General features: G+C 58.3%; 2 long non-coding RNA genes across 2 annotated transcripts; one reads left to right on the top strand and one right to left on the bottom strand.

Moving 5' to 3' along the window:
• Window positions 1–8,350: 8,350 nt before the first annotated feature.
• Window positions 8,351–31,164, top strand: LOC122240172. Its single transcript, XR_006219533.1, has 4 exons — window positions 8,351–9,317; window positions 10,365–10,424; window positions 23,627–23,718; window positions 30,433–31,164. It is a non-coding gene; the product is annotated as an uncharacterized LOC122240172 (long non-coding RNA).
• A 9,462-nt stretch (window positions 31,165–40,626) lies between these two features.
• Window positions 40,627–43,297, bottom strand: LOC122240171. The gene is made up of 2 exons (XR_006219532.1): window positions 43,009–43,297; window positions 40,627–41,145 (listed from the first exon to the last, which is right to left on the bottom strand). It is a non-coding gene; the product is annotated as an uncharacterized LOC122240171 (long non-coding RNA).
• Window positions 43,298–53,719: the final 10,422 nt, after the last annotated feature.

Genomic DNA, 53,719 nt, shown 5'->3' with positions numbered 1-53,719 from the left:
AGTTGTGTCCGTGACTGACTTACCGGCTCCTGCTTCCCATCGAACAGCCACGTGCACGCGGGTGATAGCAGGCATTCTGGGAGAGGCTCGGAACAGAACAGCAGTTTGAAGCCTCGGGTCGCTCTCGAGAGGCAGCGCGGATCCCCGACGACACGGCCACGCCCCTACCTCCAGGTGACCTGGAACAGCCCGAGGCCTGACCTGCTCAGTCCCCGACCCAGCGGGGCCCCGTGGCCAAGGACACGCCTGGGGCTCTCTCTTCTCCTCCCGGAGACGATGCAGGGTCCGAGCTTTCCCATAAGCAGAGCCCTGCCCCTGTGGGTGTCCTCGCCGTCAGCTGTCGACACGGTGCCTCCCAGCCGCAGGGGTGACCATCCTGCTTGTCACAGCCCGTCGTCTGCTGTCCTCGGGTGACAGCACGTGTCCTTCCCAGGCTGTGTGGCGGGAACAACGCCTGGGGCCTTCCTCCCGAACCAGCAACCTCAGTGGCATCGTGGGGATGACACGGGACACGTCCCAGTAGGGGCCTCCCCGCAAAGTCCTCGGCAGCTGGCAAAGCCGTCAGGTCACGAAAACCAAGGAAAACCTGAGAAACGCAAGCAAAATCCTGAGGGGACGCAGTCGCGAGGACACGCTAACGCCCATGTGTCCTGGGGGCGGGGGGGGACATCAGCCCCCTGGGCCCACGTGTCCCTGGGCGGAGGGACATCAGGCCAAGCCGGGAGGCCCAGGCGGACTGGACCTGGAGACACAGGCAGGACGGAGGCTCCCGTCGTGAGGAACGCGGGCCTTGGCGAGCGGCCTGGCGGAGGGCACCCTGCTCTGTCTCGGCATCGTCTCTGCAGACCTAAGACGGTCCTAAAAGTTGTGGAAAGGTTCCTGAGAACAAGCATAAAATCCATGATACAAAGGTGCTGCCTCTGGGAGAGCAGGGTACAGCTGTGGGCAGACCGGGGACACCGGCAGAGGGGGGCCCGGTACAGCAGAACCTGTCCCCTCAGCCGGGACCCGAGTCCTAAATCCCAGTGTGGCAGGGCCACTCCCCTGCGGCTCCCGGGGACGGTCCTCCCTGCCCTTTCCAGCTCCGGTGGCCCGGGAGCCCCTGGAGCTCCTGGGCTGGTGGCCGCGTCCTCCAGCCCCTCCTCGGGCTCACGTGGCTCCTCCCCGTGTCTGTCCACACCCTGTCTTCTTTGCCCGACTCAGGAGCCCTTTGGCCTCCAGCCCTGCCTCATCCTAACCCCGTTCCTCTGCACAGACCCCGCTTCCAAGGTTTGTAGGTGCGGGGTCAGGACGTGGGGGGTCACAGTTCACCCCCCCTACACCGACCACGTGTCAGGTATTGGCAGGCCTGGGCCCCGGGCCACACGGCCAGTAAGTGGAGGACAGAATGGGCTTCCTAGAAGCTCATGGGTTTCTATGAGCCACATTTGGGGTGGGATCCAAACACCTGTCCAGTGAGGACAGAGCCGGCTCCTGACCGGATGCACCCGTCAGTCTGTTCCCATCCGGGCTGGGCCCTCAGCCTTGCCAGCTTCCCTGGGCGGCACCCGGCATCCCCACAGCTCCGGCCTGGTGCTTGTAGGCGGACGGGCGCTCAGAGGCCCTGGGCGGGTCCTGACTCCCACGCGGGCACCGACCCCCACGCGCGCCCGTCCAGAAGCCTGTGGGATGGGCTTCGACCTGCTCCTTCTCTGGGCAAGTCCGTCCGAGACCAGGGCGCGTGCGCACATCAGGGACACCCCACGTGTCCCGCGAAGCCGCCGCAGGCAGGCCGAACTTGGGGACATTTGGGCAGGGCATTACTTTTCAAATAAAAACGAAATGAAATTTCAGCTCATTCCCCTTGCTGTTGTATCACATCACGATAACGCTCCGAAGGACGGGCTTTTATACCCACCCTGTGTTGTACCCGGGGACACTGCCGGGCACGGGAACCGCGAGTGCCCTCCAGGTCGTGGGAAAGCGGCGGGGCCCCTTCTAGGCCGCCCTCCCACCTTCATGTCCACACGGACTCATCCTCTGTCTTCCGCTGAGTGTGGGGAGCACCTGGGGCCTCTCCGCGTCCCTTGCGAGCTTCCCCCAAAGACAGAACCCTGGAGCCTCCTCCCTACCTGGTGGGGACACCTGTCCTGCGGGACAAGGGCTCCACCCTGCGACCCCATTTAACGTGACGCACCCCCAAAAGGCCCCGTCACCAAACACAGTCACATCGGGGGACAGGGCTCCAAGAGAGGCTTCTGGGGGGGGGCACGATTCAGTCCATAAAGACGATCTGGGCTGCGCTGCGTTTGAGTCTGTCCACGCCGTACGGTCCTTGCTTCCTGCCTCTTCCAAGGACAGGCCGCGTGATTACGGCCGGATGGACCTGATGAAGGATGTTGCCTTCCGGTGGGAGGTCTGAACGCTGCGCTCCAGGACCGTGCTACAAGGCCGTCCTGCTTAGGGATACGTGCTATTAATTCAGCAATTAATTTTCTCTTTGCACTAAATTCTTGTCCCTATAGCCTTAATAGGACTGATTATTCATCAATATTAAAGTGGCAAATTCATTATATTCTAATGATCTGACATCAAATATTAAATCTCATTATACGATTGGCCGGGGATTTATGGCCGCCATTAGCTGGCTCAGGTGAGCAGCCCGTCTCCCGCAGGGACAGCTGGAAAGTCCACGGTGTGCACCCCCGTCTCCGGGGTAAACTGGCCGCGGCGGCGTCCGGGGGAAACGGCGTGGTCTTTGGGGCGGAGGGAAGGAGGCCTGGGGACAAACGCTCGACTCTGTCGCTTTCTCCAGGCACAGGGGCGATCCTACGCTCCGGGAGGGTGATCGTCCGTGACGTCGGGAGGGCCCAGGGGGGCTTCTAGAAGCTTCCAGAGCACAGTTTTCTCCCTGACTCATGCGCCTTTCTGCCCGGGAGGACCTCTCGCCTCCCACCTGCCTTCAGGTCTGTGCACTACGGTCAGCCTCCCTGGTCCATGCCATGGCAGGGCCCCTGTGTGATGTCTGTGTCTCTCACAGCCTGGGGGCCCCTGGGGCACGAGGACGGTCCCCACTGTGTCCTGCCCCTGCCGGGCTGGCACCTGGATGAGAAGCAGGTGCTCCGGGCACGGGACCCCGGGCCTCTGCGCACTCCCGGGGCAGCTCCCCCGAGGCACCATGCAGAGCGAGCGGTCCCAGCAGGCACATTGGCCCGGGGGCCACGTGAGAACCCCCGTAACCTGGCGAAGCTTTCTCTAGGCTCCCACCCTGCAGTCCTGCTGTAAGACGTGCGGACTGGCGGCACCCCAGCCTTGTGGATGTTCACCTGCGTGGTATACAACTGCCTTGTAGAGAGGGGGGCGCAGTGAGCCCAAGGCCCCGGGTCCCCTCGGAAAGCCAGAGGAACGAGTCCCGCCTCTACCCTCGCCTCCCCTGTGGGGGAGCCGATGGCTGATCAACGCAAGAGGTGTCCAGGTGTGACTGGCAATGTGCCGCCCGGGGTGGCGCTCACCGTGCCCTCCTCCTGTCAGAGCACCGCGCAGGCGTATCTGCTCAGGGCCATGGAGTCGCCGGTGACCGTGCGCAGCCCTCGCCCGGACGAGCGGCGGCCGCGGGGGAGGGAAGGGATGGGCGCCTGAACCAGCTGCCCTGTGGTGGAGGGGCCGCTGCTCATGTACAGTCCCCAGACCTGCACACTGCCACGGAGGGCGCCCGGCTTGGACACCCCTCACCTGGATGCTGATGGACACCCCCCCGCCGTGGGCGTCATCAACCCTCACCTGGACCCCCCGTGGGTGTCATCACCCCTCGCCTGGACCACCCCGTGGGCATCATCACCCTTCGCCTGGACCACCCCGTGGGCGTCATCACCCTTCGCCTGGACCCCCCCGCCGTGGGCGTCATCACCCCTCACCTGGACCCCCCGTGGGCGTCATCACCCCTCACCTGGACCCCCCGTGGGCGTCATCACCCCTCGCCTGGACCCCCCGTGTACGTCATCACCCTTTGCCTGGACCCCCCGTGGGCGTCATCACCCCTTGCCTGGACCCCCTGTGGGCATCATCACCCCTCGCCTGGACCCCACACACTCATACTATGTCCTTTCTTGGCATTTGGGGACTTCCCACTAAGGTGTCACCTCAGCTGAATTTCCTGCTCTGCCCCTTCACCTGCTCTCTGATGGCACGAGGGACCCCAACTGTCTCCCGAGACCTTGCTGTTGCCCTGACAGACCCCCCCCCCTTGTTCTCCACCTGGGAAGGCCCTGCTGTTTCTCATGCCCTCTCCAGAGATGCTACGGAGACAGAAAACTACAAGTGTTGGTGAGGATGTGGAGAAAATGGGTAGAACCTCAGCCTATTGGACAAATGGCTCTTCTCCTTCCAGAGTCGGGGGGAGGTGAGAAAGCACAGCCAGCAGGTGCTGTGGGGGCACAGCAAATCTGCCCTGGGGGGGTCGGGCAGGGGTGCGTAATGAGGACAGTTCTTAGAGCTGGAAGGACGGACCAGCCTGGGTGATGACAGGGGATCAGCCTCTCCTTCTGCTACAGCGGACAGGTGAGGGGGTGCGGGCAGATGAGAGGGTACAGGCAGGTGAGGGGGTGCGGGCAGGTGATAGGGTGCAGGCAGGCGAGGGGATGCGGGCAGGTCAGGAGGTGCGGGCAGGTTAGAGGGTGAGGGCAGGTGACCGGGGTGGCCTGGCTGGGACCGGTTCGTAGAGGAGAGACCAGGAACACAGGTTCCAAGCTCCCCTCCAAACACCTGTGTGCCCCCTGACCTCCTGCGGGGGGTCCCCCCAGGGTCACGGTGGAGACGGGTGCGATCGCCCGTGTTCCCCAAGTGCAGCACAGGGCCGGCCGTCCTCACGGCCGCCCAGCCTCTAGTCGGTGCCCCACCGTGGCCCCCGATGCCATGTCCGTTTTCCCGTCAGACTCGGCCCGGTGGCCTCCCCCACCACCCCGTGCGCCCTGGTGCCACAGACGTGCTGCTCATCCCTTGGCTTACAGGACGATCCCGACGTGCCTGAGATGTGCCCGCCGCCGAGCCGAGCTCTCGGAAGGGGTGGACGAGGCCCGAGCCCTGCTGGCTGTTCCTGGCGTGCCCTGTGTCACCCAGCGGGTTTGGGGACGCTACCGGATCTCTGTCGTCACGGTTACGTGTCCTGGGAACAAAACCACTAAAACTGAGTCATGCCTCCCGTGTGCACATAGGGAAGTGTGGCGCTCTTCGGTGCACTTGGCGTCTTTCTGGTTTTCAAGTAGGACCTGAGAACAGCCGTGGCGATGACAGCTGTCTCCGAGCAGCTCACCTGGGCAGCTCCCGCCTGTGACTTAGCGGGACGCGCACGTGCACAGAGGCGCCGATTCTTCCGGCTCCTGAAGACCGTCCGTCATCCCCGCGCACCTCTCCGACGAGCACCAGGTGGGCAAGTCACAGGTCGAAATGCCGCCTCCCGGTCAACACGGCCCAGAGTCCAGGAGCGGGAACAGCCCGCTTCCAGGGCGACGGGCCCTGTTTCAGATGAGGTGCGGAGGCCCGCGGTTTCCCAGAGCAGATGGAAAGCTGGTAATAACTCAGGCTCCGCTGTGGGAAGGACAGCTTCTTGGAACAGGGCCACCCCTGGCCCCCAGCAAGCACCCTGGGAGTGTGGAAATCTGGTTTGTCATGGGATTATCGGCATAAAACAGCAATAAGGCTGTGCGCCCTGTGCTGGCTGTGCTTCTGGAAGCCACTCGGGCTATTAACGGCAGTCGCTCCAGAACAGAGGCAGGGGCACGGGGGCGCGGGGGGCCCGGGGGAAGGCTGGGCACACAGCCCAGTAGAGCACCTCTGTAATTAGTCCCGCCCACGGTCCACTTTGGACGATGAGTTTGGAAAGGCAGGGTTCGGTCATCATGACAAGAAGAGCATCCAGGAACACAGAGATGGAAGGAAGGCGGGCTCTGTGCAGAAATCGAGCCGCTTCTGGGCCTCCGTGGGTGCTGGAGGCAATTGGCTTTATTTCGGGGGGGACCCCTCGCCGCCGCTGAGCCCGCCGGCCGCCGCCTTGCGGGGGGAGCAGCTTGAACAAAGGAGGGTGCAGCCCTGCCTCGTCCCACAGAGAGTGTGATGGGAACCCCTCCAGCCAGGGCCCGGAGGGTGACTTACGGGGGGAGAACATCCAGGAAAACACCTCTTGGTCGGACACGTCCAGGCCCCGGCCTGGGTCGGGGAGCAACGTTTGTGGACGTCCAGTGGGATGGGAAGGAGCTGCCTGCGCACGGGGGCCCGTGTGTCACCTGCACCCCACATCCTCTCCATCTGGGGCGGGCGGGCCGTCCCCACATTGAGGAGGCAAATTCGGCTTGTGGGGGGCTCTCTGGGCCCCACGCCTGCCTGCCCAGGGGACTGTCACAGCCTCAAATCCGACTTCCTCCAAGGCTCTCCCTGGGACTGTCTTCCCACGGCCAGATGGGGCTCTGGAAATGCCACCTCCCCCCAGGGTCTCCCCTTCCTCGGCTCTGAGGTGTCACATCCTTGAGAGGGGTGGGCTCCGTCGGGGGGTAGGCTCCCCGAGGGGGCTGTAGGTTCCGGGGTACAAGCCGCTATGCAGACCACCCCCGGCACGAGCATTTTCACAGCACCATCGAAAAGAAAAGGATCTGTCTTCTCTAGGAAAGCCTGAATATTGCCAGCTGGACACAGAAAAGGTCACTGGGCAGAGAAAAGTCCCTGGAATGTTCGCAGCAAAACTAAGTGTTTGTGGAGGGGGTGAACGGAATGCATTCCACCCGTGTGCGTGTGCGTGTGTGAAGTGTTTCCAGTCGGGTCCGCATCTTACTTTCAGAGGTTAGCATTTCAGCAACTGGTTACAAATATGGGTGTTTCAAATGGCAGGGGACAAACCATGTCAAGCATCATATGCTATCAAAGTATTACTTTCAAAAGAACTGAGTTTTTATAATTTTTGACAGTCATTTTCTACTTTTTAATCTCCTAAGCCCATGAAGTATTAAGTAAGAGATTTTCGTCTCATAGTTAAGAGTTGTTTCTGTAGCCCTGGGGCGCAATCAGCCCCTAACACGGACACGATCTTTGGAGAATTATTGAATAGCGTATTGTGATGTTTATCTTATATTCAGAAGATGTCATTTTGTATTTCAGTTATTCTATTTCAACTCCAGAATTTCTATTTGATTCTTTTCATTAGTTTCTCTCTCTCTCATTATTGATATTCTCTATTTGATGAGAGAATTCTCATGCTTTTATTCAATTTTCTTAGACAAGTTTTCCATTAGTGCTTTGAGCATATTTATAATAAGTGATTTAAAATGTTCATTGAGTAAATCCAATGTCTGGGCTTCCTCAGGGGCAGTTTCTATTAACTGTTTTCTCCCCTCGGTGTATGGGCCATAATTCCCTATTTCTTCGTGTGTCTCATAATTTTTTGTTGAAGTCCGGATATTTTAAATAATAGAATGTAGCAAGTCTGGCACTCAGATTCTTGCCCCTCCCACCCCAGCACAGAGTTTCAGTGACTTTCCTGGGTTCGTTCTCTACGTTCCGTATTCTCTATTGTGCGTGGCCACTAAAGTCTTTGCCTGGTCAGTTTAGAGATCAGCTGGTGATTACACAGAGATTTCCCAGTGATCTTGAACCCACGTCTCCCAGGCTGGGCCGAGGGGCCCCGCGAGTCTGTTGGGGTACACCTTCGATGCTTAGGCAGACCGCTGATAACTCTGCTTACTTTTTTCTTCCCTCTGTGGAGAACATCAAGGTCAGCCCAAGGTGAGAAATTAGGTCTTCTCAAGTCTTCCCGGCATCAGCATGGCCCTGAACAAGCCTATGGTCTCCTAGATTTCCGGGAGTATGTTGACACTTTTCAGACCCCCCCCTACAGACATCTCCTTCCCCTGTTTTGGCCAGTCTCCTCGCCTGGCTTAGCCCCACCTGGTATCGCCGTGTCAGGCGGCTGTGATGTAAAGCAAATGCTGCTGATTGTTTTTAACAAATATGCCAGACAGAGGACCGTTTGTGTAGCTTTGTCTCGGAGTCAGGTCAAGTATGGACAAGGCTTCGGAGTGTAACTTTTCAGGGGACTGGCAGACAGATCAAATAGTGACACTTCTCTGGGGAGGAGATTTTTGGAGTCTTTAACCCATTTTGCCCCTAGGGGCTGCTAGGTCGCTGGTTTCCGTGGCCATCATAGTTGTGAGGCTACTGGTTTATAATACTACCAAGAAGTTGGAGAGAGGAGGGTAGGAGTGAGTTAGAAGGTCACAATGCTCATTGTTTACTCAGGGTTCAGCCAATTATTTGAGTTCTCATAGTAACGTGGATGTTATTCTCTCTCTCTCTCTCTCTCTCTCTCTCTCTCTTTTTTTAATGTCAAATTAGTTGTCAAATGGGGCTCCATACAGCACTGTTTTTCTCAATGTCAGCAGCAAAGCCAGAATGGCAATCGGGGTCACCTCTGGGAATCACCGATCAACAGTGGTCTTCCTAGGAGTAGCAGATAGACTGTCTACTTGTGTGTTGCTTAAGTTACTAACAAGTGGACGTTGACGTCTCGCGTGCAGAAGGATCAGGTTGGCCCCACGGTGGAAAGTCACGATCCTCCGGGAATGTGTACCTAAATCAGTTCTCGGGTCCAGATCCAGCTGACGGAAGGAGGGGCTTTCCCTTTGAGGAAGGAGTCAGAACGCCCACCGCAAGCATACGTGGTGAGTGCTTTCGTAAGACTTCTCCAGAAGGTCTGGTAGATGCTTGCCGGGTCCTTCTGCAACAAAGAGAAACACTCACTGTCTTCCAGTGTCCCTGCCAGTAACAGAGCCTGGGTTCCTACAAATCTGAGCAGACGGGGAATCCCAGGGAGCCCGCGGGTGGATGGAGTCTGGTGCGACGCCGGCTTCGTGGGGCTCAGTGGATCCACGGCCACACCTCTTGATCTGTCCTGAGGGAGCAACTGGGAAACGGCTGTGACTCCGTGACTTGCAGAGCGAAGGCTGGTCCGACAGGAGGGAGCGAGCAGAAGGCTTGCAGCCGCCCCCTCTTGTACCGGGATACCTTGTGGGAGTCCCCACGCGACTGCCGACAGAGACGCGCCTGTTCCTGGGAAGACCAGAGAGCCCACGGCCACCGTCAGAATTCCCCGTTCAGTCACTCTGCCCAGTGTTAACGCTGGCGGATCATGGCTGGATCATCAACTCAACTAAACGATAGTCCTCACGGCAGAGGTTCCCAACAGCTGTTTATTGAAGCAGAACAACACCTTCTCTCACACTCGGTGTATATGTTTACAACCACTCACGGCGTCTTCTCCGGGGACTCGCTGCTTGCCTACACGAGCCATCTACTTGGTACGCGGTATAGATGTGCCTCGTTCTTTTCCCCCCAATCTTCATCGGTAGGGAGGATCAGAGCAGTCGGTCTTTATGTGACAAGCATTTATCTTGTATTGTTCAGGGTTACGTTAACTCGACTGCTCTCTGTCAAAATAGATCCGGAAGGTACATAGATCATCTGGGTTTCCTGCCGAACAGAGCCCCGATCCCTTCTGTTGATAACATGATGCCAAGTGGCCCTGAGGGTAGGAATGGCCAAGCTTCCTTGAACCCTACTTGTCATAATGCATTATTATTATTGATACACTGATTGACATTAATCGTAAATACAATTTTGCGTTGATGTTCATAAATAATGTTGGTAGTTTTCACGATGCTGCCATGTCTTTATTCAGTTTCATGTTTAGCGTTATACTAATCACATAAAATTCAAAGGAGAGTTATTCTTACAAAATACTTTCCGTGTCCTGGAATATTTTGAATAACATGGATTAACCTGTTTTTTACTGTAGTAGGTTAGATGAAAATCAGTTTGAATTTCAGTTTAAATGCATGCACTCCTCACAATTTTTTCCAATGGTAGATCTTCGATGAGTTTTCTAATATTTTTTTTACCGTAATTGGCCTATTCAAGTTTTCCACTTCTTCTGGTATACATTTAGTTATTCTTATATTTCTAAGAAATTGTCTCTTCTACATTTATAAATGCTTCCATAGAGTTAGATACATTATTACCTTATAATTATCTTAACTTTCCCTTTATAAGTGACGATTCTCGTGTTCCTCACCCCCTGCCTCTGTCTCTCTCTCCCCCATAATTAGCTTGTGAAGGTTTAACTCCAAAGAATCAGATTTGAATTAAGCAATTAAGTCATGCTTTCTCCTTATTTGGTTTATTATGTCAATATTTTCGCTTTCATGTTTGTTCAATTCATTCCTCCTAATTTATGGGTTCGTTTTGTTATTTTCCTAATGTTTTCAGCAGAGCACTGAATTCCTTTATCTGTATTTTTCTTCAAAAGTAACGAAGCTGTTTTAAGACAACGCATTTTCTTTTAATAGAGCTTTTCCTGCGTCCAACCGACTTTGGCATGAAATGTTCTACTTTTCAAAGCTCCCCAGGTACTTTTTCATTTCTTTTTATGATTAATTCTCTGATCCAAGGATTATCTATAAGTAAATTTCTTATTTTCAAGCACTTAAGATATTTTTGGTGTTCTGTTCATTATCATGACTAATTTTACATTTTGACGATCAGATTATAGGACCAGCAAATTTTCCACTTCCATTTTAATTGTTTCAAAAGGTTTTATTTCAGGCTGAGCACACAACCAATTTTTGTAAATAGTTTCTACAAGTGGAGTCGCTGTGTCTTTGTGAAGGATGCTAACGTGCGAACGGCCGCGTGCCAGTGTGACGGCTGTTACGATGGCATAAATCTATTTGATCAAGTTTAGTGGTTATTCACTGAGATTTCTCTACGTCTCTATTTACTGGTGTTTCATCATATCCTCGGTCTGCACGATAACAAAACAGGTGCAGGGAAGTCTCACTGCAATATCGATTTCATCGAGTCCTCTCGAATTTCTAGTAGCTCTTGCTGTAAGAATCAGTCACATTTATCATGTGCTGAGTGGTTTCTGGAGTAAGTCTTGTGGTCCCTGTAGGAGCCACCGGTGTCGGGATGAAAACAGAGGACTTCGTGCCTGGCGGACCGTCCCCGGCCACCCCTCGCTGCGGGCCACCCGCGGCGTGTAAATCCAGCCCTCTTTATGTCACTTAGGGCCTCTTTTTTTAAGAAGCAGTTTTAACGGCTTTATTGAAATATAATTGGTATACGAAACCGTGCGCGTTTAATGTACACGATGTGATGAGTTTGGACACACGCACAGGCCCGTGACCCGTCACCGCAGAGGTAGCGGACTCAAGCCACCCTGCCCAAAGATTCCTTGTAGCTTCCCGCTTTTCTGCGGGAAGAACATTCATCCTGAGATTTCCCATCCCAGCCAGTCCCAAGGGCACAGTACTGTGTCGTTAACGCGGGACGCTGTCTCGGGCTCGTTCATGACTGAAGCCTCACGCCCACTGCACAGCTCGCCCACTGCCCGCTGCTAGGACCTTGGATCTGGCCTCTGCTTCCGTGGGCTTGGCTGCTCAGACTGCCTCCTATCACGGACATCATGTGGTATTTTCCTCCTGTGACCTGCTTCCTTATTTGGTGCAATGCCATTCAGGACAGCGTTCGAGGACTGGATCCTGTCCCCCCGTGTGAATATTCCACATTTCCTTTCTTCGTCTGTTGATGGACATTGTCGGCTGCCTCCACGTCCTGGCTTTTGTGCATAATGTACAGTAATGTGGGGCAGCAGATACGACCTTGAGATCTATTTCGATACAGACCCAGAAGTGGGATTGCTTCCGGGAGAGAAGGGTGGTTTCATTGGTAAGTTTGTGATGCGTCGCTGGTCACTTAGTATCTCAGCCTTAAATTCCGTGTCACCTCTGTGAACCACCTTCCGTTCAGCGAGTGTCTCGTCCATTCCTCATTTACCCGAGTTTTAATCAGCAAACACTCACCGCTGGTTTTGCTGGAGCCGACGTGCCTCCGGGTGTCTCAGCCTTGCGTTTTTCCTTTCTTTCTGACACTTTCTTGTGGCTTCGGTTTGCTCCCCCTCCTCTCGTGTTCCGCACAGGCTGGTTTGCTGTTCGCCACGCTGCGAACAGAGTCTCTACGGGGGACCCTCCACTCTCACTAGCGTAACGGCCGACGCATTCGACTCTGGAGCTGGCGATATACGTTGTCGGGACGCATTTCACTTACGTGAATCTGCAGGTTTGATCAAGTTATTGTTTGCCCTTTTCTCCCCCAATGGTTCCTTTTTTATTTGAAAGCTTCTCTGCAATTATTCCCTTAGAATCGACATCCTCTGTCGGGGATTTTTTTCCGTGATTGGAAAACACGACGCCGCTCCCTCCCTGTGGTCTTCTGTCCCCTCGGCCGCACTTGTCTCTCCCTGCACGACTCCCTCCCACTCACGAGACCTTTCTGACAGTTTTTCCGTCTCCTCCCCTCCTCCTCCTCCACCTCCTAGGTCGTGCTGAGATCGGGTAAAATCTTTTCATTTCTGGACCACTATTAGAATTTCCGTTTTAGTCTGCGATTGTGTTTCTTTCTATGTAGCCTACAGATATGCTCACGTGTAAGGAACCATGTAGGAAGAAGGATCCTCACTGCAGTGTGCTTAGCAGAACTTAATTACTGGAAATGACCCAAACGTCCACCAATAGGACGCTGATTATATAAATTGTGGTGCCTTTGTGCCGTTGAGCTCTGTGCAGCTATTAACATTGCTAGAAAGCTTCCGTATCTTCTATAGAAATATCTCTAGGTGGAATTCTAAGGGAAAACAGCAGAGTGCGGCTGGATGTCTCTAAAATGTAGCTATTTTGTTTCATTTCTGGAGAGGGCTCAGGGTTTTAGGTCAGTGTGTGATCAGGCCACTGCTTCCCGAGAGACTGCAGAATGAGCATTGCTTTGGGCACCTGTGCACAGAAGCAGGTGCAGCGGCTCCTAGGCTCTCAGACCCACTCACTTGTCGTTCGCTGGGACCCGTGAGCGTCTTCCCGCGAGGGAGTGAGTGGTTGGCGCCTGTGGGGACTGGCGAGGCTGCACACCGTCTTCTGTGCTGATGTGATGTCCCCTGGGCAGGTTTGGGGTCCCGGGAAAGGCCCCTCTTTCCAGGGCTCCAGGGGTCCGGAGATGACCGGCGTTGCCTCCGACCCCTGGGTGGATGAGAGCTTGCTCGGCGCCTTGTCTGTGTTTCATTCTTTCCACCCTCACTGCCCGGGAATTCGACGGGGGAAGCCGGCCACCACCAGCTGCGATCTGTCCCTCTGAGCCGCAGCCCCGCCCCGGGGCTCATGGAGGTGGTCTATTCAGCCCACTCACCTGTCCCTTCGTCCTCTCCCACTCGGCTCGGATGGGTCACAGTCCCCCTGCCAGCTTCCCCACAGAGTCTCCTTCTCGCCTCGCGCTGTGTCCTCACCTTTAAACACGAGTTGTATGTTCCTTTGTTTAATTTTGAAGGTCGTCTTCGAGGCTAGACGGTCTCAGGCTTCACCTCACGGGTCTCCAGGCCGCTGCAGTCCTTTCCTGTCCCGAGGCAGGTGCCTCCCGTCCTGGGTCCCCAGGTCCCCGGGATGTGCGATCGCGGGGCAGGTCAGGGCAGCAGTGACGTCGGGCGGTGGGGACAGTGGAGCAGGGACAGTCAGCCCGTGGCGCGGGGCCTCCCACCTGCTCCCCATCTCCCCGCGGTTTGTGGGGGCCAGATGTCAAGACACACGGGGGTCTGGTGCGGAGGGAGCTCTGGGCAACGACCCTGGAGGATCCCACATCTCAGGGGTCTCGGTGGAACTTTCCAGGGCCAGCCCGCCTGTGGGGACCCCAGACCCGAGCTCTGCCTGGATCGGAGCCGCTCCCGGGCCATCTGAAGATGACAGACAGCTGGGGCCGCGCGCTTTGCGGCCCTGGGGCTGGGGTGTGGTGAGCCCTTCCCGCACGCTCGTCTCTTGCCCACGCGGGGGCAAGGACCCTGGGCCGAGAGGCAGCCGCGTGGTCCTGGCCTGTCCAGATGGCCCGGGTTTATGGTCGGAGCTTATGGTGGGTGGGCGGCAGGGCGGGGGGGGGGGTGGCTAACAGGCTGTTGCTGCCGGCCTGCCATGGCTCTTCCCTGAACTAGGCCAGGGGGGCCTCAAAACGGCCCCCCGACTCCCCCGCATCGCCGTAGCCCTGCCAGGACGCATTTTACTGCTGACCCGGAGCACAGCCCGGGTCCCTGAGCCAAGCTTATCTTTTATTGTTGCGATTAAACATTTATTAAATCCTCCACACCCTGCCAGAGCCGGGAGGTGGGAACGGGGTGAGCGAGGGCCAACACTTCGGCAGAGGACAGCGTGAATCTCCGCACGGCGGCCCTGGGGGGCGGGCGCGGGACCAGAACCCGGAGCTAGGCATGTGGATAGAAGCGTGGGGACAGGGCGGGGGCAGCAAACGGTGGCCAGAAGGTGCGGCCTTGGGGCTCAGGAGAGAGCAGCGTCCCCGGGACCTTGGGGCCGTGTCTCGGGCTGGAGCAGGGCCAGGGGCAGGTGCCTGGGCGGTGAGGCCGGGGGGTGGGGGGCGGGGAGCCAGCCTGTCTCTGCAGCGTGGACCGCAGTGGCTGGCGTCCGTCCTGCACCAGCCCCGGAGGCCGTAGGGGCAGCCCTGGCTCACAGCACGGGGTCAGGCAGGGCCGGTCTTCCGGGGCAGGTCAGACCCCTCACGGGCAACGTCATTGGAGAAACTCTCCTGCAGCGGTAGCAGCAGCCCGGGCCCCAGCATCCTGACTTCCTGCCCCAGGAGGGTGACCTGAGCCCTGACCTTGGCCTGCCTAACCCAGCAGGTGCTTCCACCTGTCCCGTGACAGAAGCAAATTCGAGTCCCCTCCCGGGGGCAGATTCCGCCGTTCCTCGATGGGGTGGGGCCTCCTGCACCCAAACCGGAATCCTTCCGGCCACCGCCCGTCCCCGGAGCAGGACTGTCCCCACCTGGAGACACTCTCTCCCCGGATGATGCCCCCAACACTCTCACCAGCTCCCTTCCCGTCCAGAGACGGCCACGATTGCCCGTGTGGCCCAGGAGAGGCAGAGCCCCACCTGAGTCACGTTTGCCACGGATGCACATGTCGGGGGCCCGAGGGAGTCCTACGGGAGCCGGGGTCACAGAGCCGGTCACCACGCATCAATCAGCTCCTGCTGGACGAAGCGGGGACATGTCTGGCCTCAGACAGACGGCAGTGACTTTCACGGCCGGTAGGACAGCTGTCCGCGGACCCTCAGTGCGGTTCAGCCAACACCCACGCCCCCCCCATCATGGACGCCGTCGGGGCGACCGGCGGGTCCTCATCCACGCCGTGGACGCCTCGTCCATGCTGTCGCAGGCCCGGCCATCCAGGGCGCCCGGAGTCATCGAGGGGTCTGACCCCCGGAAGCAACCTGATGAGGGCCTGCGCTGTCCCCAGTCCCCGCAGGAAGTTCACTTCGAATTTGTCCCAAACGTTTACTTTCTCGACTGGGCGACAGTGGCTTCTCTGGGGGCCCCGGACAGGTGTCCCTGGCGAGTTTGCGCAGGAGACGCCCGGGCGTGCAAGAGCTCGTTCGGGTGCTCGGGGCCCTGGGCACGCCACGGCAGGTGACCCCGAATTCCTGCTTCTCTTCACGCCCTGCGGGCGAGCCTCCCGTCCTCGCCGGGGAATCACAAACTCTGCTTCCCGCAAATCCCGTGGGACCAAAGCCCTCCGCGAATCCTCCGGGGTTCCCTAGAGGCTTTTCGGGGGGAGAGACTCTCTAGGGGGGACACATGTTAGGTTGATTTTTTTAAAAATAAGCTTTTTATTTTGGAATAATTTTCGATTTAGAAAGCAGTACGGAGTCCCTGCCCTGCTGGCCAAGACCCCCGCCCCAGCGTCTCTCGCCACCACAGTGCATTTGTCAAGACGAAGGGGTGGCCTTGGCTGTGACCGCGAACGGTCCCCAGACCCCACGTGTGGCTCGGCCGCTCTCCCGTAATGCCCCTCAGAGACCTCCTTCCAGCCACGGAGACTGCTGTAGGTGGTTTTGGTCTGATACTCACGTGGCCAAGTGATCAGCTCTGTGGCACCAGCCGCACCTCCGTCTGCCACGGCCGGCCCTGCCCTGGCCCCCGGCTCCTGGGCCAGTCCCTCCACTTTCTGTCCCTTCTCCTGAGCCTTGTCCCTGATTCCTCTGTGCTCGGGGCCCCCGGTCCCCGCAGCTGACATCTCTCCCTGGACGAGGCCACTGTCATCCTTCAGTCTCGGCAGGGTGGGGGCCACCTCCTCCGGGAAGCCCTCCCTAAACTCACCTGTCTGGGCTCGATGCCCCTCAAGGGTGCTCCTCAGCGGACACACCGAGGTCGTCCTGCAATGCTGGCAGCAGGACCCTCGGGACACATGATGGACACGTGGGCACGTGGCGGAGCAACCAGCCTCGTGGCTCCTGCAGGCCTGCTGGGTCGGACAGTGTCCGTCACCCAGGGTCCACCCCGAGGCGGGACTCGCTGTGGTGGCAGAGACGGCGGTGGCCACCAGGGGGCACTGTTGGCCAGTTCTCGCGGAGCGCTTGGGCGGACTTGGCCAGACCCCAGTTCGTTCTGCCTGATTCATTTGCTGGGTGCTGCTGGAGGGCGCTGGCCCAGGGGCTCCGTGGGGGGGACGGAGGGACCAAGGGGACTAGGAGCCGGGGCCTCGGAGAACAGCCTCTGGGGGTGCTGAGCTGCTGGGAGGCCGGGAGCGGCTTCACATCTCTCTTGCTCCCCTGCCCCTCTGTCCCCGCTGCCACTCCCGGCAGCCGGGGACCCTGAGTGCTGTGGACCCTGCTGTCCGAGGGGCCGGCAGAGACTGGGGGGGGATCTGGGGGTGCATTTGGGCTTCACTTGCTCCCAGCAAAGCTCAGAGGGTGAGCTGGGGCCCAACACGTCCCGTGGACCTCACTGCCGGGGCACCCGCCTGTGGTGCGTGATGAAAGAACGTCCCAGCCACCCCCAGCCTGGCCACTGCGCCCCTGGTCCCTGCCGTGTGGGCTGTTCTGGGCCGGCGCTCTGAGCAGGTGCGGGGCAGGCGCCGAGGGTCTTGGGGTCCGCAGGCTGTACCCCGTGCTGCTACCCCAATGCCCCCCGGGCTATGTGGTTCCCGGCGGGTGCCTCCTGTCCTGCCTTCTCTTGCGTATGGTGGCTGGGACCATGTCCCTCGGGTGAGGCCCGCTCCCCACTGTCCAGGCAGTGACGAGCTGGGGCTCCCCCAGCCCCACTCGCCTGCACTCCGGGTGCCCGCTGCCCAGCCCCTCACCCACATCACTCCTGCAGGCTCCACGGCGCCCTCACCAGCCCTGTCCTGACCCCCCCGACCTGGGGCACACGTTCCCTTCATCTGCCCGCGGCCACGTGGGACCCCAGGCACCTACCTTACCTGCAGGGCCCCGAGAGCCCGCTACAAACTGCAGGGCCCCGAGAGCCCGCTACAAACGCCAGGTGTTAGGACTCCCCCCCCCCCCCCCCCCCCGCTGGCCTGGATGCAGGGACACGCGTAGACTCTGCATGAGGGGACGTCGCCTGTCACCCACTGACATGACTGCGTGTTCTTTGCACCACGGTCCCGGCGCCCCCTCCCCACGGACGGCATCCAGACTGACACCGGTCACTGAGCGTCCACCGGGCCCTCCCTTCTGTTCCAGCCCGTTCCCCGGCCCGTGGCTCTGAAAGGGCCCGGCTCTCTGCCCGCGGAGCACGGCTCGGCACCCCTGCAGGCTCCCGCTTCATTCCTACGACCGGGCCCCCCACCCCCGCCCCCAGCTCCACACCGGCTGCCCTCTCCGTCAGGGCCTCACTCCTGCACGTCCAGTGATCTGTGTTTTCTATCAGACACTGACTCACATGCGCGTTCATTCCTCCTCAGTGTTTGTGAACAGAGGGTCTGTGCTACCCTCGCCACGCGGCCAGCGCACACGGGCCAGCTGCTGGGGGAGCACGCTTTTGCACACGTGTGCACGTCCTGGCAGGGGCCCCGGGGCCTCCAGGAGGCTTGGAGGGAGCGTGGAGCGCCCCCCACGGTGTGCAAGGCTGAGGGCTCCCCCGGGCCTCTCCCTCCCACCGCCCCTTCCGTCAGTCCTGACTCGAAAGTCACGGTCAGAACCCTTGGGACTTCTCCCCTTCCTGCTGCGCCCGAGGGCCCCGTCCCTTCTCACGCCGTCCCGGGTTCTCGTGGGAGTCCGTGCGTGTGTGTGCCCGCTTGTGGGTCCTCTGTGCCAATGTGTTTGTGTTCGTGTGCGTTGTATCCGCGTGTATAAATGCACACGCGTGCTTATGGGTCCATGTGCCCGGTTTCCATGCGCCGTGCCTGTGTCTGTGTGCACACGTACGTGTGCTTGTTCCTGAACGTTCTCTCACGCTGGTGGGCATGCGTGCACACTTACGCACACGTGTCTGTGTGTGTGGATGTCTGTGCACTCACGTGTTCCCGTGCATCTTGCAGCACGTGTGTGCGTGTGTGCATTCCCCCCTCCCAGGGGTTACAGCCTCTGGAAACCCACGCCGGTCCCCTCCCCCGGACCGCGTCTTCCCCTCTCTGCCTGGGCTCCCAGGTCCGAGCTCACAGGGGCGGATCCACGGAGCGGGGCGACCACCCCGTTCCCCAAAGCGCCTCCGCGGGCAGCAGAGCTGAGGTCAGAGTCCTTCCCTCGCCCCGTCGCCTGGCCTGCCTCAGTGGTCCCCCCACGGTGCCGGGCTGCGGCCACGCCGCGCCCGCTCACAGCCCTTCACCCGACCCCCGTCCCCCGTCCCCGATCCCTCATTGCTTCTCTCTCTCTCCCGTCACTTGCAGGACTCGCTCCGCCTGCCGGACCCCACACTCACTTCTCTCCCAGACCCGGTGGTCGTTACGTCCTGGCTCGGACCCTCTGGAGTCTTTCCCGATGTCTGCGGGAGGCAGGGGCTCCCCTCCCGGAGGCCCCTGCGCCTCTCGGGACGCCCCACGCCCAGCATCCCATGGTGGACAGCTGTCCGCGGGGCGGCCACCTGCAGCCCCGTGGCCCAGCTCGGCCGTGGTCTAGAGAGAGAAGATGATGACCAATCTGTAGAAAGTCGGTCGTCATTCACTGCATTTCCTTCCTGAAACAGACCTTTCCGGTGGGAAGGAACTTCTAAGTCCAGCCTATTGCGTGTTGCACACCAGGCTCCCTGCGTGGGCACTGGGATGTGGCTCTCACGTGAGCCGGTCTGGGCCGCTCTATCTGTTGGGGCGAAGTGCCCTGGGCTTCACGATTCTTAAACGCGCGCGGGCCTTCTGTGGGCTCATCCGTGCCGTCCTGTTTTCATCTCAGAGCAGCAACCACGGGAGCAAGACGGTCCGCCTTGTGCAGGGGACAGAGCAGGAGCCAGAGAGGGCGGCTGTCCGCCGGGAGAGAGGAAGAGGGTGTGTCCTCCGCAGGGGAGGCCACGGGGCCCCTGAGCGTCAGGGGCCTTCTGACCCTGAAGGGGGTCTGAGCTCTCCAGCGACCGCCCCGAGGGGCCCTGCTCAGTGCTGGTGGCAGGCAGTGCCCGGGGACCCGGGCTCTGAACCTCCCTCTGTCTGGCCCCCACCACCTGCACCCTGTGGTCTGGCCTCCCTTGATCACGAGGGGCGCTGCTGGGGGCCCTTTACGACCACCAGCCTCCTCGATACAGGCTTTCCTCAGACCGGGGTGGAGGCCGCCCTCTGGGGTCCAAACGTGGCTCAGGCATGTCCACCCGGAACCTTCCTTTCCCCGTGCACACGGACCTCACCTGCCTTCTCCTCAGGAGAGAGGGACGGGCAGGGGTGAGGAACCGAAGTGAACCCGGGTGTTTGCAGGGGCGGGAGGAGGCCACCCCGGCAAGTCCCTGCCTCCCCGGCTTCTCCCCAGGAAGCAGGTAACTGGGCTTCCTGGGACGGGGGGAGGTTAGGGGAGCTCATGAGAAGAGGGCAGGGTGTGGTCGCCCCTGCACAGGCACTTTGCTGCCCGAGTGTCCTCTCTGACACCTGTTGCTTTGGCCATTTGTTTTCCGGCAAGGGGCACCTTCCTCGTCCCCCCACCCCCCGCCCAAGGAGCCCAGCTCTGCATGAAGCCTGGCCCGACTCTGCTACGCAAGGTCAGGTCGGGGGACCAGGGGGTCTGCGGGCAGCATCTGGAGCCTGGGGGGCTGGAGGCTGCGGCTGGGGGCTGGGGGTGCCGTCCCGGGGGGACCTTGGGGGGGGTGCCTCAGGCCGCCTCCCGCCCCAACCAGAGCTGCCCCGTTTATCTCTCTTGTCCCCAGGATGGCCACCGGGACTTGGAGGGGAGGGTCCCACAGGACACAGAAATCAGGGATCAGGAAAGATGGAACTGGGGCCCGAGACACGGCCGGGGGAGACGTGGCTGTCGTGGGGGCTGAGAAGGGCCTGCCTCCCGGGGCTGCGGGTGTGAGGGGCTCGGACACGGACAGCGGCCGTCCTCACAAAGCCACCGTCATGCTTGGAGCGTCCGCTGTGATCCTGTCCAGCGAAAGGAAGGATCCTCGTGGATGCAGGGGTGACCTCTTCGAGGGCTTGTGACTCGAGGCAGGGGCACAGGGGCGCGTGTCCCAGGAGGAGGAGGCTGGAGGCTCTCACGCCGAGCCAACCTGAGCGTGGCCGGCACAGACAGAGGGCAGCTCAGGGGCTGTGGCCGTCTGCAGGCCAGGGTCGCCTCCTGCACGGGAGCCTCTCTCCGGGGTCAGCGCGGACTTACTCTCATTGGCGTGACTCCAGGCTCGGGCTAATGAGCCACCGGGCGGGAGGCGGTGTGGCCCTCGGGCGGCAGATGTGAGTGGATGGGTCCCTGTCAGGCCAGGACAGCCTGGCTTGAGACCGGGGGTGGGGAGGGGGTGGGGGTAGAGGCTGCCACAGCCTACCCTAGACCTTCCAGAACACCCTCCCCTCTGCTCACGGCCCTCCCCTGCCCACACGCATCCCTTGTTTATGGAGGCTCCTGAATCAAGGAAAGGGCAGGTATGACCACAGGACCCTTGGCCCGGGAGAGCCTGGGGCCCTGGGCTGCACCTGCCTCCAGTGCAGCCTTTGGGACCTCCCGTCCCCCACCCCTGCTCGGCCGCACAGGTGCTCACCCCCAGCCCAGCTGCTGGTGGAAGTCAGGAGAGGGGCGACTGTGAGGGGGGTCTGATGTCAGCCTCATGCTGGCCCTCGGAGCCTTAGGGACGGTGTTTCCTCCTCGGGAGTGTTGGTGGAGGGGGGGCCGTCTCCCTCCCCCCAAAGCCCCACATCCACGTGTAATTCGGGGCTCAGGCTTCATGTAATTTGTCCATCCAGCCCGGGAGGCCCGCCCTGCCCCACCTGGGACTTCTCCGGTCACACTGACTGGTCACACGGTGGCACCCGGTACGCCCAGGGACCCCCACGTAGCTGACATCCCCACGTCACAGCACCCCCGGCCCTGGGTCTGCCCGGGACAAGGCCCACTGACAATTGTCCCCCTTCAATTAATTTGTCTTGAAAGAAGCATCTGATTCCCTCATCGCCTGGCGTCAGGAACATTCCGGAAAGGTCCGCCTGCTGGGGGATCCTGCTGCACCCCTCCCATGACTCGGCCTGTGGAGGGGCTGCGAAACCCTTCTGGAGGGTTGGCCCAAAGAGGAAGCGGGGTCTTCTGCCCCCACCTGCCAGTGGCTCCCGTGTCAGGGACGGGGGTGGGGGCAGAGCTGGATGGACCACCCCCCGTCTCTCTGATGGGCGCTCGGAGCTTGGCCCACCACCCCAAAGGCGCCAGGTCACGTGGGCGCCTGCCTCTGCCTCCTGTCTGGAAGCAGCCTTGTCCTCCCCGTGCCGGGAAGTCCCCCAAAGCGCGGGGCCAGCCCCTCTCCTCCTGGGGACTCGGCTCGGGGGCGGCCCCTGGGAGAGGTCTGGGTCTGCCTCAGACCCTCCGGCCCCGACTCCAGGCACACGCAGAGCAGGGGAGGGGGCCGGAACTCAGCACCAACCGGCCTCCACGGAAGGCGAGTTCTTCTGGTCAGTGACTCACACACAGCGAGAGGAAAGGAGAGGAGTAGGGAACTCCTTCCCCAGGGAAGTGCTTACGAGGGGGTTACCCTGGGGGGCACGCTGTTTTGGGGACCTTTGGGCAGCTGACAGCAGCCGTTTGACCAGAGAACTCTTTTGACTTGAAGGAAAGTGGTCAGTGCGAGCTTGAGTGACAGGCTCCCCAGCGTCGTCCCCTCCGTGCGTCCTGCCGGGAGCCACCCCGCCTCACCCCCAGGCCAGCTGAGGACACGGGACCCCTGGCAGGCTTTCGGGCCTTGCTGTCTTTTTAATTTTTAAAATAATCCTTTAACTTGACGACCGAACTTACTGTTCCGCAATTTTACAGTAGCAAAGTTGCAATTTTCGGTGGCTTTTAGATTTACAGAAAAGTTAACGATTTTAGATTTACAGAAAAGTTAACGAAGAGTCTAGTGCCCCAGGAACTGTTTAATTTGTTACAATTCAGGGACAAGTTTGATACGTTGTCATGAACCGCGGCCAGGATGACTCGTGCGCCCGTGGTCGTTAGCACCTGTCCTCTTTCCGTCCGGGACCCCTTCCGGGACCGCACACGGGCTCGGGGTCAGGTGACCGTGGGCTCCTCCGGCTGGGACAGCTTCTCAGACTTTCCTAGTTTGTGACGACCTTGACCGCGTTGAGGATTCCCTTTGCAGAGGGTCCTTTGGCGGGGATCTGGGTCTCTTTCCGTCGGGACTGTGCCTGGGCGCTGGGTTCTCGGTACCACGACCGTGGAGGCGGGACCTTCCCTCACCTGCGGTCGAGAGCACGCCCTCCACGTGAGGGCTCACTGCGGGCGCTCACCTTGCACACCTGGCCGGGGCGGACGTCAGGTGTCTGCTCCATGAAGATCCTCCGCCTGCTCTCCCTGCCCCCGTGGGAAGAGTCACGTCGGGGACCCCACACTCGAGGGGCGGGGCATTCTGCCCCACCCGCGGAAAGCCCGTGTCTCCACTCTGTTTATCTACTTCCTCAGTCACTCACTCGTGTTACGGGGACTCACGGATGTTGTCTGTGCGTAGGGCTGTGATCCAACACCAGGTGTGCATCTCCTTGCTTCCAATGTTCCGGCTCCAGCCCTCGGAGCTCCTGTGCCCTTTGACGTGGCTTCCCCATTTTTTTTTAAGTTTGTTTATTTTGAGAGATAAAGAGAGTGAGCAGGGGAGGGGCAGAGGGAGAGGGAGAGAGAGAATCCCAAGCAGGGTCTGCACCGTCAGCTCAGAGCCCAGCACGGGGCTCGAACCCACGAACCGTGAGATCGTGACCTGAGCTGAAATCGAGAGTCGGACGCTTAACCGCCTGAGCCCCCAGGCGCCTCTAGCCTCCCTCAGTTTTTTACGTGCACTTTTTCACCTGTGATGACGGAGCCCCGTAGCTGTCCCCACGAGTCGCACGGCCGTCTGGGTCCTAGGCGCGTCTGTGTCCTGTGCTACATCACTCGAGAACCGTGAGCCGCGGAATGCTCCGTCCGTCTCATAAGGACATAAAACCCAACGAGGATCTGCCCCAAGTATCTGGAAGTTTTGTTTGAAAGATTCAGGGACTTTCTGGAGCTAAATGAGGACAGCATGACCAGACCGTGTGGAATCGGACGAGGGTCCTGCACACCATAGGGCAGTCTGGGGGGGGGGGGGGCGGGGCGCGTGAGCTGAGGTCGTTCTGTGGCTCATCCGGGGACACAATTTTCAGGTCGCGATGGTGGCATCTTGGTCTGACGGCTCTCAGCGTCCACCTGGCTTCCTCTTCTGACAACGTTGGTTTTTCTGAACGGTTTGGCCCAGGTAAGGAGCTGGGACATTGAAGTCCCCGAAGCCATCAGGTCCCTGCAGAAAGCATCAGGACCCTCCCCCTACACCTGTCCCCCCCCCCCCCAGGAAAGTGTGCACACAAGCAGTGACCAGAGCAGCCGCAGGCCACTTACGCCCGGTGCTGCCTGGGATTCGGGAGTGATGAAAGCTGACGTTTCTGCCAGTCCAGCAGGGCCTCCCGGAGGCCGCAAAGGGAAATGGTGTGGACCCTCCTCCCTCCCACCAGCCTCCCGGGCAGACCCTTCTGCTCCGAGGGGCACTTTTGGCCCCTCATGCCCCCCCCCGCCCGGGTCTGCAGCCCCCACCCCTCCGCACACCCTCTCTCCCCCTGAGGAAGCTGTCGTCTTGGGCGTACGTCCTCCCTCCCTCCCTCAGTTATTCCAAAGCCTGTTTCCTCTTATTTCCCAAAGGCCCCCTTGAAATCAACTTTCTCCACTCTCCAAATCGGCAGAGACTGAGAAATGTGTGTTTTTCTTCCTCGATTGAGATTGGGTTGCTGCTTCTGCAGATGCGACTCCTGGACACCTGGTCCCTGGCGTCTCGGGGTGGGGGGTGGGGGGGTGGGGGGGTGGGGGTGGGCTGCAGAGGCCAGAGGTCACACTGACCTGGGGGGGGCAGCATGAGGGAGGGGCTGCAGCCAGAGTCATTCCCATAGTGCACCTGTCAACCCCGGGGGGGGGGGAGGGGGGACGGGGCTGGGAGGGAAGGATCCAAATTTAAATGAGGTGACGGACAGAATCCCAAACAAGGTCACACTGAGACTCGGTTTCCTGATGGGAGTTTTCCGGAATCGTATGCAGCGTCCCAGAGTTACAGGGCGAGAGTTCACCCCGCCACAGCGCTGGGAGAGGCAGCTACGGTGCCAGACGAATTGACAGGGAGGAAGGGAGCGGCCCACACGCCCGGTGTGAGCTCAGCATCGTTCGCAATTAAAGAACACACCGCAGGCCGCCCGACTGTCCACCTGTAGGAACGCGGGAAATAAATTAAGTGCTGAGGCTCTGAGCCGTGATGAAGAATGAGTTCAGGAATAATCCCCAAGATACATTGTTAAGGAAAAAAAAAAAGTAGGAATCTTCAGCAAAGTGGTGGCCACCAACCGTGAAACGGCATTTGTGACACGTGGCTGCTCGCTCACGGTTCACAGCCATCTCAGAGACTTTAGTGATGTGAATGCAAGTTCATTATCTTACACTTGTAGGGAGGGGCTCTCCGGGCCAACACCAAGGTGCGGGTGGGGCTGGGCCCTCCCCCGAGGCTCTGGATGTGGGTCCTTCCCTTGGCTCTTCTGGCATCGGGGCTCCTGGTCCCTCCATCGTCAGAGCCAGAAGGGGCTTTCTCCAGCTTCCTCTTCTCCAGCCCTCTTCCCTCCTTTTTGTTTCTTTTAAAGTTTACTTATTTGAGAAAGAGAGAGATAGAGCGCATGTGATTGGGGGAGGGGCAGAGACAGGGGAGAGAGAGTCCCAAGCAGGCTCCACGCTGTCGGCACAGAGCCCGGTGGGGGGCTGGATCCCCCCAACCGTGAGACCATGACCTGAGCCGAAATCAAGAGTCAGATGCTTAACTGATTGAGCCATCCAGGCGCCCCATCATCCCTCCTTTTTAAAACAGACTTTATTTTTTCAGAGGAATTTTAGGTTCACAAGAAAATTGAGTGGCAGTCCAGAGATTTCCCATATGCCCCCCCCCCCCGAGCCTCCGTCACCATCAACATCCCCTGCCTTGAGGGCGTAGCTGTTGTAACCAATGACCCCACAGCCACACATCACAGCCGCCCAGAGTCCGCAGTCCCACACGAGGGTTCGCGCTGGGTGTTGTAGGTCCCATGGGTTTGGATGAACAAACAGTGACACCGCTGTAATGTCACACAGAGAAGTCTCGCTGCCCTGAGCATCCTCTGTGCTCACCTTCCCTCCTCCAAACCCCTGTCGACCACTGGTTCTTTCACTGTCTCCACGGTCGTGTCTTTTCCGGAACGTGACGTAGAGCAGGAATCAGACGGCGTATGGCCTTTCCGTGGGCGTCTTTCGCTCACTGATGCGCATTTAAGGCTCATCCTTGTCTGTTCATGGCTCCATAGCTCATTCCCTCTCAGCTCATTTCCATCGTCTGGATGGAGCACAGCCTATCCGTCACCTGCTGAAGGGCGTCTTGGTTGATTTCAGGTTTTGGCAATTACGAGTAAAGCTGCCATAAACATCCGTGTGCAAGCTTTGGTGTGGACGCTCAGGAGCACACGTGCTCAGTTGTGCAATTCGAGTGTGATTAGTGTCGTGAGGAAACCCCCACAGGGGCTGCACCGTCCCGCGGGCTCCTGGGGGTCCACGTCCACTGCGGCATCGGGCGTTAGTCTTCTGGACTTTGGCCGTTCTGATGGGTGTGTAGCAGGTATCTCACTGCTGTTTTAATTTGCATTTCCACACATTTGGTGTTTGCAGCTCCGTGGTGCTTACACACGTTCAGAGTTTTCTAGAGGCAGGCGAGCCCCTGTGATTCGATAGAGAGCAGGGAGTCGTCAGTTGTGATTTTGGTCCCCACTTCATTTTTCTATAAACGCACGCGCTTCTTTGTGGCAGGGAGGGCGTTCTGCCTGACACCCCGGCGGTGGGCTCTCGGGGCCTCACTTTCCGCACTCACGCTGACCAGGGAGAGCACACGCCTCTTCACGTGTGCCGTTTCTATGATCCGGAGCCCGGTGTGAGCCGGAGACCCTGGCCCTCCCGAGGCACGGGCTCCCGGGACGGACTTGGAGCCTCTCACCCTTTGGGTGAGGACGACGGCAGGTAAAGACCAGTGCGACAACTGGAAGCAAATGGAGAACAGAAGACAGCCAAACCCTAAGTGAAGAAAATCACCCCTAACTTCTGGCCCTTTCTTCGCGATTTGCACCGACTTTCACCTCCGTTACTTGACCGAGTCCGGCGGCAGCCTGAGGGGGACAGCCGGGACGGGATTCATCACACCCGGCCTAGCAGGGCTCCCCAGAGCAGGACCAGGAGGATATTCATGCACAAAAGAGATTTGTTTCAAAGAATCTCAGGTCGTTGTGAGGAATGGCGAATCCCAAACCTACAGGGCAGGCTGCATCTATCCCCCTGTGTTATTCAGCCTGGGCTTCTACAAAATACTGTAGACCAGATGGTGTATAAACAACAAAAATTTCCTTCTCACGGTTCTGGAGGGTGGATGTGCAAGATCACGTGCCAGCGTGGCCGGGTTCGTGTCTTCTTCTAGAAGAGAGTTCCTCGTGCTGCAAACAGGGCTTTATCTCTGGCCTGTGTCTTTAGTGCAATGCACGGGGCAGAGGAGGAAGACCCCTGGGAGCCACAGCTAGTGGGGACCTCCTGCAGATGGGGGGGCATCCCCAAGGCTCGCCCAAGCCGGGGACTCAGGTTGTCCATGAATGTTTGCTCCTGGTCTCCCTGTGAGATGGGCCTCACCTTGACAGGGCAGGGATACTAAAAGTCAAGCTGAGTGAGGTCCGTGAAAACGGTGGAGAATGGACCTCCCAAACTTCCCCATAAAGCAATGAGAAAAACAGGAAACCTGATCAGAATCAACTTTTTCAGAACCTGGCAATTAACCAAATATTGGCAGCCATCTGGAGAACTTTATTTCATAAAAACAGCTGACTCTCGGTCAGGATAGTAAGCTTTAAGGCATTTTATCTTGCCTGTTCTCCTACGCCTTTCTGCGTCTCCACAGTAGCCTTAAAAACACAACAGGCTCTGGTTACAGCAAAACCCAGAGGTCCAGCACTCACCGGAAGGGGCAGAACAGGGTTGGGCAGAAGTGGGATGTAATGATTTGATCTGCCTGGAGGGCGCCCCGTGCAAGACTGTCTTTCACCCGACTGGGAGTTTGCACGATGCAAAAAGCCTTTTTTCCCTGGAAGTGTTTGTCAAAAACAGTTACAGAGAGTTGTTTAACTTTGCAGCTGTGGGAGTTGGTAGATAAGACTTGAGGCAAGCAGTAGGGTACCTGAAAAGTATAAAAGGAAAATCTGGGGGATGAGACGTCCACCAGAGTTTCGAAAACCTGCGAGGTATCCCTGGGAAGCTAGAAGGTACGTGCGTGTATGGGGCTGTGTGTATGTCCCGGGCGGTGTGCACGCTCAGGAAAGACTGAGGAGGCCCTCGGCTTCATTTCTGACTGGTCTTGGGGCTTTGTACATGCAGGAAGTGAAGGCTGTACACACAGGAAGTGAAGGCTGTACACACAGGAAGTGAAGGCTGTACACGCAGGAAGTGAAGGCTGTACACGCAGGAAGTGAAGGCTGTACACGCAGGAAGTGAAGGCTGTACACGCAGGATGTGAAGGCTGTACACGCAGGAAGTGAAGGTTGTACACGCAGGAAGTGAAGGCTGTACACGCAGGAAGTGAAGGCTGTACATGCAGGAAGTGAAGGTTGTACACGCAGGAAGTGAAGGCTGTACACGCAGGAAGTGAAGGCTAAGGCAGAGCGGTCAACCCTCTGGCTGAGTGTTGAAGACATGCCCAACATTCATATAGAGCCCTTTGGCAAAGACTGGAAGACTTATAGATTCTTAGCATTTAAGAAGTATCTGTCCAATCATTAGCTGATCGTGAAGCTAGGCAAGCATAGACTTTAGTGGCTAAGCATGACAAGGAATACAGACATCACAGAAGTCGTTAAGAAAAGTCACTAAATAAACAGTGACAACAGCAATAATAGGAAAAAACAGCGATGACCAAAAAACTCTGGGGAGGAGGAAGAATCGGATTTCCAGAGTTGCCACACTCTAGTATTTAAAATGTTCAGTTTTCAACAGAAATGATGAGGCATGCAAGTGACAAGCATGGCCCATGCACAGGGAGAAAAACAATCAACAGAAATAATCCCTGAGGAAACCCAGACAGAGGCAGAGACTTTAAATCAGCTACTTTAAAGAACAAAGGTAATCATGTGTATAAACTGAAGGGAAATGTGAGAGGTTTGTCTCACCAAATGGACAATACCAATACGGGTATAGAGACTATGAAAAGAGCCAAATACAAATTCTGGAGGTGAAAAGTGCATGCGGTGAAACATTCACTAAGGGGCACGATGGCATATTTGAGCAGGCAGAGGAAATGGCAAACTTCAAGGTAGGTCGATTGAAAGCATCCAGTCTGAGGAAAGGAAAGGAAAAAATGAAGGAAGACAAATAAACAAAGACTCGGAGATGTGTGGCACACCACAGAGAAGTAATGGGAGTCCCGGAAGGAGAGGGAGGGATAGAGGGTCAGAAAGAATATGCAGGTAAGTAATGGCTGAAAGTGTCTCGAATTTGATGAAAAATGATCACTAGAACCAAAAAGTTCAGAAAACCCCAATGCAGATAAACTCTAAGAGATCCACACCAAGAAAAGCATCGTCAACCTGTCAAAAGTTGCAAAGAGAGAGTGTTGGAAACAGCAAGAGAGAAGGGACCCTTAGTGATCAGGGTCAGAGACCCTCAGTGGATGACATGCTGGTTTCGCATCGGAAGTCGTGGAGGCCAGAAGGCCGTTGGAGGACATCTTCCTAGTGCTCAAAGAACAAAACTGTCGACTAAGAATTCTATAGAAGAACTATCCTTCAAACATAAGGGACAATATGGGGCGCCTGGGTGGCTCCACCAGTTAAGCGTCCGACTTCGGCTCAGGTCATGATCTCACGGTTCGTGGGTTCTAGCCCCACATCGGGCTCTGTGCTGACAGCATGGAGTCTGGAGCCTGCTTCGGATTCTGTGTCTCCCTCTCTCTCTGCCCCTCCCCTGTTCGCTCTCTGTCTCTCTGTCTCTCTCTCAAAAATGAATAAACATTAACAAACTTATAAAAAAAAAACAAAAATAATTGAGAAATTAAGACATTCCAAGATGAATAAAAAGCAGAACAAAACTGAGGGAGCTCACTGCTACCAGACCATCCCCAGAGGAACATTCCTAAAATAAATACTGAAGGGAGTTCTTCATGCTGGAGTAAAAGGTCACTAGACAGTGACTCAAATCCATGTGAAGAAAGAAAGAATAACAGTAAAGGAGATATGTAGACAAATACAGAAGACAGTATAAATGTAATTGTTTTGTTTGTAGCTCTTTTTCTTTTAGCTGGTTCAAAAGACAACTCCGTGCAGCAATATCATAGATGTCCTGCGATGTAACGTGTGTGACTAAACAGGCACCACAAAGGTGTGGGGAGGGAAAGTGGCTTATAGGAGCCAAGACCTCTTTAAAAAATTTTTTTTAAACATTTATTTATTTCTGAGAGAGAGAGAGACAGAGTGCGAACGGGGGAGGGGCAGAGAGAGAGGGAGACACAGACTCTGAAGAGGCTCCAGGCTCCGAGCTGTCAGCCCAGAGCCCGACGCGGGGCTTGAGCTCATGAACCTCGAGATCGTGACCCAAGCCGAGGTTAGACGCTCAACCGGCAGAGCCACCCAGGCGCCCCAGGAGCAAAGACCTCTTAATACCACTGAAATTAAACTGGTGTCATTCTGAACCACATTCATATAAGTCAAGATATTAACAGTAATCCTCAGGGCAACCACTAAGAAAATAACTCAGAACAACATAGACAGAGATGACAGGGAAATTAAAATGATATGCTAGAAATATTTAACACAAAAGAAAGCAGTATATAAAGAACAAAAATTACATTAGACACACAGAAGCAAACAGTAACATGACACCTCTATGTTTACAGGAGACACTCTTTCTATGCAGAGAAACAAGCAGATCGAAAGCAGGAGAGAATAAATGACACCATGTGCCAAGAACCAAGACAGCTGGACTGGCGATATTAACATCATAGTACACTTTAAAGGAAAGTTTGTTTCTAGACATAAAAAAGGACGCTTTCTAAGTCTGAAAGAGTAAACCCATTGGAAAGATGTAACAGCTTCCGACATATATGCACCTAAAAAGAGCCCAAAATTCGTGAAGCAAAAATTGAAGGAAGAAATAGGCAATTCACCTGTAGCAGCTGCAGACACCCATGCCCCTTGTCAATAAAGGACAGAACAACTAAGCAGAGGGTCACCAAGGAAATGGCAGACTTGAGCACCTGTATAAAACAAGAAGATCTAGTAGACACCACAGAGCACCACGCAGCTGCAGAGCACACACCAACTCTCACAAGAGCACAGGAGACGTTCTCTGGGGCAGCCCGCATGCCGGGCCACAAACAAGTCTCAGCATGAGGGTAAGGCTGCTGTCACACAAAGTGTGTTCTCTGACCAGCACAGAATAAAACTAGAAATGAACAAGGCGGAGAAAATGAGGAAATTCACAAATACATGGAAACTGAATGACATATTCCTAAATACTCAATTGTTCGAGGACAGAATCCCAAATAAAATCAGAAACTATTTCAAGATGAATGAAAGCAAAAGCTGCACATACTGAAGCCTGGGGACACATGCTTGTCCATGTGTTCAAAGCAGCTGACAGCCACAGTGGCATTTCAAGGGAAATGTTCAGCTGCAAGTGTCTTCCTGGAAACGGAGAAGGACCCCCAATCAATGAGCCAAACTTCCACTTTGATATTATGTTGTAGGGCACCTGGGTGGCTCAGGTGGTTAAGCATCTGACTCTTGGTTTCGGCTCAGGTCATGATCTCATGGTTCGTGGGATTGAGCCCCACATTGGGCTTTGTACTGACAGTGCGGAGCCTGCTTGGGATTCTCTCCCCCCACTCTCTGCGCCTCCCTCACTCACTCTCTCTGTCTCTCTCAAAATAAATAAATAAACTAAAAAAAATTTTTTGAAAGATTAGGTTGTAGCCAAGATAAGCAGAAAGAAGGAAATCATATTGGAAAGGAAAACCATGAAATAAGGAATAAAAAGCAATGAAGAAAATCAATGAAACTAAATCTGCCCAGTTGATCTACAGCCGGCAATAGATCAATGCAATTCTTGCCAAGCCTTTGCTGCCCACTTTGAGGAAACAGGCCTGCTGATTCCAGAAATTCCTATAAAAAGATCAAGTGATCAGAGGAACCCAGTCAATCCTCACAAAGAACAAAGTTGAAAGACTCAAATGTCCCCATTAAAAAAATTTTTTTTCCCTAATGTTTACATATTTTTGAAAGAGAGAGACAGAACACAAGCAGGGGAAGGGCAGAGAGAGAGGGAGACACAGAATCCAAAGCAGGCTCCTGGCTCTGAGCTGTCAGCCCAGAACCCGACACGGGGCTTGAACCCACGAACTGCGAGATCATGACCTGAGCCAAAGTTGGACATTTAACGGACTGAGCCACCAGGCGCCCCAACAAATGTTCCCATTTTTTAAATGTATTACAAAACTGTAGTAGTGTAGACTAAAAACCACTGAACTACACACTTTATGAAAAGAGTGAATTTTATGGTGTGTGAATTATATTTTGCAAAAAAACCCCAACTCAAGTTGGTTGGCATTTTTGACATGTGAACATTAAAGCATCATGCTTGCACACGGGAACGCAGTGAGTCATTCCAACGGCTTTGGCAAGCAAGCGTCTGGGTTTGGGCACATCCCGTCTACACCTGGGAGAAGCCTCACTGTCCCAGCTTCCAGACACAGCTGGGCTGGTGCACGGTTTTGAATTTAAAATGAAAGTCAGGGGCAATGATTACAGCAGTTATTTCTGCCTGGTAGTCGAGGGCAAACCCGGATGCCGTGTTCCTCCTGTGCACCAGCTTTGCTGTCTCGCAGTGTCACATTCAGACGGTGTCGGGAGGTCCCCTCCAGGCAATTCCGTGACCCCACGGGGTGTCCTACAGCTGAACTCCGTTCTGACACTGTCTGCCCGGAGTCAGCGTCCCATCCCCCAGGGAGCGGCTCAGTCCCACGAGACTGCCCCCCTCTTCAGACGCCATTCCCAACTGGCAGGTTCCGGGTTGCCCACGACTTCTGTCCGACTCGGCTCCAGATGGCATTCCCGTGAGCCCCTTCTGGGGTTCGGTAACCTGCTCGAGCAGCTCACAGAACTCAGGGGAACGCTGGCGCCATTCGTCCGTCGATCGCGTAGGGAAGGGTTCGACGAAGGACACAGACGAACAGCAGACGGAGAGGTGCAGGGTGTGTGCGGGGAGGGTCCCGCGCACAGGAGCTTCTGTCCTTGTGGACTTGGGGCGCGTCACCCTCCCGGCACACGGACGTGCTCACCAACTGACAAGTTCCCCGGAGCCCACACTTCGGGGATTTTTATGGAGGTTTTATCACATCGGCGTGATCAGTTATTAACTGGATCCCCCAGCCCGTCCCCCTCTCTGGAGAATGGGGAGCAGGGGTGAAAATCCCAGCTTCTAATCATGGCGTGGTCTTTCTGGTGACCAGTGCCCACCCGGGAGCCCACCCAGAGTCGCCTCATTAGAACAGAAGACACTCGGGGCACCTGGGTGGCTGAGTCGGTTGAGCATCCGACTTTGACTCAGGTCATGATCTCACGGTCCTGAGTTCGAGCCCCGCGTAGGGCTCTGTGCTGACAGCTCACAGCCTGGAGCCTGCTTCGAATTCTGTGTCTCCCTCTCTTTCTGCTCCTCCCCCACTCATGCTCTCTCTCTCTCTCTCTTTCAAACATAAATTTTAAAAAAATTAAAAAAAAAACAAAACACAAGACACTCTGGGGCGCCTGGGTAGCTGGGTCGGTCGGGCGTCCGACTTCGGCCTAGGTCATGATCTCGTGATTCGAGAGTTCAGGCCCCGCGTCGGGCTCGGTGCCGACAGCTCGGAGCCTGGAGCCTGCTTCGGATCCTGTGTCTCCCTCGCTCTCTGCCCCTCCCCCACTCATGCTCTCTCTCTCTCTGTCTCTCAAAAATAAATAAATGTTAATTTTTTTTTTTTTTAAAGAACAGAAGACACTCCAGGCCCCCAGGAGGGTGTCAGGAGCTCTGTGCCGGGAATTTGGAGGCAGAGACCAACATGTATGTTTTCTATTACTTCACCGTAGGTGTGTTTTCTTTTTCAAACTCCTAATGAAGGCTGCAGACACACAGCTAATAAATCTCGTGTTCAGAAGCTCGGAAGCAGCAATTAAGCGCTGGCCACTCTATTTCCACATGCTCCCTAGAGAGGACACGCAGGGCCCCCGGCAGCTCGTGTACATAATAGGCCCCCCCCGACAGGAACTGGGTCCCCGGCAGCCGACGGCGAACGCGGCCCGTCACGCTGGCTGGTGAGCAGTTGATGGATTGTTGCTGAACACGCATCCTGCCGGGAGGCGGGCGACCGTTGGGCCCCCACCCCCGCTCTGCACGGCCTTGGCCCGTTAACGAACAATTATGCCTCCTCGCCCTCTTTTCTCCGTGTCTGGAGATCACCTCGTTATGTCTTGCAAAGATCTCTCCCTTTTCCCATCGGACCGTGGTGAGGTCCACAGTGACTACGGGCTGTTTTTCTGCAAAGTTTCCAGGAACAGGAAAAGCCCTCCCACTAAAATGAATTACCCTATTTTCAGTTCTCACGGCAAATATTTAATAAATGAAGCAACTTAGAAGCCGTTTAAAACGCTTATTGATGAGGCAGGGCCACAGCACGCAGCCCCGGGAAACGGAGTCGGCCACCCGCCCAGGGAGGCGTTCGGACCAGCGACAATGTCAGAGCCACAAATAAATAATCGTGGGGATCTAGCACAGGGAGCTTCCTGGAACCTGGAAAGGAATTGGAAGGTCTACGGAAGCATCTCCAAGACGGGACAGTCCCCTCCCCAGACACCTGTGACTTCTGGACCCCGGCCTCCCTGTGGGACCAAAGGCACGCCCACAGAGGGCACGGTTCTCATCTTCAATATGCTTTGGTCTTCCTGGTGCACAGCTTCCTGGCTGCCCAGGATCGTTTTATGAAGCGAATGGACTGACCTCTGCTCCTTCCGTCATCCGCCCCCACCTCCCCCCTCTCTGATGGCCCCCCCTCCCCCGACTGGCCCACACACTGCTCGGGCCACGAGGACCGGCCACTGCAAGTGCTGTCTGTCACAAGCAGGTGGCCACGTCCCAGCTGGGGCATCTCCGTTAACACTGCGGGGAATCGGGACTTGCTGAGCAGAGGAGAGGAAGCTGGGTCCCTGTGTCATCCCGTGTGTGAGCTGAGTGAGAAAGGTGCCTGGTCACGTGGAGCCAGAGGGGGGGCCGTGTGGCCTGGGGACACGGAAGGACCCACGGCCACGAGCGGGGAGAGCGGTGGGTGTTCCGGCCCCTCGGCGTGCGGTGCTCTGGCCGCAGACGGCATACCCGGCACCAGCAATGGTATCTGGACGGTCAGAAGACGAAGACAGACGTGAGACAGACGAAGACAGGGGCCTCTGTCCACCCAACACCACCCCTTGTCGGGCGCGTTCGCCATCAGAGAAATGCGGGCGCGCTCGGGACCTGCGGATGGGAAGCCGCGACCCCACCCTGGACGGCCCTGGTGGCGCTTGGGGGGCCTGGGTCGGGCCGGGCTGCCATGGGAGCGGGGCAACGGGGAGCCCAGCGGGGCCTCTCCTGGGTCACGTTCCAGAGGACCCCGCAGGAGTCCAAGGCGACGGGCTGTGCCATGAAGTGATGGGCGGAGTCCGCTGCAGGCAGGTGTGTAAGCCACGCGCAGTGTGGAGCCACGGGAAGCGTACGTGGAAAACCCACGGAGGGCACGCTCCGGATCCCGCGTGAGGATTTCGGCACACGGTGGGTTACCTGTGGGGAGGGGGGCGCGGATCAGGGGACACAGCAGGTGTCCCCAAGGCAGCAGGAAGCCAGTGGAGCCGAGGGGCCCAGCCAGCCGTGGTTCCAGGTAAACAGGAAGGGGCTGCAGGGGAAGCTCAGACCTGGGCCGGCAGGGGTGAAGCCTGAGCTCGTCCGCTCGCTGCCGGCCGCGTTTCTCCCTCCTCCCCAAATCCTCTCCGACCAGCGTGTGAAGAGAGACTTCACGCATCCCCCCTCACCCCCGTCCCCTCATGACCCCGGACAGGAAACGGGCTTAATGCAGAAGACGGAGGTCCCAGGGGACAGTCACTTCAAGGACAGGTGACAACGAATCTGCAAATTTCACAAAAACGCTGCTGGTTTTGCGCCTCCTTTCCCGAGTCGGCTTCCTTTTTTTAAAAAAAATTCTAAATATTTATTTATTATGGGGAGAGAGAGAGGGCGCACAAGCAGGGGAGGGGCAGAGAGAGGCGGGGCATAGGGTCTGAAGCAGGCTCTGTGCGGACAGCAGATACCCTGACGTGGGGCTTGAACCCACAAACCGTGAGATCATGACCTGGTCTGAAGGTGGACTCTGACCCGGCTGAGCCCCCCCCCCCCGCGCCCCCAAGTGTCAGTTTCCGAGGGGTGAGAGGACGCCAGCTCACCCGTCTGGTGCGGGTTTCCGGGGTCCCTCACCGTGGGGCTCTGGCACCTGCAGGAGCCCCGTGCCCTCCGCGCCCTTCAGTGTCCTCACGCGAGCAAACGCGAGGGGAGGGCCTCACCGCACCCCCAGGTGTGCTGGACCCAGGTTAGCTGTGCACCGTGACGGTGGCCAGGTCACAGGTCAGGGCGAGCCAGGCCCCGCGTCCCCACGCGGGCAGGACCTGCCTGTCCTCAGCCCAGCCGCAGGGCGGAGGCAGGCACGCAGACGGGTCTGTGCACAGGCGGTAGGAAGGGCGGCAGATGCCAGGACGGGGTCCCCCCGACCGTCAGCTCCGGGCACGTCCTGGCAGGCGAGGGCTCGGAGGCCCGTTTCGGGACAGGGGGCCGGGGGGCTGGTGCCCCGCAGGCCCTCTGGTCCAGATGCTGAGGCCTCTCCTCCCGCGGGCACCTCGCCGGCTGCCTCGTGGCAAGTTGTGTGCTGACCGGGGGAGATGAGGTTCTCCTGTTCTCTCCTTTGGCCAGGTGCGGGAGGCGTGGAGGGGTGTGGAGGGGCACGGAGGGACGCGGGGGACAGGAGCTCATCCCTGTCCCCGGGGGTTTCGTCCTCTGGGGATGCAGGGAGGCAGGCGTCTTTGGGACACAGGTGCTACGTGAGCCACGTCCCCGACGTGAAGCGACCCCGGCGAGAGGTTCCGAGGCAGGTGACCCCAGCCGGGCCAGGTACGCGCCCCGTCCGGTGGCGTCGGGTTTCTGCTTTCGCCGCGCAGCGTGAGGCCGCGGTCTTCGTGTTGGCAAGCACGTCCCGCAGCGGCTGTCATGGCCAAGCTGTGGCCAGTCGCGTGTGGGCGTCACCCCCGAGTGTGGGGCCGGACCTGCTCTCCGCACGGCAAGCAGACCCTCGCGGAGCTCGGTGGATCCCGGGCTCTCGGACCCTGTGGCCGGCCTCCAGGAGTGACGCCAACTCTGGGGGCCGTTCCCTGGGAGCACTGTTCACCGCTGTCCCCGCACACGTCCGATGTGAAGGATGAGAACCCCGCTCATCCCCTGCCACCCGCTGCAAGTTCTGTGTTTCCAGAAGCTTCCTCCCCACCTGTGTCTGCTTCCTGCAGCCTGGGGAGCACGAGGGGGCTCTGTCTGCATGGCCACCATCCCCCCCAGATGGACGGGGGAGGCCCCTGGTGGAGCTCAGAGACGGCTCGGGACAGTGGCAATCGAATGGGTGAAGTTTTTGGAGGTTGAATCCCAAGCCTCCAGGATTAAATGAAATTGAACAGCTCCCCCCCACCCCACCGCAGGAAGTCTCACCTTTTACGTGACAGATAAATCGATAACTGGCATCATGTGAACGGAAAATGGGCCGTCAGACGCGAAAGATGAACTATGCAATCTGAGGGCCCCTCCTCTTCTACTCTGCGTCCTATCCTTCAGTTGGCTTGTTTCTTTGTGCTTCCCCTGGATTGGACATGTTTTCTGGAGAAGGTGTTGTGCAAGAGTCACAAATACCGAGTCACAGGGAAGGAGGTCAACGGACAGAGCGGGACCCTCGCTGGGTCGAAGTTCCCGAAGGGAAACCGGAGGCAAGAAAGGAACCGCCAACAGTGAGTCCCGAGGGCAGGCTGCACAGCTGCTGGGAAGCACCGTGGTCCTGTCTCTGACGCCTCACAGAAGTGTCCCCGCACCTGTGCGGGGAGCCAGGCAGGGGCCACGGCAGGCGTTTCCCCCGTGGGCCAGGCTGGGGGACAGAGTGGAGACCCCCTTCTCCTGCCTACGGTACCCATGCGGGGTCCCCACACCAACACGGAAAGCAATTCTCTGGGAGACCGACACGTGGCTTCCTTGGGTGAAACCCCTGACTCAGTCCACGAACACGGATACCCAAGGAGGTGGTGGGTATTTAAGGCGTGACTTCTGTTCCTCGGCTGGGGGTCTCGGAGAACGCAAAGCCCTCCCTTGGAGGGGTGTGGGATGGCTTCGGTGGCACAGGGACAATTTAAAGAGATAATCGAACAACTTAATTTCCACAAGTATTATAAAGATCATAACCAGGTCATCACGTTTGTAGCTTCATAATGATACAAGGTTCCCTTCCAAAAGTGACCGAGGGAAATAATGAGTCCGCTGAGAGAAAAACGGTAAACTTCAAGGGTAGGAAGGGGGTACAGCGATGTGAGCGCCACTGTGGGGCACGTCGCTCTACGGGGAGCTGGCCGCGACCTTCCACATAGGGTTGCCGGACCCAGTCCAATTAAATACTGAAGGATTCACACCAAAAAATGTCTGTTTTTGGTTTAGAATCATTGAACTCGGACCTTCATTTTCTGACAGCGACGAGATTGTTCGTGGCAATCAAACCTTGTTACCGAGTCGGCGCAGTTCACAAGGCGCTGGGGGCTCCGCGCTCTGCCCTGGCGTTTACTGACCATCAAGGAGGGGCTGATGCCCGATTTCGTTCTGCCAGAACGTTTCCGTGGCCGGTCATTGATTTTGAGCTATTTTTCCCCCAACAACGCTGACTGTTATCCTGCTTAGAGGTCAACTGTCCCCTGGTTTGCACTGTAATTTGTACGTGGAAAAAGTCATAGTGACACCCCGGATAGTAGTGAAGTGAGGTTATTGACAATAACCTCAACACTCTTGTGCACGCTGGAAAACAAACCTCTGATCGACAACAGCAACAGCAAACACTTCCCATTTGTATGAACATTTCACGTTTTCACAGAGGTTTGTTTCGTGGGTACAGCCGCATGGCTTTGAAAGTGCGGACGGGAGGAAGTTGGTGACCCCTGCAGATTTCAGCGGGACGCAGACCCCAGCGTCTCCGCCCCCAAGAGTCCCAAGGGCGCACGCCCGGCGTCTGACGCGGATTCTGAACCGTCATTGTTTCCTTAACCTAAGCCTCCTCGTGCAGGCGTTTCGGACCTGACTCTTCTGAGGCGTGGACGTGACTGTTACTCAGCAGGTCTGTGACCCGCCTCTCAGCTGCTGTGCCCGGCACACGCTTTCCCGCCTCAGTCTATCTGGACTTGGCCCTGCAGCTGCTGGTGCCCACTGAGTGAGGGGAGCCGGTGCTGGGTTTGGGGGTAACTTGTCACCCGGCATCGTCATGGCAGCCCCTGACTGATGCACTCACACCGGCCTCGCTGGGTCTCTGGCCAGATCCGCCGCGGGGTTCTCTCCATGGGCTGACGGAGAACCTTCCGTGGAGACACCACCCGTGGTGGGGAGACGCCCAGCCGCACCGTGAAGCCCTGGGGCATCGGTCCGCGAGGGGCGGTGGGTCTGTTCACCCGGGACCGGAGCGTGCATGTCCCTCCCATGGGAGTGGGGCGGCCGTGAGGCCGTGGCTGTGGTGTTCTGTGCATGTGGAAATCCAGCTGGTGGGAACTGAAGACGCCCAGGCCATGGGGTGCCCCTCCCAGGTCGTGGCCCTGATCTCGGGGGCCGGGAAGGGCTTCAGACTTACGTGGGATGAGGGAGGAGTCCTCACCCGTGCCAGCGCGGAGGGAAGTTAGGGGTGTCGTCTCCTCAGCAGGTGCTCGGCCGCAGACGGCCCTGCCCTGTTCAACCCGTGAGCCCAGGGCACCCTCACCGTCCCCGGACTCGGCTGAGAGTCCTGCTTGGTCTTTGCGACAGTAACGACGACAGGTTATTCTTAATGCGGCTCTGTCGCTGTCGATCTGGCTCAGTCCAGAACGTTTGCTAAGCCCGTGGCAGGAGCTGGGTGACGCTCACATTGTACACATATTTCCGACTTAGAATGTTCTCACAGCATCCCTTAGGACACACAGAATGGCTCAAATATGAATCATCTGTTCATCAGTTTATGAAAGAGGTCTATAAACAGTGCTCCCAAACTTGCCTATTCAGAAAGAGTTGGGTCACATAGAGAAGTGAAGGTCCACCTCTGCCCTTTCTCAACAGGTGGGGTTGGTCAATGCCGTGGTGGGCCTTCACATGGCAGGGCACAAAGACATGTCTGGGCGGTCCTGGCCACGAGACACGGGCGACACGGACCCGAGGGGCCTGACTCCTTAGCCTCCTCCACAGCTAACCCTCTGTGTCCCACTGATTCTGTTCTAAGGCCCTGCACCCTCTGTCCACTCGCTGACCCCGGGCCCCGGTGACATGTGGAGGCCAACGGGGGTGTCTCCACTGGGGGTTTGGTCGACGTGTGTGTGTCAAGATCTTCCGGAAACTTCCCTAGAAAAGAGGGAACTACCATGCAGCAGGTTTTAAAAATGTTAGGGCTCGACCTCAAGACGATTAATTCAACAAAGTGGGTCCCAAACTATCTTCAAAGAGGGTGCAGCGTTTTACTTAAATGAGGAAAATCTAACGGTCTGGAAAACAGAAGTTGTCAAAGACCGTTGCAAAGTGTTTGGGCCCAGCATGTAAAGGTAGCAAAGGGGCCCCAGGTGCTCAGGGAAGATCCCCCCAGATGTTCAGGAAAGACCCCCCCAAGTGCTCGGGGAAAACCTTCCAGTGTTTGGGGAGACCCTCAGGTGCTTGGAGAAGCCCCCCCGCCCCCCGGCTGTTCAGGGAAGATTCTTCCCGAAGGTCATGAGGTCTCTGTGAAGAGTGGACCGGTACATTATCAGGTTGGCTGTCATGTTTCAAGTTTTCCACGTGGTTTGTCATTTAAGAGGAAAATGCCACCCGGGAGGCCGTGGGCTTCCGGTCTCCAGAAGGATGTGGCAGCTCGCAGACAGGCTGTCACCTTTGCTCAGATAAGGGGATTGCCGCCCACGAATCCCCGCAGCGTCCCAGGGAGACAGACGCGGCCGCCGCGGGACGTGAGGCCGCTGTGCGTGGAGACGCCTGCACGGGGAGGAAGAGGCAGCGGGAGCCATCCTGCTGGGCCCAGGCTGCTCGCTCGCGGCACCTGCTTTGCTTAGGCAGGTGCAGGAACCCCCCAAAGACAGGTACGGGGATCCTGGGGAAGATGGGACCGAGACGGCAAGGTCCACGCTTACTCTGACTCCAGAGTAGATCCCGGGATGCTTAACGACTCTGACAGAAGCACGTCCGCGTGTGCTGATACGGCTGGGCGGTGACTGTGTGTGGAGAATGAGATCAAAGGCCGAGAACAGCGCAGCTCCTGGTGAACTTGACTCTGGCATAGCAGATAAAAAAATAAATAAAAAGCCCTAAAATAACAGGTCTAGGAAATAACGAGGAAGCCGCACCGCTCGAGAAGGTGTGTGACTGGACCCCTGAGGGGCCCTCGAGGCTGGCAAGAAGGGGCAGCACGTCGATGCTCTAAGAGGAAACTGAGTGAAGCGTCCCTCTTTCCTTCCTTCCTTCCTTCTTTCCTTCCTTCCTTCCTTCCTTCCTCCCCTCCTCATCCATTCACCCGCGAGCCCCCACCTGCCTGGTGCTGGCTTCGGGGCACACACATTGGCCCCGTGGCTTCCGGTGTTGACGGAGCGCCCTCCACGGGGGCAGGGGGGTGGCTCGGGCAGGGGTTTGGACCTAGACAAGTGTAAAATATGTGACTTTGATGGACGTCAAGGACAAAAATCTGCAGGAATAGTGGTCTGGAGGGCGAGGGAGACCCTCTTGGACGTGTGTGCATGGGGCGGCTGTCCCTCTGGCTCGCAGATCTGCGCAGGTGACAGGAGGGAGGGGACATGGGGGTCCCTGCACGGGCGTGGGAGGGCTCGGTGCAACGACCCCGAAGGGGCGAGGACGGGCGGGGGCAGAGAGGAGGGCGTGTGTTTTTCCGGCTGGGAGGAGAGGCTCCCGGAGCGTGGCTTGCTCTGTGCTCCGTGGCGGGGTCTGGTCTAAGAGCGCCATGGCTGTGATGTCCCCAGTCCCAGCAGCCACAGTAACCACAGTAACCTGCCAGTTTCCTAACACTTTGTTTTTAGACTCCGTGACGGCGTGGCTTTTCGAAAAGTGGCAAACTCCTAGAGTGCTGTTCAGATTTGCACTTTTTTTCACAGAAGAGGTTTGAAAACATGCAACGAAAGCCTCGGAAAGGCTCACGCCATTCTGGTTTCGCTTATGTTATGCAGGAGAAATTTTATTCCGAGGGGATGTTGATGGGCCTACTAATGGATCGTGCAGCCATAAGAGTGTGTGAGAATGTTCATCACAGCGTTGTTTATAATAAAGGAAATTAGGAACAACCCAAGTATCACATCAGACCCGTTTGCAAACGCCCGATTCGCGACGTGGAATTCAGGGAGTCTCATAAAGTGGAAAGTACGCCTGCTTGTAAAGACGGGACACAATTTAAGAAACGACGTATAATAAATAGAGCTAATGAGAACGGAAATATCCCTGCTGGAAATTACAGCGGTGTTTTATGTTGTTGCGGGAGAGGGAACGGGAAGACAGTGACGCCGGACCACATCCTCCCGCGGAACTGCCGTCGGCCCGAACGGTCAGCGCTGGCCAGTGACGGCAGCTGCCCGGGGCTGTGTCCCTGCTCCCAGCTCGGGACCCACCAGAGGAAGCCCCAAATGCATTCATCTTATGGGACACCTGCTTCCTGTGAGGGCCCGGCCAGCAGGATCATCAGGGTGGCCCCAGCCGTCCTCCCCTGGCCATCCTCATACTCCCCCAGCCACCCCCGTGCTCCCTCAGTTGTTCCCGTGCTCCCTAGCCGTCCCCGTGCTCCCCGGCTGTCCCTGTACTCTGCCAGCTGTCCCCGTGCTCCGCGGCTGTCCTCGTGCTCCCCCAGCCGTCCCCGTGCCCCCCACATCCCAGCATGGAGCTCTCAGATCTCAGCTTGCACAGTGAGGTGGCTGACCCCCTCAGCACCATAAGCCTGAGTGCAAGTCTGTTTCTTCTCACTTGGTGGCCCCTGTTTTCTTCCCGGAGGCCCCTCTGGGATGCGGTCTGCTCTGTGCCCACGAGGGGGGTCAGCACCAGCCCCCACCCCCATCCTTGTGCTGAGCGACTCGGCTGTGTGTGTTTGGTGTCCCTGATGGGATGACGCTGTTCCTCCTCAGGCCGTGTGCTGCTGTACCTGTGAACTCTGCACCGTGCGGTCGTACGAGGGGACCGTGGGGCAGGTCACGGGGGCACGGTGTATGCTCCAGCTGGCCTCGCTGACGGGAGGGGTGCCGGCCGCTTTGTCCTCTGCTGGGCGTTGTGTCCTGAGAGCCTGGCTTGGGTCCTGAGACTGCGCTCTGCCTGCCGAGGCCAGCTGGGGGCCCGACACACAGGTGCACGAGCTTCACGCCCCTTCCTGTGGCCACCCCGCTTCCCTGCACCTGGAAGTCGGAACCAGATCCTGCACCCGTGTCTAGCAGGGACCCGCCCTGTGACCCGCCCCCCGCCCTGTGACCTGCCTCCCTCCCTGTGACCCACACCCCGCCCTGTGACCCGCCCCCCTCCCTGTGACCCGCCCCCGCCCTGTGACCTGTCCCCCTCCCTATGACCCGCCCCCCGCCCTGTGACCCGCCCCCCGCCCTGTGATCCGCCCCCCGCCCCCCGCCCTGTGACCCACACCCCACCCTGTGACCCGCCCCCCTCCCTGTGACCCGCCCCCCCGCCCTGTGACCCACACCCCGCCCTGTGACCCACACCCCGCCCTGTGACCCGCCCCCTTCCCTGTGACCTGCCTCCCTCCCTGTGACCCACACCCCGCCCTGTGACCCGCCCCCCTCCCTGTGACCCGCCTCCCTCCCTGTGACCCACACCCCGCCCTGTGACCCACACCCCGCCCTGTGACCCGCCCCCTTCCCTGTGACCTGCCTCCCTCCCTGTGACCCACACCCCGCCCTGTGACCCGCCCCCCTCCCTGTGACCTGCCTCCCTCCCTGTGACCCACACCCCGCCCTGTGACCCGCCCCCCTCCCTGTGACCCGCCCCCGCCCTGTGACCTGTCCCCCTCCCTGTGACCCGCCCCCCGCCCTGTGATCCGCCCCCCGCCCCCCGCCCTGTGACCCACACCCCACCCTGTGACCCGCCCCCCTCCCTGTGACCCGCCCCCCCGCCCTGTGACCCACACCCCGCCCTGTGACCCACACCCCGCCCTGTGACCCGCCCCCTTCCCTGTGACCTGCCTCCCTCCCTGTGACCCACACCCCGCCCTGTGACCCGCCCCCCTCCCTGTGACCTGCCTCCCTCCCTGTGACCCACACCCCGCCCTGTGACCCACACCCCGCCCTGTGACCCGCCCCCTTCCCTGTGACCTGCCTCCCTCCCTGTGACCCGCACCCCGCCCTGTGACCCGCACCCCGCCCTGTGACCCGCCCCCCTCCCTGTGACCCGCACCCCGCCCTGTGACCCGCCCCCCTCCCTGTGACCCACACCCTGCCCTGTGACCCGCCCCCCTCCCTGTGACCCGCCCCCTTCCCTGTGACCCGCCCCCCCACCCTGTGACCCATACCCCGCCCTGTGACCCGCCCCCTTCCCTGTGACCCGCCCCCCACCCTGTGACCCACACTCCGCCCTGTGACCTGCCCCCCTCCATGTGACCCGTCCCCCGCCCTGTCTCTGTAGGACACACCTCTTCCAAGGACAGAAGGGGGGATGTGGTTTCTCAGGCTCTGTGGGCAGCCACACTTCTAGCAATTCAGACGCCTGTGGACAAAATCTGACTTAGAAATGGCTTCACTACAAACGTCTTTGGCCAAAGGTGATACGTGACTTCATGACATAAACACTAATCTCCCCTAAGCCCCTCCCACTCTCTCTCCCTGGGCCTCCTCCATCCCTCCCTCATCCACCTTGCCCAGACCCCCTTCCTCGTGCCCAGGGGCCCTCCTAAGACCCCCAGATGCCTCCAAGGCCCCATCCCTCCCATGTGGCACGTGTGCGGGCGGCTGTGGAACTCAAACCTGGGGCCTGAGCCGAGGTGAGAGAGAGAGAAAAAGAAAAACCAAGACCGTGGAAAATACCTCCTCAGATCAACGAGGCGATTTTCTGTAAACACGAGAGTCAGTCTCATCCGCCCTCGGTAGTTCCGGAAGCTTCCGCCTTGAGCAGCCTCCTCCTGGTGGGACGCGTGCCTCGTGGGTGGTGTTTCAATAAGCAGTGATGTGTCCCATCTCCCAGCCCCCACCTGCCCGCAGCTGTCGGGGCCTGGCTCTGGGACACAGTCCCAGTGGTGCCCCAGGGGTCACTGAACCCCCACCTGCTCCCCGGGTCCCGCGGAGGGAGAAACATGACACGGCTGTGCAGTGGACAGTGGGTTCATGTTCTGCAAGTTCAGGTAGGACGGCGGCGTCTTCCTCACTGTTCTGCCCTCCGCACCGTGGTGGCTGTGGTGGCCGTGGTGGCCGTGGTGGCCGTGGTCTCGGCTGTGGCTTTGAAGATGGCACCCGCCGGGGGGAACTGGGTACGTGGTCTCTCCATATTGTTTTCTGTGGCTGCATGTGAATCTACCCGCGTTCAATCTTGGAATTAAAACAATAAACATAACTTCGCTTCCCTGCTATTTAACCCAAATCTGTTCGTGATTGTGCTGTGAGCTAATTCCTAAGCCAAGGCTGAACCGAGGGCACATCATTCTCTTTAATTCCATCCGAGCAAACGGGCTGGAGCCCACGGGGCGTCCCGCATTTACAGGGGAAAGTCACAGAGCGGTTCTTGAACAAAACCCCGAGGGCCTCCGTCTCCTCGGGGCCTCCTGTGCCCTTGATGCGGGACATTTCCGTCCTTCCCGGTATCTCCCGGGTCTGAAGTGCTTCAGGCAGCACCGTCGACACCTACAGAGTGACCGTCCGTTCCCTGCAAGTCACAGACAAGGGGGCCTTCTTGTCTCCCCTGTGTCCGAGCTCGTGTTCAGCTGGTCAAGAACACAGGAGACTCTTCCCCGAAACCTCTTGGGCTCGAGCCTTCTCATGGGCTCCCACCTTCCACTGGGGTTCAAATGCCCCGGCTCCACCTGGCCGGCCTCCCTCGGGCTTCCCACTTGCCCCTGGGCCTCTGTACCTGCTCTTCATGCACAGACCAGACCACGCCGTCACTCCCTCCTCTCCCGCGGCCACCCCCAGCCTGGCCCTCTGCCCCAGAAGGGGGCGGGAGGCCAGTCGGCTCTCCTTCAATGTCTTCATCCTTCTGGCACGTTCTGTAGGTTTTAAAATATTCTCAGTGTCTGCGTCTCCCCAACAAGACTGCAAGTTGAGTGAAAGCAGGACACTGGCTCTGTTCGGGGTGTTTGCTGAGGGTTCCGCACACAGAAGCGTGTTGGACACGTAGGGAGCCGCGCGTGAGCTGAATGGATGAGTGAGTGAGTGAACGCCGGGCTCCGGCAGTCCCTCTGCGGGGTCTCCCAAGTCCCTGTCGGAAAGGCCTGAGCAGCGGTTCCCTGGCAAGTCACGGCCAGGCTGATGGCAGGTGGCGGGTGAGGTGGGGAGGCCAGACCTCCGAGCCCCTGGGCCGGTCTGTCGCTCGCGGCCCGTGATTGCGCGTGGGTGTTTCCGAGGTCTGTCATCCATTCTCGTGTCACTTTGCTCTGTGCTTTTCCGGGACCCGGTGCTGTGTTCCCAGAGCAGCATCTGGGGCTTCAGAGGGGATTCCTGTGCATTTGCTCTAGCACACTCCTGCCTGGATTACCCCTGACGCTGTCTTCACGGAGTGAGTTGTTAATAGCGGTGAAAAACCGTTATCCTGACGATCTCTTCCTGAACCCGCACGAAGGCTTGAAGCCGTGTCCTCACCGAGGTGAGCACGTGCCTCCGCAGCGTAACACACGGTGCAAGTCCTGGGGGGCTGGCAGGGCCACTGTGGACGCTCGCGTCACGTGGCACGGGCACGTGGTATTGTGCATGAGTCACTGACAATCCACTTAAGAACATTACGGATTTTCAGTGACATTTAAAATAGTCACAGGCTGCTGGCTCTGAGCGAGGGCAGAAACTACGCCCGTCTTGTCTTTGCTGTGTCCACTGCCCAGTGCTCAGTGCCTGGCAAATGCCCAGTTAATATTCCCTGAGTGCATGAAATAAAGACCTTTCCACGCGGGCCGGAGAATTGAGAGACGGGGGAGGGGGGCTCACATTGCAGAATCGGGTGATATCAGGACCTCCAGTTCCCTGAGTCTCTGGGTGCGACTGGGTATCTCCAGGGCTCCGCGGGCTGGGCGGGTGCTCCCGAGACGTGATCCCTGCGCCGTGACCACCCTCCAGGCCCCGAGCGCTCTCACTCCTCGAGGGAGAGCAGGCTGTGCCCCAAGTCTCTCCAAGCAGACCCCGACTCTGGGACCTCGTACCAGGCCGTTGAGACAGGCTTTCCACGGGCCGATAGCTCAAATGCTCACACGCACGAAGGGAGGTGATATTACCCTCTGCTCTATGATTCGAGTCAGGGCTAATTTTATCCCCTCGAGCGCCAGGATACTTGGAATTTGTCATGACAAAGTAATGACTTCCAGGAATGAAATAAACCCTACACGCATTTTCACAGGAAATGGATCATTTCTGGAAAATAATTAAAATGAATCCGATGAAGCCTTTTCTAGCGCTGCCCTGAGATAGAGTAACCTCGGGGAGCCGGGCTTGGGGCTGGGCAACAGCCACGCACACTGTTGGTAAACTCTCGGGTGCCGGGAACGCAGGATTTCCACGTTGCCCTAGTTGCCTGCATCTCCTTTGTTTTGAAACCAGGGGTGAACAGACCCCAGAAAGGTGAGCCCCTGAAATTGGGTGCAAACAGAGACGACTCACCGAAAAGAACAGCTCTTTTCTCAAAACTTGTTGGAAATGCTGGAAAACATGTGACTCCTTCCCAAGAAATGATGGCAGGCTCCCCGCCCGAGCCGCCCGTTCTGGGGATGCGCTTGGGGTGCACAGTGCTCCTGGCGCCCCTGCAGATGAAGCGGAATGATGGGACAGAGCGAAACTCGGGTGCGGCTCCCAGTTTAAGATAGTGTCGGCTAAACGGCCCCCCGCAGCCGCTCCTGGAGGACCTCGAAGAAACACAGCCGGTGAGACTGAAAACCGCTGATGGTGGAAATGCCCGCTCCCGGGGGACCCTCGGGGCAGGGGCCGTGTGGGTGCAAGGGAAGCGGCAGGCAGGAGGCTCCCAGGGGAGGGCCTGGCGCTCGATGTGTTCGGGACCGGCCTCCCCGGGGACGCCCGCCAGTGAGCCTGTGTGTGTCTTCCTACGTGAGCCAAACACGAAGTGAGAAGCCGTTTTTGTTAGAATCCGGCCGGGACCTGTTGGGGGTGACATTCTGACTTTTGATTGACTCTTCTTTTCCGGGGTCTGGCTCCGCCCCGTCTGTGAAGGGGTCACGTCCTCTGAAACTAAACCTCACACTCCAGGACCCTCTCCTCTTTCTGATGTTTGGGCCACGATGTTTATTTCCTTGCAGGTGACACTTTAAATTAGCCCACTGGGTTCTGGGGACGCTCCCTCCCGAGTTGGGTCAGAGCCCAGACCCCTCCGCACGTCTGGGTCCCGCGCCCTCGGGAGCCACAGACAGCGCCCGGCTCCCTGGACCCTGGTGGGGGGGTCTCTTACGACCGGTGCTGCTTTGCAGGAGTGGGACGGAGCTCACACCTGTCCACCCTGCGGCCGTCAGCTCGGGCCCCCGTGACAAACACCACACACTGGGGGGCCGACACAGCACACGTCCACGTCCCCCAGCTCTGGAGGCTGGACGTCCAAGGTCAGGGTGCCGGCGGGTCCCCCGTCCACCAAGGACCCGCTCCCTGGCTTGTGGACGGCCGTCTTCTCTCCGTGCCCAGTGTCTCCTCCCTTTCAGACAAAGGCACTGACCCTGTCACTGGTCCCACCCTCACGACCTCGTCTGACCCTGACCACCTCCCAAAGGCGCCATCACACGGGGGTCGGAGCCACGACGTACGAGTTCGGGGGACACCCTCAGTCTGTGGCTCACCCTAGCTCGGTCGGTGGCGCCCCCGGCGCTCACGCCCTTCAGAGAATTCTTGCTCATTTTCCTTCTATTCGTGGACACGAATTTAACATCTTTGTGGCTGGCGTCCACGTCCACGTGAAGACTGTCTCCCATTTCTTTTTTTTTTTAATTTTTTTTAATGTTTATTTATTTTTGAGACAGAGAGAGACAGAGCATGAATGGGGGAGGGGCAGAGAGAGAGGGAGACACAGAATCGGAAGCAGGCTCCAGGCTCTGAGCCGTCAGCCCAGAGCCCGACGCGGGGCTCGAACTCACGGACCGCGAGATCATGACCTGAGCTGAAGTCGGACGCTCAACCGACTGAGCCACCCAGGCGCCCCACTGTCTCCTATTTCTAACGTGGTTCTGCTCACTTGTGGGGACCGTTGATCACGCATGTGGCCCCCGAGTGCTGAGCCCTCTCCTTACGGCAGGTCGCGTCCCGGTCCTTCCATGGAATCCCTACGTGGCGTTACGTAGTGTTCCCGAACAACGACCGTTTTCTTTGTAACGATCGTTTATTTGTCCCCTGTGTGCTGTTGACAGTGTGGCCAGTCACAGCGTCTGGTTCTGGACTCTGATTGTCTTCCCGTCTCCGAGTTCCCGGGCCCAGCCGTGAGCCCCCCCAGATCTGATCCCCATCTGCCAGGTGGAGCATCGCTGACCAGCGTCCTCGGAGAGGCTGTCCCCCCCACTAGACCCCGTGAGGCTGTGGGCAGTGGCCTCCCACCTCCCTCGTCGGCTGACCACTGAGGGTCCCCGGAGGGGCCGGCAGCCGGAGCACGGTGACACGGAACAGCTACGAGCTCTCCCTCGTGTGTGGGTCCTGCATGAGCCCTCGGAGGACATGTCCCTTGTCGGGTTGAGGACGACACCCTGTGTTCCTGACCTGCCAGCTTGTTAAAAACAAGGAGTGGTGTTGACTTTCGTCAACTGCTTTCGAGCATGAACTGAGATGCCCCGTGGCTCTTCTCCGCTAATGTAGTGAATTCCATTAGCGGGTTTTATTAATGGGAGTCATCTGTGAATCCTCCCAGGGGACGTGTGAGCGCGGTTTCTGCTGAAACTGTCGAGAAGGGGGTTGGTGCCGACGGGGATGCCAGGGTCACTGCCGGGGACGAAGGGCGACCGAGAGTGACCAGGTGGTCGGGAACCCAACCTACAAGTCTTGCGGGTACGCTCTGGCACACGTGTGCAGGGTCAGGGGTGCACGGGACGCTGGGGACAAAGTGTCTGGTTATCGGGAGCCGGCAGAGTTTGGGGCACCTGACAAGAGATGTCGGGGCTCCAGGGAGTGTGGTCACCTGGGTGGGCGGGTCCTAGGGCTCTGTGCCAGCCAGGAGCCAGGGTCTTGTCACCCCTCCCCGCCCCGCCGTCCACCCCCGGCTGAGCTGCTGGACCTCACCGGCGAGGGTGTGGCTGCTGCGCCTCACAAGGGACCCGCTGGTCCCTCAGGCCTCCGCGCGCCTGCTCTCACACGTTTCCATCCCACGAATGAGCGGGTATCATGCTCTGTGCGTCTGTGCGTGTTTGTTTTCACCGTGCTTGTTGATTGTCTTTCCCTTTGCAGCGAGCAGCAGGTTCTGCACGGAGAGCAGGTGAAGCCTCCGCTCGTCGGAGCACAGCTCTCTTCACGCTCCCACGGGCCTTCGCCTCCGTAATCGCTGCGCGCCTGGTGACCGGGACGTCTCCGGCCCCCGCCCCTCCCATCACGGGCCCCTGAGGCCTCCAGCGCTTGACCTCGGTCCCCAGGGACTGGTTCTTGAGCACCGACTGAGTGGAGTCTTTCAGCCGTCTGCACAACCATCGTCCCTGTGCGCTCAGACCGCGTGCTCGGGTTCTGCACAGAAACAGAACCACGGGGGGTTTATTGCAGGAATCGGCTCACGGGATCGCGGAGGCTGACACGTCCCAGGACCCGCCGTCTGCGCGCCGGGGACCCAGGACAGCCGACCGCGGCCCCCCGTCCGACAGCGGGGTTCCGAGGCCCGGGAGGAGCCAGCGAGGGCGCCCGGGTCCAGGTGGGGAGCGCGAGCTCCGGTCCTTTCTCCTCTGCCTGTTTGCTCCGCTCAGGCTTCGCGGCCCCGTGGGGGGTGACCTGTTGGACCCGGGGCTCCCCCCATGTGCTCATGCCCCCCCGGCAACGCCCCGCAGACACCCCAGCTCGCCTGTGTTTACACGCCGGTCGTAGTGCAGACAGCTTGGCGGCCCCACCTTCCACCAGCTTCTCAGTTGCACCTTCTGGTGCCTGGCTGGCACCGTGTTTTACGCCCAGGGCCGTGACCGCGGGAAGGCAGCCCCCTCAGCGCGCTCAGTGCCCGGGACGAGTTGCTGAATGAAGATGGGATCCCGGAGCTGGATTAGCTGTGATTCGTCTGACACACAGTCATCTTGTCCCAGGGGTGAGGCTGCAGACCGCTGATCCCGGCCCTTTCCGGGACGCACCTCTGCCCTCAGAGGCTGGGCCCCGTAAGCAGCAACGTGCACCGCGGAGCTGGTCGCTGGAGACGGCGAGTCCTTCTGTGCTTTCCCGTCCTCCGTGTGCGTCCGGCAGGGGCTGGGGGTGCCCACGGCGGCGCGGCTGGGGGCAGAGGCCTGGAGGGGCCGCAGGGTGTCCCCGAACACGTGCTCGCGGTCCCTCCCTCCCTCTACCGTGGGCTGTCTCCAACATGCACGTGAGTAGAGAGAATAACGCCCTGGACGCCGTGTGCCTCCCCCAGCTCCCAGCTCAGACGCTCTGGTGTCTCTGGGTCCGTAACGCCACGTTCACTCACGGGATGCGTGGAGCCCGCCCGCCTCAGACGGGTGTCCTGTCGGCTCAGATGCACCGCGTTCCCCTCTCCGCTCGCTCACGTGATAGAAATAAAGCGTTTGCCAGCCACGCCTGTCGTGATGCGATCAGACATCAACAGCACATACATTGTGTCACATCTCTGTTAAAATACCTTTTCCCTTGTTCCTACGGCAACATGCATCGAATAAGTCAACGCTGGGCAATATGCATGGGCTACAAATTGCAAACACAGTAGCTGAAATACGCTGATATTCATGTCGAATTAACGGCTCCTTGTTTCTGCTAACTCAACTCAACGCGTATTTACGGCAGGGTGAAGATAAACCGTGAGGTAACTGGGCACAGTGGTGTTTACTGTTTGTCTTTATTTTCCCCGGGACGCACTCATACACCTGCAGGGGTTTCACCTTCCCCGAGGCACGGATAAACCCTGCCTCACCCAGACGGCCCTGCCCATTGTCGGGGAACCGAGGCGCTGTGGACACTCTCCATAGAAAGCACAGTCTTTGGTCCGAGAAATGAGACATCCGTTCCCCGGAATTTTGTTTTAATTTCTTCTCCTCCCCCTCAGCTCACCTGCTTTAGGCTGGAAGTCGGTCTACGGAGAGAAAGAAAGACGTGACTGGAACATTCTGCCTCCCGGTCCTGTGCTTTCGCCGCAGCCCACATCTTGGCCCCCCGGCCAGTGTCTCACCTGCTGGGGCTGTCACACAGACAGGTGCCTTTCCTGCAGAAGGGGCTTCACCTGCTCCTGACATGGCACTCTGTATCTCGCTCTGGTTCTCGTGGGTGTTTCTGTGGCTCCTTCCTCTACCCCCGAGCTACAGAACCACGGCCGCGGAGTCGGGCGTCAGAGAAGCCAGGTGGTTTCTCAAGATGGACCCACAGCAGCGTCCCTGTGGGCACCCGCATCTGGGGCAGGGGAACCACACCCATAGTCCCGCCCCAAAAAGCCCGGGAGTGAAGGCCGACCCCAGGGCAGACTCTTGATCTGCTTCCAGAGGCCCTCGGCTCTGCCCGGTGCGTGTCACCCTCCCTGGGATGTGCCCTGCGAGGCACGTGGCAGAGTCCAGGTGAGGGCCACCATGGCCAGCAACGGTAAGGAAGACCCACGATAAACCAGCCAAAGAGACAACGTGGGATCGTAGAAACAACCAGTCGACGCAAAAGGAGTTGGAAAAGAACCCCGGATGGAGCAAAAAGCACGTAGGACGAAGAGAAAACGGTTTGCAAGATGGTCGGCGTGAACATTAGCAAGATTCACCTTAAACGTGAAAGGTCTCGATGCCCCAGCTGAAACGCGTGGCAGTCGGGCAGTTTACGGAGCACGACCCAATCAGATGCTCTAAGATCTGCACGCCGAGTGAACACACACACAGGTTCAAATGCGGGGGGTAAAGAAATACGTCCAGACTCCCGCTAACACGTTAACGACCGTATTAACATCACAGTGCGTCTTGCTTTCAGTTTTTTAATTTCATTTTTATTTTTTATAATGCTTGTTTATTTTGAGAGAGAGAGTATGCAAATGCAAGCGGGGAAGGGACAGAGAGAGACAGAGAGAGAGAGTCCCAAGCAGGCTCTGGGCTGAGAGCCCATGACCTGAGCCGAAATCAAGAGTCAGATGCTCAGCTGACTGAGCCCCCCAGGTGCCCCTTACTTTAGCTTTTAAATTCATTTAAAAATATTTTTTTATGGACATTTATTTATTTTTTTGAGAGTCAGGGAGAGACAGAGCACGAGCGGGGGAGGGGCAGAGAGAGAGGGAGACACAGAATCGGAAGCAGGCTCCAGGCTCCGAGCTGTCAGCACGGAGCCCGACGCGGGGCTGGAACCCACGAACCGTGAGATCATGACCCGAGCGGAAGTCGGTTGCTTAACCGACTGAGCCACCCGGGCGCGCCAGTTTTTAAATTCATTTTTAAAGTTTTTAATAATGGAGAATTTTATCCAAGAAAACGAAGTTGTCATATTAGTCTTGGATTCTCTCCTTTGCGGGCGGTGAGGTTGGGTTGTGGGCCGGCTTTAGGGTCCTGTTCTGACGACCCGCTCGAGCCTGCTCACACTGACGGT

This window comes from Panthera tigris, chromosome B4 (assembly GCF_018350195.1).
Source record: "Panthera tigris isolate Pti1 chromosome B4, P.tigris_Pti1_mat1.1, whole genome shotgun sequence".
In the NCBI taxonomy this organism is placed as follows: domain Eukaryota; kingdom Metazoa; phylum Chordata; class Mammalia; order Carnivora; family Felidae; genus Panthera; species Panthera tigris.
The sequence above is the reverse complement of the archived record's forward strand: the minus strand, read 5'-3'. Positions and strand labels throughout refer to the sequence as shown.